The sequence below is a fragment of the Solanum stenotomum genome, chromosome 10, assembly GCF_019186545.1.
Source record: "Solanum stenotomum isolate F172 chromosome 10, ASM1918654v1, whole genome shotgun sequence".
Lineage (NCBI taxonomy): Eukaryota > Viridiplantae > Streptophyta > Magnoliopsida > Solanales > Solanaceae > Solanum > Solanum stenotomum.
The window spans coordinates 3933866-4003958 of record NC_064291.1 but is presented as its reverse complement, the minus strand read 5'-3'; the positions used below and the strand labels follow the sequence as shown (position 1 = coordinate 4003958).

General features: G+C 34.6%; 9 protein-coding genes and 1 non-coding gene across 13 annotated transcripts in view; 8 read left to right on the top strand and 2 right to left on the bottom strand.

The window, feature by feature from the left end:
* Positions 1-3586, top strand: part of LOC125842048 (AP-2 complex subunit mu-like) — an 8097-nt gene extending 4511 nt beyond the window's left edge. The window contains exons 8-13 of the mRNA XM_049521245.1: positions 856-972; positions 1827-1917; positions 2000-2142; positions 2708-2822; positions 3021-3065; positions 3144-3586. Of these exons, the coding sequence (XP_049377202.1) occupies positions 856-972; positions 1827-1917; positions 2000-2142; positions 2708-2822; positions 3021-3065; positions 3144-3224 (592 nt within the window). The 3' untranslated portion in view covers positions 3225-3586. The remainder of the gene's footprint in view (positions 1-855; positions 973-1826; positions 1918-1999; positions 2143-2707; positions 2823-3020; positions 3066-3143) is intronic.
* Positions 3587-6951: 3365 nt separating this feature from the next.
* Positions 6952-11097, top strand: LOC125841851 (AT-hook motif nuclear-localized protein 10-like). The gene is made up of 5 exons (XM_049521033.1): positions 6952-7566; positions 8406-8458; positions 9793-9924; positions 10150-10311; positions 10602-11097. The coding sequence occupies exons 1-5, from the start codon at positions 7032-7034 to the stop codon at positions 10866-10868; spliced, it is 1149 nt and encodes a 382-aa protein (XP_049376990.1). The 5' UTR covers positions 6952-7031; the 3' UTR covers positions 10869-11097.
* Positions 11098-13864: 2767 nt separating this feature from the next.
* LOC125842605 (F-box protein SKIP19-like) lies at positions 13865-17189 on the top strand. The gene is made up of 2 exons (XM_049521909.1): positions 13865-14223; positions 16403-17189. The coding sequence occupies exons 1-2, from the start codon at positions 13898-13900 to the stop codon at positions 17004-17006; spliced, it is 930 nt and encodes a 309-aa protein (XP_049377866.1). The 5' UTR covers positions 13865-13897; the 3' UTR covers positions 17007-17189.
* A 1310-nt stretch (positions 17190-18499) lies between these two features.
* On the top strand, positions 18500-20222 carry LOC125841453 (photosystem I reaction center subunit psaK, chloroplastic). Its single transcript, XM_049520588.1, has 3 exons — positions 18500-18721; positions 19346-19426; positions 19926-20222. The coding sequence occupies exons 1-3, from the start codon at positions 18638-18640 to the stop codon at positions 20151-20153; spliced, it is 393 nt and encodes a 130-aa protein (XP_049376545.1). The 5' UTR covers positions 18500-18637; the 3' UTR covers positions 20154-20222.
* Positions 20223-22890: 2668 nt separating this feature from the next.
* Positions 22891-26832, top strand: LOC125841681 (photosystem I reaction center subunit psaK, chloroplastic-like). The gene is made up of 3 exons (XM_049520848.1): positions 22891-23133; positions 25983-26063; positions 26594-26832. Exons 1-3 carry the CDS (start codon positions 22891-22893, stop codon positions 26819-26821), a joined length of 552 nt encoding a protein of 183 aa, XP_049376805.1. The 3' UTR covers positions 26822-26832.
* Positions 26833-31477: 4645 nt separating this feature from the next.
* On the top strand, positions 31478-34272 carry LOC125841864 (F-box protein SKIP19-like). The gene is made up of 2 exons (XM_049521048.1): positions 31478-31818; positions 33560-34272. The coding sequence occupies exons 1-2, from the start codon at positions 31517-31519 to the stop codon at positions 34083-34085; spliced, it is 828 nt and encodes a 275-aa protein (XP_049377005.1). The 5' UTR covers positions 31478-31516; the 3' UTR covers positions 34086-34272.
* Positions 34273-35202: 930 nt separating this feature from the next.
* LOC125842377 (transcriptional corepressor LEUNIG_HOMOLOG-like) lies at positions 35203-61001 on the bottom strand. 4 transcript variants are annotated; one of them, XM_049521659.1, is made up of 18 exons: positions 60899-61001; positions 54121-54227; positions 53375-53432; positions 50463-50560; positions 49994-50106; positions 49597-49904; positions 49108-49147; positions 48921-49023; positions 40065-40114; positions 38952-39101; positions 38766-38807; positions 38406-38541; positions 38072-38181; positions 37825-37971; positions 37113-37268; positions 36639-36755; positions 36336-36533; positions 35203-35754 (listed from the first exon to the last, which is right to left on the bottom strand). In XM_049521659.1, the coding sequence occupies exons 4-18, from the start codon at positions 50533-50535 to the stop codon at positions 35605-35607; spliced, it is 1893 nt and encodes a 630-aa protein (XP_049377616.1). In that variant the 5' UTR covers positions 50536-50560; positions 53375-53432; positions 54121-54227; positions 60899-61001; the 3' UTR covers positions 35203-35604. The 4 variants fall into 4 exon arrangements, with proteins under 4 accessions (XP_049377616.1, XP_049377618.1, XP_049377617.1 ...); XM_049521661.1 differs by lacking the exons at positions 53375-53432; positions 54121-54227 and having other exon boundaries at positions 60899-60979; XM_049521660.1 differs by lacking the exons at positions 53375-53432; positions 54121-54227; positions 60899-61001 and adding an exon at positions 52701-52769.
* Positions 61002-64901: 3900 nt separating this feature from the next.
* On the top strand, positions 64902-67388 carry LOC125878259 (60S ribosomal protein L32-1-like). Its single transcript, XM_049559465.1, has 4 exons — positions 64902-65027; positions 65114-65223; positions 66749-66930; positions 67030-67388. The coding sequence occupies exons 2-4, from the start codon at positions 65134-65136 to the stop codon at positions 67157-67159; spliced, it is 402 nt and encodes a 133-aa protein (XP_049415422.1). The 5' UTR covers positions 64902-65027; positions 65114-65133; the 3' UTR covers positions 67160-67388.
* On the top strand, positions 65925-66004 carry LOC125843385 (small nucleolar RNA Z195/SNORD33/SNORD32 family). The gene has a single exon (XR_007443984.1). It is a non-coding gene; the product is annotated as a small nucleolar RNA Z195/SNORD33/SNORD32 family (small nucleolar RNA).
* Positions 67389-69150: 1762 nt separating the features above from the next.
* Positions 69151-70093, bottom strand: part of LOC125878246 (tubulin alpha chain-like) — a 2942-nt gene continuing 1999 nt past the window's right edge. The window contains exons 3-4 of the mRNA XM_049559454.1: positions 70065-70093; positions 69151-69986 (exon numbers count right to left, since the gene is read on the bottom strand). The exon at positions 70065-70093 is cut by the window's right edge and continues 342 nt beyond it. Coding sequence (XP_049415411.1) covers positions 69333-69986; positions 70065-70093 — 683 coding nt within the window. The 3' untranslated portion in view covers positions 69151-69332. The remainder of the gene's footprint in view (positions 69987-70064) is intronic.

The following is a 70093-nucleotide window of genomic DNA, read 5'->3' as shown; positions in this document are numbered from 1 at the left end:
ATGATTGTCCGTGGCAGTGCTTCTTGTGCTAGTTGTTTCAGGAAACGTCACTTGAATGTTAGGGGTTGTTTGGTAGAGTGTATAAAAATAATGCTAAATAAAATGTATTAGTAATGCTTGTTAGCAATGCATGTTTTAGTTATGCTTGCATTAATTATACGTATATTATTTTTATGCATTGTTTGGAGATACATTAAAAATAGCATGCGTTGCATAAAAAAATTATTTACAAAGATACCCTCCACTATTATGGTAGAAAAGATGTAAAAAAAGGTTTTGAGGGGCAATTGAGTCTTTTATCATGCTAATGCATGCATTAAAACCATTGCATTGCTAATACGTAGAAATCCATGGTATTAGCAATGCACACTTTAATACACAATACTCAATAGAGTGTATAGCTAATGCAAGCATTAGTTGTACATAGGTTGGAAAAGAGTACCAAACAAGATAGTAGTAATACACAAGGCTAATGCATGCATTATTTTTCCTAATACACTCTACCAAACGACCCCTTAGTGACTTCTGGGTTTCATCTATACCAATTGTTTCCTGGAGAAAGTTAAATCGTTTAGTTCTTTCTAACTCCCAATTTGACCTCATAAAGGGAAAAAAAAAGTAAATCATATTTCCTGTCATTCATCTCCTCAGTTAATTTACCTTAAAGAGTAAAGATGATAATCTCACTTTATCATGATTCTGCTTCTTTCAGTTGGTTCTCCTTATCTGCAGCTTTTCAATAATAATTGTCCCCAAACATGTTGCAGTTTGGGCTCCAATCAGTTTCAGAGGCTACATTTTTTGTTAATTATTTCTGTTTACTAACCTAGTATATTTCTCTTCTGCCTGGTCCAGCGGTAAAACTATTGAGCTCGATGATGTTACTTTCCACCAATGTGTAAATTTGACAAGATTCAACTCAGAAAAGACCGTCAGCTTTGTCCCGCCTGATGGTGAATTTGAATTGATGAAGTAAGTTCATACGTCTTTCTATACATCTTTGTTTTCTGGGCTTGTCAATCAGAACTATGTCATCCGCAAATATCATGCACCAAGGCACCTCTCCTTGAATATGATGCGTCAGTACGTCCATAGCCAATGCAAATAAAAACAGGCTAAGAGTGTATCCCTACTGCAACCCCATTTAGTATCTTCTTTTTCTTATAGTGACATAATGTGAAACTCGAACCTCTCGATTTAGTTTGAAATTGAATCTCTTGGTTTAATAATTGGTTATGTCAAATTAATGTCTGCTTTCCTTGTGTAATATTTACCTCATGTTTTATGCATTCAAGAATTTTATATTGGATATTCCAGCATCCCGATAAATCAATTTGTACATGTTCCCACTCATAAGTCATAATGTGTGTTCCAAACTCTTAACTTAATAAGTTGTTGAAAAGTTGAAGTATTAATGGAACTGCTTGAGAAGTCTAACAAGATACTCAATGCGAAAGAAGCACTGGAAAAAAAATCTAGAATTTCTCTGAGCAATATAAACTGAAATAGTGTAACCTTTGAAGTGACGGAGAAAATGTCAACTCTGAGGTAAGGGTAAATGTCTGGGGTACATTCTACCTTTTCCAGATCCCACTTTGTGGGACTACATTGGTCATTGGGTATGTTGTTGTTTACTTGGAAAGTGATGATGACCAGAGTATAGAGATTGTATCTTTGCTTTTAAGCTCAAAATATGTAGGCCACTTGATTTGTAAGAGGTTCAGATTATGCCTACTTGTTATTTTTTTTGGAACTGGCAACATATTCAGATCATGGGCATACCTTTGTATAATAGTGCCTGATATTGTTAAACTGTTTATCATCAGGTACCGCATCACTGAAGGAGTAAATCTTCCTTTCCGTGTATTACCAACTATCAAAGAATTAGGCCGTACACGTATGGAAGTGAATGTTAAGGTTTGATATTGAATGAATTTTGATTTTAAACATCAATTTGTGCTTATTTGATTTACTGTTGCTAACTTTGATTGTTTTTCAGGTTAAGAGTGTGTTTGGTGCAAAAATGTTTGCTCTTGGAGTAGTTATTAAAATTCCAGTGCCAAAGCAAACTGCTAAAACAAACTTCCAGGTGACCTCAGGGAGAGCAAAGTATAATGCAGCCATTGACTGTTTGGTTTGGAAGTGAGTATTCGATTGCTTTATCATGGTTGGCATATTTCTTGAAGATGTGGTCAAGGATAGTGGAACCTTCTTGTTTTTGTTTGTCCATGGTGTACCTGGACAGTAGGATAAGAGTATAAATTAAATGTTAATACTTCTATTCCTATTGTGGCTAATTGGAGGAGTTAAATTTACTTAAGGCCAGCTTAGTGTAATATATCATAATCCAGATGGAGGAGGATAAGTTTCACTAGGTCTTGGTTTTATAGAGTAATTGATGGCTCAATTGTTTGGAAAATCCTATGTGTTTATTTTCTTCCCAATTGCTTTTCCATTTTATGTTAAAGAAAGGGCAGCCCGGTGCACAAAGCATCTTGCGTTCATGCAGGGTCCAGGGAAGGGCCGCATCCCAAGGGGTGTGATGTAGATAGCCTACCTTAATGCAAGCATTAGTGGCTACAGAAGTGTGCTTACTTTTATTTTACTAAAAAATTAATAATGACCATGTCCTATTTTTGCCGTACATTCTTCTGCAATAAAGCTAGTTTCTAAACATTGAATCTTCAATATGGACAACTTGGTGCAGGATACGAAAATTTCCGGGTCAAACTGAGTCAACATTGAGTGCTGAGGTTGAGTTAATTTCGACAATCACAGAGAAGAAGTCCTTGACTCGGCCGCCAATTCAGATGGAATTTCAGGTAAATATTTTCCCTCCGGAGAGACCTGATAACCGTGTTCCATTACAGTTGACGATCTTCTTTATCCCTTGAATAGATCTTTTGGAGGGGGTTTATGGTTTTAAAGAACCCATTCAACCATGTTTCATCACTTTTGTGGCATTTTCTTGTATATTCTTTTGACTCTAGAGTTTATGACCAATTCCTTATTCTTTGCAGGTTCCCATGTTTACAGCATCTGGATTACGTGTTCGGTTTCTCAAGGTATGTTTGCCAAACTTACAATTCAATAGTGTTGTTCTTTTGGTATGTATCCAGCTTCATATAGTTAGCTTTGTGCAGGTGTGGGAGAAGAGTGGCTACAACACAGTTGAATGGGTTCGTTATATCACCAAAGCTGGTTCTTATGAGATTAGGTGCTAAGATGAAACAACTTACGTGAGTTTGAGGTTGTCGTTGAACAATAGCTCTATATTGATGGATGTAATCATACCAGCACTTGTGCACCGGATCCAGTCATGACTTTAAATGTGTTTGGACGAGTATAGTACTAGGATGGGCGACCCCAAGAGATTTCTCGTGTTTCATCTTGTGTTGACACCACCTAGTTTGGAAATGAGGCAAAGCTTGATTATCTTTTTTCTTTTTTAATCCTTTGTTGTTGTGGTGAGTTCTTTATGAGGACTAAGAAGAGGCCTTTTGTTAATGCTATAGTTTGTTTCATATATTTTTCCAAAAAAATTATTGTATCTTGTCTGGTTCCTGGAAATGAATTAGATTTTTTTTCACAAAGTTTGTGCTTCAAAATTCATCTACTAGATAAATTTCGATCAAATTACACGAAGTTTAAGGAAGTAATTTCTTCTTCGATGTGTCTATTTAAATGATTTTGTTCGAATTTGGGGAGGACTTAACTTATATACTTGATAACGTAATAATTTAACTTAGTATACACATATAATTTAAATAATTAAGAAACAATTTGAAGCTATAGGTATATATGTCTTCATTACTGCTACAATTATGTATCTAGCTTCTAATTTGAAAAAAAGATTTAACTTGTATACCTTGATATCATAAAGAATTTAACTTGTAATAATAATTTGCAGAAATTATTTTAATATATAATAAGATATTATTACAGAAATTATTTTGGGAAAATTGTATGAAATATCAAACTATTAATTCAAATTAAATGTTAGTCATAGTTTATTTTAATTGTAATTCACAGCAAACATCCCCTTTTTTGGCCATCTGATTCGATATACAATTAGCCATTTTATACATTTCGGTATAAAATGTATTGCGTTTTTGTTTGTATAAAGCGAGAGAAAAGTGTATATACAAATACAAATACATTTGTTTTCGTCCTATACACTTATAATTATATAAATACAGATCTTATTATACAAATTACAATGTATAAATGAATTTATACAAAACCGAACAATTTGTATAAAATTGGATGTTTGTAGCGAATTATACAAATCTCCATAGCAAACATAAAATTTGCTATGGAGTGCAATTATGCAAACTATAATTATAACATACAAATATGATTTTAATGTTTGTTATATGTGAAAGTTGCTCAATTATTTTAATCTTTAATAATATTTTTTTTTAAAAAAATAAGCTCATCCACTTCAACTTTCTGTAGTAATTGGGAGATATCATTGAATCTAGGAATATTCTAATTAATACCGCCTACCAAATGAATCTTAATTGTACTTAACACAAGAAGTATAAAAGAGGGAAATAAACCTAACTTTCAATTTTAATGTCGGTTACACTAATCAATTATGTTGGTATAATACTATAGTCAGTCAACCAAAGAATTGGTGAGGATGGATTAGTAGGATAACTAAGTATCACACACCTAAGATAGGGAGAAGTACTCATCCTATTTATAATTGGTCCTATTAAATTGAAGTTGTTGAGGGAGACTTGTGAATTTATTATTTTTGATTTCTCATTTAGTTTCGATATCATATTGGGATCTTAATTAATTTAAGTTTTTTTTTTACATAACATTCATTTAACAGAAAAGTGTTTTTAAGAAGAATTTTTTTTATATCAAAGCTCAAATTTGAATACCTATTTGAACATATGCACTGGTATTGATTAAAACAAATACAATTAAGGTAAAATCTATCCCGTCTCGCATAAGGTAAAATTTGTCCCGCCCCGCATTCATCCCACCCCACTGCCATCCCTAAAGACAAATACAATTAACAAGGCAAAATTTGCAAGACACAAGTTATGCTTTATAAATCATAAGTTCAATTTTAGAATATGATGCTATGGTGTATGTTATTTGATGACATAGTTTTGATTGACAAGACTCGTGGTAAAATTAAAGTTAAGTTGGAGGTTTGGAGATAGACCCCGTGTCTAAAGGATTCAAGTTAAGTAAGGTCAAGACAACATACTTCGAATGCAAATTCAGCGATGTCATAAATAAGGTTGACGCTGAAGTGAGGCTTGATACACAACATCACCAACCATTTCGGTGTTGGGTGGATGAAGTGGAGGCATGCATCCAGAGTCTTATGTGATAAGAATTAATGTTCCATCAATAAAGTAAAGTTCTGCAGAGTGATAGTTAGCTATGTTGCATGTGGTGAAATATTTGTAAGTTAAGAACTCTCACATTTAGAAGATGAAAATTGAATAAATGAAAATGTTATGATGGATATGTGGACATATTCGGAGAGATATGATTAGAATGAGGATATATGAGACAAGGTGGAAGTGGCTTCAGTGGATCACAAGATGCGAAAAGTTAGCTGAGATGGTTCGGACATGTAGAAAGGGGATGCGCAAATGCTGCTCCAGCGCGAAGGTTTGAGAGGTTGACTATGGATGATTTCACGAGAGGTAGAGGTAGACCGAAGAAGTATTAGGCTAAATATGATGCAATTTCAGTTTATCGAAGAGATGACCTTAGATAGAAGGGTAAGTAAGATACAAATTATGATAGCAGATTAATAGGTAGTAGTGTGTTGTCTTGTTGTATGTTCATATTAGTAGTCAAATATTGTTTATGTAGCTTTCTATTTACTATTTGTTGATTCTCTGTACCTTGATTATCATATTATTTTGTTGTAGTTTTTGTACCGTTAATATTTGATTTTTTGTTATTATTCTTTGTTTCTTGTACTTTTTAGCTGTTTTTTCTGGAGTTGAGGAACAACTGTGATAAGAAGTTTAGAACCCACAAAAATTCTCTGAACTTATATCTTGTGAGTAAGATACTACACAACTTATACTGACAAGGCAGAAATTCTTTAAACTTTTGCCTTGCAAAATTAGGTCATAATTTGATCCATAAATTATCATTAATCGAGAAGCAAGGCAAAAATCAATTTGAGGGATAAAAACTAAATAGTAAATATCACCCGAAATAGGGTCAATAACGCAAAACTTGAACATATTTTAAAGACATAATTTTCAAAATCTAATTCAAAATATACGACCAAACTCTAAAAAGGTAAAAAGAATGTATTTAGTTTTAGAGGTAATTATTCAATATCACTAGAAATAGGGGAAAATTGTGCAAAAAGTTTGAAAACTTCTAACATAAATACAATGATAAATATTCATGAAGTTAGTCAAGTTACGCAAAGCTCATTCAAACATCGTAATTATCAAAAACAAAAAAAAACAAAATTTTCAAAAATGGTCAAATTGTCTAGGGAGGATAAAATAACTAATTGGAGAGGTAAAAATTACTACATTAGTCCGTTTTAATCATCATAATTTCCTTTTTAGAGTCAAACTATAAAAAAATTAACTAACATTTTACAATGCATTTTTTCATCATATTGATATGAAAAAATTGCAATTTACAACACTTTTTGTATAGTTTTTGACTATCTAAATTTTTTGTTTAAATATTGAATTAATGTAATATAATTTAACTTTGAAAATTAGTCAAATTAACTTTTGAAAAACGTAACATGACAAATAAAAGTGGACTGAGAAAATATCTATCACTCAAAACAAAAGCAATTCTTGCAAAAACTTTGTAATTTTTTTTGAAAATATATAGTCAAACATAATTAAACCTAAATTTAATGAAACAACCCTAAAACTAAAATTAGCAAATAAAACTCATTTTTTCCCCTTTCTCCTTCTTCTTTAGAATAGTGAAAATACCTTTCTTCTTCTTCTTCTTCTTCTTCTTCTTCTTCCTGTTTTATTTTTTTAGAGTGAACTCATTTCTCTTCAATGGATTCTGAAGAATCCCCATTTGCACACCACCCATCCCAATTTCTACAACCACCCCTACCTCCACCACATAGCCATGCAACAATGGCGGTGGCACCACCAACCCCAACACCACCCCAACTCCTACCCAACCAACAAGAACAACTCAGCTCGTACATTTTACCTACAAATGTCATTTTTCAGCAACCCCAACAACAGCTTAACCTTCAATTTCCATTCAATTCAGTTTCTGATCAAAACCCAAATTCCAGTTTTCTTGATGATGGATCATCTGTTGCTGCTGCTGGAGCTGCTGCTGGAGCTGCTGCTGGGGCTGTTGCTGGGGCTAAGAAGAAGAGAGGACGCCCCAGGAAGTATTCAACTGATGGTAACAACGGTTCGGGTGTTTCTGCTACTCCAATTGCTCAAATTCCGGTGAATCAGGCTGATTCTGGCGTTGGTGGTGTTAATGGGGGTGCTTCTTTGGAGAATTCCTCTAAGAAGGTTCGTGGGAGGCCTCCGGGCTCTGGAAAGAAGAAAAAGCAAGAGGCTTTAGGTATATACATGTGTCTTCATTATTGATTCAATTATGTATCAAGCTTTCTTATTTTGGAAGATTTAACTTATATACATGGATAACATAAATAATTAAGAAACAAGTAGAAGCTTTAGTATATATGAATGTGTATCCATCGTCTAATTTGGGGAAGGAGTTAACTTATATACATTCATAAAGTAAAGAATTTAACTTGTAGAAGCTTTAGGTATATATGATTATGTATCCATTGTCTAATTTGGGGAAGGAGTTAACTTATATACATTCATAAAGTAAAGAATTTAACTTGTAAAAGCTTTAGGTATATATGATTATGTATCCATCGTCTAGTTTGGGGAAGGAATTAACTTGTATACATGCATAAAGTAAAGAAATTAACTTGTATATGTTGATAGCTTAAATAATTAAGAAACAAGTAGAAGCTTTAGGTATATATGATTATGCGTCTAATTTGGGGAAAGGAGTTAACTTATATACATTCATAAAGTAAAGAATTTAACTTGTATACGTTGATAACGGAGATAGTTAAGAAACAAGTAGAAGCTTTAGGTATATATGATTATGTATCTAGCTTCTAATTTGGGAAGGAGTTAACTTATATACATTCGTAAAGTAAAGAATTTAACTTGTATACATTGATAATGTAAATAATTAAGAAACAAGTAGAAGCTTTAGGTATATGTGTTTCATTATTGCTTCAACTGTGTATCTAGCTTCTAATTTGGGATTATGAATCTAGCTTCTAATCTGAAGTTCACTTAGTTTGAATGTTGGGAAGTGAAAGTCTACCAATTTAGGACCTGCATCATTGTAATATTGGGTTTCTTGATGGTTGGCAGGTGCAGTTGGATTTGGATTTACACCGTATGTGATCCCTGTGCACATCGGGGAGGTAAAACATATTTCGCTTACTCTGATTAACTTGTGTATTTTACAAATGCTGTATAATCTTGTTCTGCAATATGCTTGAGTTTCGAATTTATTAAGAGAGAAAAGGGAAAAATTAATTTACTTCTGTATTTATTTTTTTGTCGGCCTCCTTTCTTTGTCTTTGTTGGTACATCAATAATTACTGTTGTAAAATCATGTGACAGCATCAGAGTTTCGTTTTTGTGTTCCTTCCAATCATCATTAATTTTTTCCCTTTTATTATCATATGCTAGATCCTGGTCCTTCCATCTTAATGTCTCTTTTTAGATGCATTTGATTTTTGTTTTTTCTTGGCCTCCTTATGTTTTAGGAAATCTATACTTTTTAAAAAAAAATCTCAAAAATTTTAATGAATTACTTGGAGGATGTACTTTTCAGCTTTTTTGATCAGATATTGTTGAAGGTGGCGTAGTATCTTGGTGATTGAGTTGCTAGGTTAAACGTAAAGTGGGCTATGGAATTGTCTTTTAACTGTGAAAAGTTTTTTCTTAAAAAAAAATGTGCCCCTAGTTTTGTGCTTGCAAAAGGTTCTAGCATATTTTGTTGCATCAGTTGTTGTTTATTATCTTCAATTACTGCATTATGAAGGCTTTCTTTATCTGTCTTCAGCTATGCAAGTCTTATCATTTTTTACGGGTATAGTTGTGTTTCCTACAAATTTCCTCCGCAAGTTATTTGTTTGCTTTTCCTCCTGTAACTTCCTGCGCCTAAGCCCCCTCTATCTCTCTGTCTTCCTATTTTCTGGTCACTATACTTAGCTAATTTAAAAATTATCCAGAACTCTTCTCATTCCCTTATTCTAATGCTCAGTCCATTCTTCGATTTGAGGTGCATAAGGAGGCCTGGGCGTGGTCTGCGACAAGAGTATAGTTAGGACCGTCTGGGTATGGATATTAATTTCGGATTTTTTGAGAAGTTGGTAGAATTAGGATTTGATTGGTTGGTCCGATAAAGGGTTGTTTTTTTTTTAAAAAAAATGCAAATTTCGAGTCTGCCAGTGTGGCATTATGGGATATAGTGGTGGGGTGAGAGTGGGGGTGGGGGTGGGGGTGGGAGGTTGATGTAAGATTACTGGAGGAGGAAGGTGAAGAAAGAGCAGTGAATCATGACAGAAATTTTGTGGGGCTCACAGCTTCATTTATTAAAAATGAGAAGTCTAATGTAACTAATACGTAATATTTTTATCTTACCCATGGTCAAAATTCTTGTTTAAGGGTTACTTGAATTGAAGTACCAATCTTGTGATTTTTTTGGTTGACTTTACTAAATGATGCAAATTTGTTACCTTGGCTGCAGGACATTGCAAATAAGATAGTGAATTTCTCACTGCAAGGACCACCAGCAGTTTGTATTCTAGCTGCAACTGGAGTCGTCTGCAATGTCACCCTCAGGCAGTCCATAATAGGTGGTGGCACTGTGACGTACGAGGTCTGTATGAGTTTCAGCTTAAAGACATTTGCTCTTTATGCTATGCTTAGTTAGTCTATGTGTGATCTGGAAATTTGATTTTTTTGGCGTTTATCTTTTGACATTAGAGAAAAAAGTCAGTAGAGTATATCCTTTTAGATGATCAATGCATGTACACTGAATGTCTTCTTCCAGCATACCTATTTGGCATTGGTCATCAAGCATGGTGTTATTCTTTATATGCAGGGTCGATTCAACATCATCTCGTTATCGGGGTCTTTCTTGCTATCAGAAAGTAATGGCAACCGTAGCAGAACAGGTGGTCTTAGTGTGGCACTGTCTGGGCCAGATGGTAGAGTTTTGGGTGGAGTCGTTGCTGGAATGCTCAAGGCTGCCTCTCCGGTGCAGGTGCTATTCTAACTACCTCTGTCGTTGCATTCATTTTTTTTCCTTTTCCTTTTGAATAAACCAGTAGCGCATGGCTCGATACTTGGTAGATAAATGAGCCCACCTCTCTATCCTTCACTTAAGTAGCAGGCTTTTGTTTGTGATAGGGTTCAAACCTCAAACAGTGATGTGTGTGTAACTTTCACATCGTGTGTTGCTTTCTATTCACTAGACCAAAACCTTGGGTCTTTTTTCCCCTGATGTTTGAGTTCAGATTGTATACTTGCTAACGGTTTTCATTTCTCTACCAGCTGGTTGTGGGTACCTTCACTCCAGAAAAGGAAAAGCTGATGTCTGAGGCACCATCCTCAACTCCACCTCCCAATGTATTGAATTCTGGTGCTCCGGTCACTGAGACGAGCTCTCCTTCCCCGGGTGGCTCAAGCGACTCAGTCGATGATAACGGTGGTAGCCCTCTCAGCCACGAACAAGGACTTTTTGGTAATGCTGCTCAACCCATGCATAATGCTCCTCAACCAATGCACGGTATGCCAGCATACTGGGGCCAAGGAATGTGAAAAAGCTTCTTGATTCCCCGTGACTGATCACAAATCTGAACGGGCAGATTTTAGGTGTTAGATCTAGTTCTTGACCTCAACTTGCTTATAATTATAGTCTTAGTAAATGTTAGGGTGCCCTGTGGTTGAGAATTTGTTTATTCTCAAATTGACAAACCAACTGGATTTCCAAACTTTCTACTAGATTAGGTGTTAACTGTTAATGCAATTACTCTTTTCTCTGCCATAATAGTGCTTTCTTTCTTATTATGAGTTTGTCTTCTATATTGTGCCCTTTCTTTAGCTAAGTCTGCATTGATACGAAGCATTTATAGAGCACATATCATGCCATACTTGCCGAGAAGGCAAAGTTACCCTGATCTTTTTCGTCACTTGCTGGTACACTGGACCAAGGGACAGTCGTCTCAAGTAGACAGTTTCTATGGGACGTAGGCCTCCCAAAAGGTAACGGAGGCTCATGATGGTGATTTTTTATGTGAATTTGGTGAGTTGTCCCCCACCAACCACGCCCCTTATCTTTCTCTGATCATAAAGTCATCCCCCGTGATCCCTTTGCACCCGTTTGAAGTGGCAAAGGTCAGTGCTCTAGTGCACAAATGAAATTTCTTGATAATATTTTAGGACTTCACTCGTGGAATTTGAAACTCCAGCCCCCCGTGATCCCTTATCTTACACTGAATATGTTGTCGATGTTGCCAAAATTGCAACTTGACCAGCATTAGTGTACAAGATTTTTGGTCATTACATGCATTCATGTGTACCAATTAATTAAGCTTAAATTAAAGTAAAATTTGCTAGTGTTTGATTTGGCTGAAACTCAACTCTTTGCAATTGCTAATTGGCCTAAAATTAATTAGTTGGAGTATAAGAAACTAATAAATTAAAGTTAATGAAACTTTACCCTCCAAAGTATATATCCATTTCTTTGTGTGATAATGCGTTACACTCAACTTTATTTAAACTAATTTTAACCAAACTTTTTACCTTTTTGTGTGTGTTGGTGGGTGGGGGCGGACATTATGGATGGTGAGAAAGGGCGTCATATCACTTTAAAGAGCTTGTAAAAGAGTTATATGTGTCATTTTTGACAACCCAATTTTTAGGTAAAGACGGTCACATAATGCAACATGACATTGTTCAGTATTTAAGTTTCATTTTTACTAAATGAATTTTTTAATATACCTATAGGATCTGGATAGGCAAAAGCAATTACTCCCCTATAAATTTGTAGATTATACTCTAAACTCGTCATTATATTTATACGTATTTGACTCATGAAAAAAACTTTATGTCCGGATAGGTACATAATAAACAATTGATGTGAAATTAAGAGTCCCAAATTGCCTACTCCATGGACCTTACTATTTGTCAAACTGTTTGCTACATTGCATAATCCTACCATCTTTTCACTTGAACGGTTCAATTTCCATCAAAATTTTACCATTGAAATTAATCTACATAAATTATCATTCCTAGTTAGTTCCTACCAAATATAGTACTTTATTTTATTTTGTTTGCATATATATGTATATGTGTATATATATATATATATATACCTCTCAATAACTCTTCCATCATCTAACAACAAGTCAAAATAACAATTATATAATCAAGTTGAACACCTTCAAGAAAAGCTTAACCTCATAACACAAAGAAATTAGCAAAATATACTATTTTTCGAGTCCAGAGTCAAAGGGCACGTTATGAACTGCATATTTCTTCCGGTATCAAACTTGAAAAGGCGCTCCTTAATCCAATTGGATTACCAACTACTCTTTAAAAATAGTTGTAGAAATACAATTACTGATCATGTGACAGTGGTGGTCGGAAAAGATAAGAGGGAATTCTTGGTGGAGCCATTTGTGTTGGAACAAAGCCCTTTTAAGATTTTATTTGAAATGGTGAGAAAGAAAGAAAATAGAAGGAAAGTGAATGAGAATAAGGAAAATAAAGTGATTTTTGTTGATGTGGATGCTATATTGTTTGAGCATATGTTGTGGTTGATGCAAAATGATCGTTCTTCTTTGTTTCAACTCAATCTCAAAGAGATTATTGACTTCTACTGTCAGGATAGTTAAAAGTTACGCCGCTCGAACTACTTAAATATCAAATTCTTTGAAGATAGTGCATTATTGGAAAATTTAATATAAGTGCAATTATATTTTTTAAAAGTACGATACGAACAGTATAGATTAAAAATATGAGTTTCTAATTCAACATTGCTTATTTTATTTTTTTTCTTACATCCTAGATCAAATCAAAGATAAAGATTTTTATATGTAAACAAACTCTCTTTTAATCAAAATGACTTCCTTTTACATGTTGCTAACAATAACTACAACAATAATTTAGATACCAAAGTGGACTTCATTTTCTAATGTTGGAATCTAAAATATATAATTAAGAATGGAAGAATACTTACAATTTGTCATTATTTTTTACGGTTAAATTAAGGGTAAATTCACATATTTGGATATTCGGCCAAAAATACTTATAACCCCTAGGCAATATACAAATAGTATATAAGAGTATTAGTTATACATATATTATACATCTTCTAACTTGGTCGAAGAATATTTGTAACTATTATCCAAAATATACATATATTATTTACTAACTATATATATCTTATACATTTACATCTAACTTTTTAGATAGGTAAAAGTCAATAATGTATATCAACAATACAAAAGTCGGTAAAAAACCTTCTCAGAGAGAAAAAAAATAACCGAATCAACGGAAATCACTTTGAGTAATAATGCTATATTTATTTTTCATAGGTATCTAAAAGAGTAAAAAGTAACCTTTTAAGCCTAATGTGAATCCTAACCTAAATTAAACCTAAACAAAGAAAAGATGTATTTAATGATTAACTATTATTAGTATTTATAATTACAATTTTATCAACTTAAATTAATTAAATAAATAACAATTTTAGAAAAATGATAAAAAAGACGATTTTGTCCAAAACGGAGTTTTTTAATTAGGGCAAATTAACTCAAAATAGAAACCAAACTGTTCATTCCAAAATGGAAGCAGAAGATATGGAAAATTCAATTGCTCCGCGGTGGGTGGAATTGCCGCCGGATATTACATCGTCGATCCTTCAAAAGGTTGGGCCGATTGAGATGTTGAAGAGCGCCGACAAAGTGTGTTCAACTTGGCGTCGGTTGTGCCATGAACCAGCTATGTGGCGAGTTGTGAAAATGCATAATGCCGGCGCCGATTTCTGGGACAGGGAGGATGATTTGGAGAAGATTTGCGGTCGAGCTGTGGAATGTAGCAACGGGGAATTAGTTGATCTCAGCCTTGAGTATTTTGGCAGCGACAAGTTGCTCAGCTATATCGCTGAAAGGTTCTATTTTCAACCCTAGTTTCCTGCTTTTCTGCTGTTAAACCCTAATTTCATACTTTTTTGTGCTATCAAATATGGATGGGAGTTTAAAGGTAGTATCTGTTCATTTTGCTAATTATTAGGGTTTTTTTTTTGGTTTAACGTTTAGCAACACCAATCTCAGCTTGAATTCCTGCATAAGAAATACAATGTTTGGTTAGCCAAACAAGAAAAAAAATAATTGCAAACATAACTGTTAGACAAATTAATGAACTGAAATGAAATTGGAAGAGGAAAAGCTGTATTATTGAATTGGGGAAAACATAGATAATCTTCATGATACAACAAGCCACTAGGTTGATACTTGCAGGGTTTGGGGAAAACTTAGATAATCTTCATGATTCAACAAGCCAGTAGTTTGATACTTGCAGAGTTCTTAGTCACTTCAACCAGGAAAGCCTAATTTACCAAGGGTTTTATATAAAACCTTCAGACTTACTTTGCCTTCCGTTCTGGGACAATGACACTTCATATATATTTCAAACTATCTAACACTAACTGCTTGACCTCAATAAACGCTGCCCTGCTAATATCAGGTTAAGTTATGCGGAAATCTGTGTTTAATTATGAGAGTGCATGTATTTGCAGTAGATGGATTATGGATTAGAGTGAGCAAAGACAAAAGAACCCTTGAAGTAAGGACGATCCCCACTTAACAATCTTTAGTCAATGACTCAATGAAAAACGGAAGGATTTTTTCAAATCTGAAAGGGGCCTTAGCAGTGTTGTGAAAGGTGATTGCCTCATAGCCAATGGCGAGAGGCGAGGCGACCCTTTATCGCCTATTAGCTTTGTGGCGAGGCAATCTTCCAAAGATTGAATGGTAGATGTGGGCCATTGTTATGGAATAAGTGTAGAAACACTTTCAGGAAGTTAGTCCGTACCTCTCTGTACAAATACAATTCAATAGTTGAACTAATAGCAAGCAACCTAATTTATGTTCACAATATTTTGGTTTTGATCCAGCTAAACTTTCACGGATGTGAGTTTAAAGCTAGCTAATTACTAGGGTTTTTTGGTGTAACATTTAGCAACACCAATCTCAGCTTGAAATCCTGCATAAGTAATACAATGTTTGGTTATCCAAACAAGAAAAAAAGTAATTGCAAACATAATCGTTAGAAAAACTAATGAACTGAAATGAGATTGGAAAAGGAAAAGGTTGTATAGGAGCATAGGAGCGGGGGTTTCACTTGTCATCAAAGAAAAAAAAAGGCTGTATTATTGAATTGGGGAAAAACATAGATAATCTTCATGATACAACAAGCACTAGTTTGATACTTGCAGTATTCTTAGTCACTTCACCCAGGAAAGCCTAATTTACCAAGGGTTTTATATAAAACCTTCAGACTTACTTTGCCTTCCGTTCTGGGACAATGACACTTCATATATATTTCAAACTATCTAACACTAACTGCTTGACCTCAATAAACGCTGCCCTGCTAATATCAGGTTAAGTTATGCGGAAATCTGTGTTTAATTATGAGAGTGCATGTATTTGCAGTAGATGGATTATGGATAAGAGTGAACAAAGACAAAAGAACCCTTCAAGTAAGAACGATCCCCACATAACAATCTTTAGTCAATGAAAAACGGAAGGATTTTTTCAAATCTGAAAGGGGCCTTAGCAGTGTTGTGAAAGGTGGTCGCCTCATAGCCAATGGCGAGAGGCGAGGTGACCCTTCATCGCCTATTAGCTTTGTGGCGAGGCGATCTTCCAAAGATTGAATGGTAGATGTGGGCCATTATTATGGAATAAGTGTAGAAATACTTTCAGGAAGTTAGTCCGTACCTCTCTGTACAAGTACAATTTAATAGTTGAAAAAAAGAAAGCAACCTAATTTATGTTCACAATATTTTGGCTTTGATCCAGCTAGACTTTCATGGAAATGTTTGAACAAGCACAAGCTTTTGTACGCATAAAGGACTACTACTACTACTAAAACTGCATTCTATGATGCATCTGAATTATGTAAAACAAGCGATCATGTAAATTTGCTCGACCGATGTAACGGTTACTGCTCAATAGAGACTGCTTCTTTCCTTGCATGATTGATGCTTTGTGTATGTTCACATCCCCGTGGATACTTTAAATGCTGCATATCTATCTCTAATGATTAACTCTGAATCTTTTCAACAGATCACCTCAGCTCAAACATCTTCGACTCGTATGCTCCTACAATGTCTCAGCCGAGGGATTGAGTGCAGCTGTGAAGAAGTTCCCATTATTGGAGGAGCTGCACCTCTATTACATCGCTATCACCAAAGAAGCGATTGAGACTATAGGCAGTTCTTGTCGGGGTTTGAAGTCTTTTAAGTTGAACAACCAGATCTGCAGACACCCCTACATTGAATACGATGAAGAAGCCATAGCTATTGCACAGAACATGCCTGAACTGCATCACCTTCAACTCCTTGGAAACAAGATGACGAATGAAGGATTGGAAGCTATTCTCAATGGCTGCCCTCAACTTGAATCGCTTGATCTGCGGCGATGTCTCAATGTCGATCTGGGAGGGGAAGTAGGTAAGCGATGTTCTCGACAGATCAAATCTCTAAGACACCCACAGGACCCCACCGAAGATTATGGGCTTGATACAGAGATGCACGACTTTGAGTCGTTTGATGAGGATTACCCATCGGGATTTTCTGACATTGACCTCATATCAGACGACGATGATGATTATGAGTTTTCTGATGGCAGCAACTATTCTGATGATGATGAGATGCTGTTCGAATATTGATGTCCCCCTCTATTCTGTTGATGTCATTAGTCTCAGTTTTACTGTCATTTGTACACCTTATGTTGTTCTGGATCCTTTAATTTTCCAAATGTTAAGCCCTAAGAATATAAAGATATCTGTTTCAGCACTTGCTAAGTAACTGTAGTGGGTTAAGTGCCTAGCACATGTGTAGATTTGTGGTTGTAAATTAAACATCCTTTGTGTCATTGTGCAACTACTCACTTTTATGAAGGACACATTCGAATCATTTGGGGCTTGAATCTTTTTTTCTGTCTCTCTGGAATTTTTTGTAATAGGGATAATACAGACAGCATAACTTCGCCTTAATTGGCAACTAAACACTTCAATTTTGAGAATGCATATAGACTAGAATTGTCTAGATATGCACACTCAAAATTGGAGTGTTCTGAATCCAAGCTAAGGTGTCTATCTATGTATTATGCCTTCGTAATAGCATAACAAGCTGTCCCAATTCAAGATATTTTGTTCTGTCTGCTGAGATTGTTGTATTATATATAGAAGGAAAATGACTTGGCATGTATCGCCTCGCGATATCTAAGTTGCAACATGTTTAGTCGCTAACCCGGTAGTTTGGACTTGGACTTAGGGACTTCTATGTTGGAGGTTTCAAGTTTGAAACCCCTTGCCAGCGAAAATAACGTGTGCTTGCCTTTTTGGGTCGAGCTCATCGTACCGGACTTGCCTAGTGTGGATTACCTCGAGCTATTGCATTATGGCTGTGGGTATAATTGAAATGGCAATATCTGTTCGTTTTTACTATACATTGGTACTAAAAATATATTTTTTACTTTTACTTGTTTCTTTTATCAAAATTAAGAATCATTTAATATTTTCTTTTGATGTTGCCATTAATATTAAGTACCCTCACTCCAAATTATTGGAGTTACAACTTTAATAACCATTAACAAAGTAATTTACGTAAAAATAGACTCTTAAAAAAAATAATCTTTTTGGAGCGTGTCTTTTGCTAATTACGGAGGATGACGAGTCAATTAAAACTTTGGGCCATAATATTTTTAAATTCAACTTCAATTTGTTTCATAATCAAATATAACTCCAATTTTCACTTTAAAAATAAAAATTACTTTTTTCCAAATTTCACAATAAGATATGGTCAAATGCCAACTTAAGATTCCATCATCACAATAATAACATCGAATTCTCAATAAAATACGAACAACGTTGTGGTGGAATGATAAATACTCTTTCATTTTTAACCAAATGTCTCAATTTTGAATCCTCTTGAGTATGTAGTCGCTTTTGTTTGGAGACGATTTACCCCTTAATGTGGAACTTCTCGACGTGAATCCAAATTTAATACCGTACACCAGATGAAAAAGAAGAAGGGAATTTCTAATAAATTTTGGAGACAAATCATAAAATCTTATCCATTTTGAGTAAGCCAATATATGAATGCCACCTCAGCAAACAAGTAATCTAAGTGTATCCATAATAGCCTCATTCTATGGCCACAAACTCTTCATAAACTTCTTTCCACACAAATAGATATATAACAATTTAAACATAGAAAAGCAAAGAAATATTCCAAAACAAAGAGAGAAAAATAAAACACATTTCCATTGTTTGATTATCTTGAGTTTTTTGCAACAATGGCTTCCACCATGATGACTACTCTACCACAATTCAATGGGCTCAAACCCCAACCTTTCTCAGCTTCTCCAGTTCAAGGCTTGGTTAGTTCTCCTATTTATGTTTTTACGCTAAATTGCTCGTAGCTAAAAAAAATAAATTATATTATATTACTAGTCGATTTTCATTAAAGGGTGTCACTAACATGTTCAATACTTTTAATCACTGGACTGAACCTTCAACTTGTGTCAAGAGTTGTCAACATTGATAATAAAATTTGTCTTGTCTATATAATGTCATTTTCCATCAAGAGGTGTCACTTAATACCCCCTCGGAACTCCATCCCCGCGCTCAATAATATTAGCGACAAATTTTGTTGTTTAGCTATATGATTTGTGCATACCTAATTCCTCTTTTTAATAAAGAAATTTAAAACAACACCAACAAGAAAACACCATCTTTTTTTTATACATATAAAGGGAGATTCAACGATTTTAGCTATGTACTTGATACAATTTTTTGACGAAAGAGATTCAATTGAATCCTTTTAATTATAGCTCCACCACTACATATATATCAAGTTGGTACATTTTATTTTGTAGGTTAATATATTAGGATTGTTATAAGAAAAAGATTTACTCATAATTTATGTATGAAATTAAAATTTAACATGCGGTCAAAGTTAAAAATCTAATTGTTTATAATATTGTTTTTATATCTATTTGCAGGTGGCAATTCAACCAAGGCGCAACAAAGGACAAGGTGGTTTGGGAGCTCGTTGTGATTTCATTGGCTCATCCACTAATTTGGTAAAATATTAACCAATTATGTGTTACTTTTATCCTGCTATTTTGTTGTCGGTTTATTCCTTTCTATCATACTTTGATTATATTTGTTCTGAATCGAGTTTCTATTAGAAGCAACCTCCTTAGTCTCTACACCTACAAAGGTAAGAGTAAGGTCTGCGTATATCTTACCTCCCTAGACCCTGCTTATGAAACTACATTGATATGTTTTTTTTTCCAGGAATTCAATAGTTTTACATATAACCAAAAAAGTTGTATTTTTTTCCTATTTATACAATATAATTTTTCAAGGGGTTCAAACGTAGATTCTTTTTACCCTATCAGATCGACTAATAGATAATTTTCAATTGAGATAATCATATTAGAACACACCATATAGTTTCGTGTCTCTTAACTTGACTTCAGTTGACAACTATGTCGTCCAACTTTGGGCCTACACAAGTAGACACTTGAACAAATAGAGAGATGCGTCGTAATTGAAAATGTTATTTGTGTTTGACAGATAATGGTGACATCAACAAGCCTAATGTTGTTTGCTGGTAGATTTGGGCTAGCACCATCAGCAAACAGGAAGGCAACTGCAGGGCTAAAACTTGAAGTGAGGGACTCTGGCTTACAGACAGGGGACCCTGCTGGATTTACACTTGCTGATACTTTGGCTTGTGGTACTGTTGGTCATATTATTGGTGTTGGAGTTGTTCTTGGACTCAAAAACATTGGTGCTATCTAAACTTTGTACTATTTACTATTATGTTTATAAAACCAAATCATCTTTTGTGAATTATTCATATTTCTACCACATCTCTAGCTTCAATGTACACTTCTTTTTTCTAAATTTGGTTGCGAAGGAAGGAAATATCGATGACACTACAACAATAACATACCCAGTATAGTCCTACAGAGAAGGGTTTGAGGGAGGATAGAGTGTACCTCAGAGGTGAGGTAGAGAGGTTGTTTTCAATTGATCCACAGCTCAAGACAAAAGCAATTTAGAAAACGGTGTAATGAAAGTACAAGAGATAATATAAAATAAATTTGACAACAGATAGTAGCAGAGCAATACTATGACAATAATCCTATAATCGATCTAACACAAAACAACAGATGGTAACCATCAATTGAAGAACAAGAAACTATACGAGTAGTTCTACGCCTACTAGTAAGGGCAACAACAAGACAATACACTCCCTACTTACTAGTAGAGATGTACTCCTACCTACTAACATCGATAACACTAGTAAAGATGTACTCCTACCTACTAACATCGACAACACTAGTAAAGATGTACTCCTACCTACTAACATCGATAACACTAGGAGTGTCAAATTTAACTCGTGAAAATTCAATGGACAGATACATTGCTCTTTAGAGAGAATACAAGTATAGCATGAAGAAAGTAAAGTGTAAAATTACTATTTATCATATATAAATAAATATTTTTTTTAAATTATAGGAGAAAAAAGATATCTAATAACTTATAATTTGCTAATCAAAATCATTAATACCTCATAATATGTAATTCAAATTATTAGAAACATTTAATTTTAATAGGAGTAACATAAAAGGTTTCAAATGTATGGGACTTCATTTGGGTATTAATTACGTGTTGACTTTTGTAACATAAAAGGTTTCATTTCATTTTTTTTAACTTAAAAAATAGACTTTACACATATAAAATATACTTTTATAAAATATATAAAAAAAAAACTCCCTAATTATTATGTAAGGTTATAATAAAGAGTTAAAAGGCCTCCGATTTTATTCAAAACACCTACCATAATTGAAACTCATCTTATTATATATTTTAAATTTATATAAACCTAAAATCCTTACCCAATTTTTTTTATACAAATCAAACCCTAGCAAAACAATGCTTATAAGAGGAAAAAATAAGAACAAAAGCAAGAACAAGAACTCGAATCGATCGTGGTTGGACTTGCCGGAAGAATTATGGGAGAACATATTAATGAGGTTGGCTACTATAGAGAGACTATTGATTGCACAAAAGGTGTGTACTACGTGGAGTCGAGTGCTCAACGAACCTTTCATGTGGCATGTTATTGACATGTCTAATTGTCGCGGACTCACCAACTCACATGTGTTTCCATACGTGTGCCATGACGCGGTTAATCGTAGTCAAGGTGAACTAGTTGATATTAGATTGACCTTCTATGCTACCAAAGAGTTACTTGTTTATGTAGCGGAAAGGTAATTTCTGACTTCCACAATTTTAATTTATGTTTACACTTCGATAATACTTTTTTTGCATAAGATTTTCAATTAGGTTAAATTTTATTTTAAAGAATATATACCTAAATTCATGATCAAAAGACTTTATGGCTTCCGCAATTTTAATTTGTGTTTACATGTTCGCTGTTTTTCGATATTTTTGTGTTGATTTTTAATACTTTTTTTTTTTGTATAAGATTTTCAATTATGTTAAATATTATTTTGATTGTTTTATCAAAATTAATTAACTATTTTGATCAAGTAAACCAAGATTGGCAAAAACCTGTATTTATAATCAATTGCATTTTTTAAATATTTTTTTTTACATAAATATCACTAGTTTAGGATCTAATTAATTACTTAGATACACTCTAATTTGCAATATTACTATCGGGTCACATTTAGGTGTAATTTGTTCTAGATATCCAATTAGCATGTATCTATAGAAGATCTGGCTCGACTCTCTCCCATCTCACACTCTCCCATGTATCATGTCACTACATCAAAAATGATTTTTAGCGCCAATTAATTAATGGCAATAGCTCAATTGCCGCTAAATATGTATTTTTAGCGGCAATTAACACTCTTTGTATATGTTTCTAAACCTTTAGCGACATTGAATCTAATGACACTTAACTAATGACTTGTAAAGACTTTAGCATTCTTTATTTATTTTTGTTGTAGTGTGTATTCAAATACATGCAAATCACTCCAGATACATACAGATATTTGTATCTAGTGAGATTCGTATGTATCTCTCCCCAATCTCGCTCGCCTCTCTTCTTATTTTTGTGCATCTGATCGCAAAAATACATGTATATAAGTGTAATACATGTATGTAAGTGTAAAATACGTAAGAAACTCTTAATTAGTGGTAAGATAGATAATAATAATATATATGATAGTGAAATATATCTAATTCCTTGTTTTCCTCTCTTTTTTCTATGGATGAAATGAGGATTCAAATTATTGAGAAATATGTGTTTTATTTAATTTATTTTCCATTAACTCATTAATTTTTATTTTTGTTCACCAGATCACCAAAACTTAAAAGACTTAGTATTGCATGGTGCAACTCAAAGTTGGATCCTAAAGACTTGGCTGAAGTAGTAAAAAAGCTACCAATGTTGGAAGAATTATGTCTAACAAATAATGGTATCACAAAGGAAAGTATTGAAGCTCTTGGACGTTTTTGTCCACAATTAAAATCATTTGAGTTGAACAACATTTGTTGTAACATGAAATTAGGTGACGAAAGAAACATTGAAGCTCTAGCTATTTCTAAATGTCTGCCTGTCTTGCGTCATCTTAAGCTCATTTATAATAGTATGACGAATGTAGGTCTTCAAGCTATTCTTGATGGATGTCGTAATCTTGAATCACTTGATCTACGAGGATGCTTTCATGTTAGTCTCGATAAAGTTTTAAGCAGTAGAATTTCTCAACAGATTAAGAACGTGAAGTACCCTCGTGACTCTTTGGTTGGTTTTACAATTTGATCAAAGTCATGGGATATTGTAACATGTTTGATGAATAATTGATTTGATTTTTGAAAATATCTAGTAGTTTGAATTAGCCTCATAAATTTTGAAGTTGTGTATTTTTTTTATCATTGGATTTTGAATAGCTCTTTAGGTTTGCACTACTTGTCGAGTGTATTTTTGATATATTTATTTTCAATATAGTCGAAATTGGTGATGATTATTTTTAAAACAATCTAAATTGATCTCTATGTTAACAACCTTTAAACTATTACATAATATTGTTTCAGATTATGAAAAATCTATTATTGTGTCTTTTATAAAAACATTAAATTTATTTTTTAATGTCTTTCTCAAATTTTAGACATTGTAACAAATCAACATTATTTTAATATAATTATATAAACTTATCAAATTTATCACAATACTATTTCAATATTATTATATTAACTTTTTAAATTTTTGTAGTTTCAAATTTCATTTCTATAAGTTTTTGTAGGGTTGAAATACTAGCTCAAATTTGAATAGAATTTATTTAGGAATGAATGTCCTCAGTTGTGAATAGAGTTTCTTTTTTTTTTTTCAACCTCCCCCTACGAGCTCCCACCCCTTTTGCTCCCTTGGTGACTCGAACTCGCAACCTTCGGGTTGGAAGTGAGGGGTGCTTACCATCCAAGCAACTCCCTCTCGTCTTCTTTAGGAATGAACGTTCACAAATGTAAATAGCTCCCACCTCTTTTGCTCCCTTGGTGACTCGAACTCGCAACCTTCGGGTTGGAAGTGAGGGGTGCTTACCATCCAAGCAACTCCCTCTCGTCTTCTTTAGGAATGAACGTTCACAAATGCAAATAGAATTTTAATTAGAGCGGTTATTTGAATCTAAAAGATTTAATACACGAACAAAGTTAAAGATTGTCTTGGTTTTGTTTGCAGATTGTTTCCTGTCTACATGTAGGGGTGTGCATTCGGTTTTTCGGTTTGGTTTTACACTATTCGGTTTGGATTTTTGGTTTTTGGTTTTGTAAAAGTGTAACCCAATCCGATCCAAAATAAATTTGGTTTGGTTTGGTTTTCCTCTATTCGGTTCGGCTTTTTTCGGTTTGGTTATTCGGTTATGTCAATAATTAATAACATATATAACCAAAGTAATAATATTTAATCCCTTAAATATACTTTCTAATATAAATCATAAGTAAAACTTAAAACACAATACTTAGAAGTATACCTATTATAGATGTAATTCAAACATAAAATATAAACGTAATCATCATGAAAGGCAATAACCAAAAAGGGACAAAAGTGGTTAACTCCAACTTAATTCTAAGCCTAAACATTTTATATATATATATATATATATATATATATATATAATTCGGTTTTTTTTGGTTTTCGGTTTTTATTTTTAAAATCCAAAATCAAACCAAAAAACCAAACAAAGTAATTTATTAATCCAAAACCAATCCAAAAAACCAATCCAAATAAAAATTCGGTTTGATTTGATTTGGTTATTCGGTTTAATCCGAATAGTGCACACCCCTATCTACATGTGACCGTAAGAGAAAAGAGAATTGTTAAATCAAGTTATATTAATATGATGACAAACTTGGCTCAATTTAATAAATATCCTTGGGGTAGGATTTCATTTAAGAACACAATCAACTCTATGCACAATGCTTGCTCAAGCATGCATACTAAGTCCGGACAATTAAAGCCACGCATCAGCTTGCAAGGGTTCTCTTGGGCTTTTCTGGTGAGATATTAAATTGGTCATGATCGAATATGTATCGATCTCAAATTTATACTAATATTATTTAATACTATTTTAATTTTCAATACAAGTATGGACTTTCGAAGCAATTCTTTTGAAGAACTATCAACACAGCAATTTCTTTAGGAATGAATATTCTCAAATGTGAATAGAATTATTATAGGAATGAAAAAAATTCTTTAGATTGAATGTTCTCAAATGTGAATAGAATTTTTATAGGAATGAATATGTGTGTGAGTTCTTTGATTACATACCTACCTACACAGTTCATTTTAGTAAACAAGTTTTAAAACATAGCACTAATAGAAAGATTAGCTTAATAATTTGATTTTTATTGCTTCTTTTGTTTTATGAACGGACACAAACATTTATCTAATAAAATAATAAGAATTCATTCAAGTTGATAAAATATTAGTTATATGTTTGCAATACTTACTTTGGATATTATCATAAAAAAATTATTTATTAATAATATAAAAAAATTAATAGTCTATTTAAAGTTCTAAAATATTTTATGAAAATTGTATTACAACCTAGTTAGACTAGAGCCCTAGTTAATCTATTTCCCTCTATGACATAGAAGTCTTCTGAATTAGACTTCTATCTTCATTTTTCCTTCTTTATTTATTTATTATTTTTGTAATAATTAATATAATTAAGGAAGTTGAATTGAATAAAATATTTATGAACAAGTTCAAGCTCACTCATTTTTAAATTTTTTTCGTACATTAATATTTTATGGTATAAATTCATTATTCATGTGATCAAATTACAGACTCTTATATTTGATGTACATGTAAATAAATTTTAAAATATATATATATATTTTGATTGTCAGTAGCTTTTTAATAACTCATTAATTTATCTCATGCAAAGTTCTATTCATTTTAGTGAGCTTTTTTCGTAAATTAATGTTGCCAAAAAATAATTTTGATCTTGATTATACATTGTAAATTTTTTTTAGGAGGTTTGGATGAATCCTTTTTGCTCAGAAGTGTAGGGGGAGTGGGAGTTTGCTTGGTAAATATTTGTTTGTGCAGGATAATATTGTTTATAATATTGTTTTTATATCTATTTGCAGGTGGCAATTCAATCAAGACGCAACAAAAGACAAGGTAGTTTGGGAGCTCGTTGTGATTTCATTGGCTCATCCACTAATTTGGTAAAATATTAACCAATCACCTAGTGCCAATTATGTGTTACTTTATTTTGTTCGGTTTATCCTGCTATTTTATTGTCGATTTATTTCTTTCTATCATACTTTGATTATATTTGTTCCGAATCGAGTTTCTATTAGAAACAACCTCTCTAGTCTCTACACCTACAAAAGTAACAGTAAGGTCTCCGTATATCCTACCCTCCCTAAACCGTCACCCTGCTTATGAAACTACATCGATATGTCTTTTTTTTCAGGAATTCAATAGTTTTACATATAACCAAATGTTTTTTTTTATATTTATATAATGTAATATTTCAAAGGGGTTCAATTTCTCAACGTAGATTCTTTTTACACTATCAGGTCAACTAATAAATAATTTCAATTGAGAAAATCATATTAGAACACACCATATAGTTTCGTGTCTTTTAACTTGGTTTCAGCTGACAATTATGCGCTCCAACTTTGGGTATACACAAGTAGACACATGCGTCTTACGTGACGTTGTAATTGAAAATGTTATTTGTGTTAGACAGATAATGGTGACATCAACAAGTCTAATGTTGTTTGCTGGTAGATTTGGGCTAGCACCATCAGCAAACAGGAAGGCAACTGCAGGGCTAAAACTTGAAGTGAGGGACTCTGGTTTACGGACAGGGGACCCTGCTGGATTTACACTTGCTGATACTTTGGCTTGTGGTACTGTTGGTCATATTATTGGTGTTGGAGTTGTTCTTGGACTCAAAAACATTGGTGCTCTCTAAAATTTGTACTATTTTTATTATTATTATTATGTTTATAAAACCAAATCATCTTTTGTGAATTATTCATATTTCTACCTCATCTCTAGCTTCAATGTACACTTCTTTTTTCTAAATTTGGTCGCGAAGGAAGGAAATATCGATGACACTACAACTACAACAATAACATATTCAGTGTAGTCTCACATAGTGAGGTTTGGGAAGATAGAGTGTATGTTATCTACCTCAAAGATGAGGTAGAGAGATTGTTTTTTGATAAATTCTCGGCTCAAGACAACAATCAATTTAGAAAAAGGTGTGATGGAAATACTAGAGATAATATAAAATATCATAAACAACAGATAGTAGTAGAGTAGTACTACAACAATAATCCTATTATCGAACTAACACAAAACAACACATAGTAACATAAATTGAAGAACAAGAAACTATACGAATAGTACTACGCCTACTAGTAAGGTCAACAACAACAAGGCAATACATTCCTACCTACGAACATCGATAACACTAGGAGTGTCAAATTTAGCTCGTGAAAATTCAATGGGCAGATACATTGCTCGTAAGAGAGAATGCAAGTATAGCATGAAGAATAAAGTGTAAAATTACTATTTATCATACATAAATAAATATTTTAAAAGAATTATACGAGAAAAAAGATTTCTAATAACTTATAATTTGCTACTCAAAATCGTTGATACCTTATAATTTGTTATCCAAAATATTAGAAACATTTAATTTTAATAGGAGTAACATAAAAGGTTTCAAATTTATGGGACTTCATTTAGGTGTTTATTACGTGTTGACTTTGTAACATAAAAGGTTTCAAAAAGAAAATGTTTCATTTTTTTCTAACTTAAAAAATAGACTTTACATATATAAAATATACTTTATTTATATATAGTCTAATAAATTTATTAAAAGTAATACTATATTAAATATATTTTAAATTTATATAAACCTAAAATCCTTACCCAAATATTTTTTATACAACTCAAACCCTAGCAAAACAATGCTTATAAGAGGAAAATATAAGAACAAAAGCAAGAACAAGAACTCGAATCGATCGTGGTTGGAATTGCCGGAAGAATTATGGGAGAACATATTAATGAGGTTGGCTACTGTAGAGAGACTATTCATTGCACAAAAGGTGTGTACTACATGGAGTCGAGTGCTCGATGAACCTTCCATGTGGCAAGTTATTGACATGTCTAATTGTCACGGCCTCACCAACTCACACGTGTTTCCATACGTGTGCCATGATGCGGTTAATCGAAGTCAAGGTGAACTAGTTGATATAAAATTGACCTTTTATGCCACCAAAGAGTTACTTGTTTATGTAGCGGAAAGGTAATTTCTGATTTCTACCATTTTAATTATGTTTACACTTGGATAATACTTTTTTTTGCATAAGATTTTCAATTAGGTTAAATTTTAATTTTAAATATTTAAAAGAATTTATACCTAAATTCATAAACAAAAAATTATGGCTTCCGCAATTTTAATTTGTGTTTACACGGTCACTATTCGCTGTTTTTCGATATTTTTGTGTAGATTTGTAATACTTTTTTTAATAAGATTTTCAATTATGTTAAATATTATTTTAATTATTTTAAAGAATTTGTGCCTAAACTCATAATCAAAATTAATTAACTATTTTGATCAAGTACTCCAAACCAAGATTGGCAAAAACCTGTATTTATAATCAATTGCCGTTTTTTTTTTTTTACATAAATACCACTAGTTTAGGATCTGATTAATTACTTAGATACACTATAGTTTGCAATATTACTATTTTATCAGATTTTGATATATCCGGATATAATATATGAGGTCACATTTAGGTGTAATTTGTTCTGGATATCCAATTAGCATGTATCTATAGCATATCTTGCTCAACTCTCTCCGATCTCGCACTCTCCCATGCATCATGTCACTATATTAAAAATGATCTTTAGCGCCAATTAATTAATGGCAATTGCTCAATTGCCGCTAAATATGTATTTTTAGCGGCAATTAGCTGTCTTTGTATATGTCTGACATTGGATCTAATGACACTTAACTAATGTCTTGTAAAGACTTTAGCACTCTTTATTTATTTTTGTTGTAGTGTGTATCCTAGATACATGCGAATCACTCCAGATGCATACAAATACTTGTATCTAGTGTGTTAGTGAGATTCGTATGTATCTCTCTCCCAAATCTCGCTCGTCTCTCTTCTTATTTTTGTGTATCTGAGAGCAAAAATACATGTATATAAGTGTAAGATGCATAGGAAACTCTTAATTAGTGGCAAAATAAATAATATTTTAAAATTATAAGTAATAATAATATATATGATAGTGAAATATATCTAATTCCTAGTTTTCCTCTCTTTTTTCTATGGATGAAATGGGGGTTCAAATTATTGAGAAATATGTGTTTTATTTAATTTATTTGCCATTAATTCATTTGATTTTTATTTTTGTTCATCAGATCACCAAAACTTAAAAGACTTAGTATTGCATGGTGCAACTCAAAGTTGGATTCTAAAGACTTGACTGAAGTAGTAAAAAAGCTACCAATGATAGAAGAATTGTGTCTATCATATAATGGTATCACTAAGGAAGGTATTGAAGCTCTTGGACGTTTTTGTCCACGATTAAAGTTATTTGAGTTGAACAAAATTTGTTGTAATATGAGTTTAGGTAACGAAAGAAACGTTGAAGCTCTAGCTATTTCTAAAAGTCTGCATGTTTTGAGTCACCTTAAGCTCATTTGTAATAGTATGACGAATGTAGGTCTTCAAGCTATTCTTGATGGATGTCGTAATCTTGAATCACTTGATCTACGAGGATGCTTTCATGTTAGTCTCGATAAAGTTTTAAGTAGTAGAATTTCTCAACAGATTAAGAACGTGAAGTACCCTCGTGACTCTTTGGTTGGTTTTACAATTTGATTAAAGTCATGGGATATTGTAACATGTTTGATGAATAATTGATTTGATTTTTGAAAATATCTAGTAGTTTGTATTAGCCTCATGAATTTTGAAGTTGTGTATTTTTTTTATCATTGGATTTTGAATAGCTCTTTAGGTTTGCACTACTTGTCGAGTATATTTTTGATATATTTATTTTTAATATAGTCGAAATTGGTGATGATTATTTTTAAAACAATCTAAATTGATCTCTATGTTAACAACCTTTAAACTATTACATAATATTGTTTCAGATTATGAAAAATCTATTATTGTGTCTTTTATAAAAACATTAAATTTATATTTTAATGTCTTTCTCAAATTTTAGACATTGCAACAAATCAACATTATTTTAATATAATTATATAAACTTATCAAATTTATCACAATACTATTTCAATATTATTATATTAACTTTTTAAATTTTTGAAGTTTCAACTTTCATTTCTATAGGTTTTTGTAGGGTTGAAATACTAGCTCACATTTGAATAGAATTTATTTAGGAATGAATGTTTTCAAATGTGATAGAATTTCTTTAGGAATGAATGTTCTCAAATGGAAATAGAATTTTTATTGTTAGGAACTAATATCCTATAATGTGAATAGAATTTTTATAGTTAGGAATGAATGTCCTCAAATGTGACAGAATTTCTTTAGGAATGAATGTTCTCAAATGTGAATAGAATTTTAATTAGAGCATTTATTCGAATCTAAAAGATTTAATACACTAAAGAAGTTGAAGATTGCTTTGGTTTTCTTTGTGGATTGTTTCCTGTCTGGTGACCGTAAGAGAATTGTTAAATCAAGTTATATTAATATGGTGACAAACTTGGCTCAATTCAATAAATATGCTTGTTCTTGGCTTTTCTGGTGAGATATTGAACTGCTTTCTTGGGTTTTTCTGGTGAGATATTGAATTGGCCATGACAAAATATGTATCGATTTCAAATTTATACTAATATTATTTAATATTATTTTTGTTTTCAATACATGTATGAGCTTTCGAATTAATTTTGAAGTAATTTCTATACTAGGTGTCACTTCATAATTCACCTTGTAACAACATGGGATGATTAACAAAAAATAAATAAACATGTAGTTGTGATTTATATCATGATTTTAAATAGAACTGAATTTCTTAAAATCCAAAAGAAATGTTCATTATCGAGCTCGAAATCGTCTTTTTATCATTATTTGGACTTTAAAATGAATTATCATTAACCTTTTAAATCTTCACTTAATTGTGAAAGGTAATGACTCCTAATATTCTTACAATCATAATTTGAGTCAAAACATTAGTTTCACATCCATTTTTCTTAACACATTGATATCAATATTAATTGAAATAAGTATTAAAAACATTCTTAAATTTGACTAGTTTCGTTCTTAATTATTGACAATCTTAAAAATTACTCCTTTAATTGACTAACTAAAGTTAGATACATCCTCGATCTAGCACACGACATAACAAGTGGTTTCAAACTCTCACACAATATAACAAATGGTCTCAAACTCTTGTAGAAGCATGAGACTCGTAATAAAAAGTCGAGAGAAGTGTTAGAGTTGTATTTCACTCATATCAAAAGATTAAAAGTGTATTTAAGCTCAGTTAGTTAAGTGAAAAAATTAATAATTCATAGCGAGTTTAGGAAATATTTTTTTCCATTTGAAACGAAAATATCTTTTAAGCGGGAAACGAGTCCTTTAAAACCTGTGTAAAACCCTAGAAAACAGTGAATACGGCGATGGCGAAAGAACCGCCATGGATGGAATTGCAGGAAGGTATATGGGAAAACATATTACAGAGGCTGGGTGTTATAGAGATACTGAAGACAGCACGGAAAGTGTGCAGAAAATGGAGGCAAATATGCAAGGAACCATCAATGTGGCGAGTTATTAACATGCGGAATAATGGGAACCTCACTGAAATAGGTTACCAGTTAGAGAAAATATGCCGCCGTGCCGTTGATCGCAGTAGAGGTGAACTTATTGATATCAATTTGCAGTATTTTGGCAATGATAAGTTGGTTCAGTACATAGCTGAAAGGTAATTTATTTCCCCCAAATTTTAGGGTTCCATTATGAATGTTAATTTGCTATATAAACTGACTTTATGATGAATTATAACATGATTAGTTTAGTTTTATATGCAAAAATGTGTAATTTAAACCTAAGTTGCTTCAACTTTCCAAAAATGTTTGTTGCACCAGTGTCGGATCCTTTAAAAATGCACTACAGATTTGACACACATACATTTTTGAAGAGTCCGAGTAACATAGATTTAAACCGCCTGCCAGACTTTTTAAAGACAAATAGCCATATGTTTAAGTTTGAGACGCTTCATTTTTGTGTGAGTTGCTCAACTAGAGATTCATAATCGGTTGAGAGGTATCGTTGTGCAAAAACATGTTGGGTGTTTCGTCTCGCTTATTGTGTGGTTTAGTGTTGTCATCAAGGCTCTAAGTCATACTTTCCATTGATAAAGAAGCGACATTGAACATTTGATATTCCATATATTTGTTATTTATGCTTATTATTACTGGTCCTATACTAAGCATATACATATTTGCACTTTTTTTCTCCATTTGCGCTTTTTTCAATTAAAGGCTACACTTTATTTGTGCTTTGTGTGTAAAGCTCCAATGAACCTTAGCTTTTTTGCGCTTTTCAGTTTGTGTGGTGCTCATTTTGATAAACTTAGTAATGATTCACTTTCATAACAATGTAGAGATTAGAGGGTTGTTTTTCTTGAATACAAGTTTAAGGGTTCATCATAAACATCTCGAATCTTGATCTTATTTACCGAGAAGTTTCACAGTGCTCGTATCCACATTATAGGACTATTCACCTCCTGATACATGTATAGTTGACATAATCCAATGTATGTCTCGTGAACTTTTTAAATGTTGATGTTCCTCCACAAGTAAGCTTAACTGAACATGGATTATGCATTTCTGGTAGCTTTTTGCGCCAAGTTGCTTTGTCTTATCTTCCTTCTACCATACTCTGAAATATGTGAGTGTATTTGCTGCCATCCATGGTCTTCTACATCTCTTATACAGGTCTTTGGGAATAATGTTCGTCATACAAAGGTCTTAATTTATAAAGTACTTTGAATTCCTAAGTTTCTTAATGCAAGAGTAAGTATTGTCACAAAAACAGAACTCATGGAAATTACTTGAGTAAAAAAAAAAAAAGGAAAAAAGAAGATAGTAGTTATTCTGTGAAATAGGAAACGTCCTCTAACTCATCTCAAAGATCAAAGAATTAGTTTCATAAAGTTGTTATCTTTCAGATTGCAAAAAAAAAAAAGAGACGAATCTTTATGAATTTGTTGTTGTAGTACTTCATACTCTTTTTGTTTGTGTTGCCTCTGAAATTCCATTCCTTCTCTTACTTCCCCAACAAAAACTGCTCTTTCACTGAATCTGTCTGCGGAGAAAGCATGTTGTTTTATCTGTGGTTTTTTTTTTTTTCTTTTTCTCAAGTTGCAAATTGTTATATCCTACTACTCCATCCGTCCCAATTTAAGTGTCTTAGTTGACTGGCAACGGAGTTTAAGAAATAAAGGAAGACTTACAAATCTTGTGGTCATCAACTTGCTATGTAGGATGTTGGAATTAAAAAACTTACTAAATATATAAAGAGACTCTTTTTTGGGACAGACTAAAAAGGAATGTAAGACACTTAAATTGGTATGGGGGAGTGTTATATACCTTTCACTAGTTTTTTGTACTAAGCCTGATTGTGTTAGGTGATATTGTTTCATTGATTCATTTGTACACCAGATCAGGAAAACTGAAGAGACTTCGTATTGCCTGTTGCTATTTTAAGGTATGTGAAAGCTTGGTTGAAGCAGTTCAAATGTTCCCATTGTTGGAGGAGTTGAGTCTGACACACACTGCTATCACGATAGAAGGCATTGAAGCTCTTGGACACTCTTGCCCACGGTTGAAGTCTTTTGAATTTAACAAGTCATTGTATATGGGATCAGTCGATGACTCTGATAACGAAGATGAAAGAAATGAAGAAGCTCTAGCTATTGCTAAAAATCTACCTACCTTGCACCACCTTCATCTCATTGGGAATAGTATGACAAATAAAGGCCTCCAAGCTATTCTTGATAGTTGTCCTCATCTTGTTTCTCTAGACTTGCGTCTGTGCAAATATGTTAGCCTCAACAAAGTCTTGAGTAGTAGAATTTCCGGGAAGATTAAAGATGTGAAGCTCCCTCACGAATCTTTGGAGGGTCTTGAATTTTCATTTGAGGCTTGTTGGGATGAGGATTTGTCTGATAGCATGTCCGATGATTAGTGAAGCTGTGAAGTTTTTGGGTAAGATGTTTGTGGCGAAAATATAGGGAATATTTTGTATTATGCATTCCCCATCCTCTAGTATCAATATTTTTGTCAAAGATCTACTTGCAACTATGTTCTTGTATGTATTGACTAGACTATATAGTGTTATTTTTCCGTTGACTTATTGTAATGTTTGGATTTTATTACTAGAGGTTCTCTACAATTTCTATGGGCATACAAATCCGCAAAGAAAATATATATAATCTAGACAAATATTCGGAAGGTAGGGGTGGGGTAGGAGAATACTATCAATATAGAATGTCTCTCAAACTCAACATGGACTTGCTTACTCTCTTTTTTTGACAAGAAAGACTTGCTTCCTTTGTTGGGACTCATTTTAACTCTTTTTGAACTATTTGATTATCTTGATATACGATAATAAAATGTCCAGTGTAATTGCACAAGTAAAGGATAAAGTATAGGTAGATCTTAACCCTACCTTGGGAGAGAGGTGGTTTACAACTAGAGCTTCTTCACAATTGCATTGTTTTTCTAAAAATATATTGGCCATTCAATGTATATGATCAATTAGTTCTATATGATTAGTATATATATGTGCAACTCATTTCAACATAGGGAATAAATATGGAAAAAGATATTTATTTTCGTATTTTAGTCCTTTTAAAAAAAGTCTCATCGGAAAATATTGCATAAGGGGGTTATCGTTTCATAAGAGAGTTCTTTTTTGGTTGTCCAAATTTTAGCAAGTAAAATTTCTATGAAATGATGTTCCAACTTATCCCTATTCAATAAATTCCACTAGATGAGTATCATATGAAGATAAACCTAGTACAATATATTGTCCAAAGTTAGTAACAATGAAAGACATATAATTAAGTGTTATAGAACAATTGTTATTTTAGAAGTGTGTGTGTATCTGCGATAGGGCAAATTATACAATATATATATACCATATTGACTAAAGATAGTAGCAACGAAATAATATGTTCTAATCCTATAGAACATAAATTACACAGCTTTCCTTGAAACAAGATCAATGCAAAATCGCCACTCGCGTAGTTGCAATGACTATTTATTTCAACTATTTTAGCCCGAATCAATTGAAACCCAAGTCACTATTTCTATGCCTAGCTTTATATAGATATAAATATATGAAATAAAGCATCATTTAACAAAAAAATATTACTATTACATACTACTTCCCAATTTAAGAAATCAAATTCATTTAATCATATCAATGTTTGTCATTTTATAACCAAGTCTAATGAACATTTCAAATAAACTCAACTTCCAAGAGATAAAATGGAGTTTAAAACAACAGTTAATGTTTGTAACTGAAACAACCTTTCAAATAACTCATTCCACTGGTGATGTGCCAAGAACAACATCACCTTCCTTGGTCCAAAATGCATACGCGCTGCGAAAGGGCATATGCAGTTGATAGTTTCATTGATGTAATTTGGATAAAAGAAACAAGGAAGAATGACTGTTGTATCTTGATCCACAAAGAAGTGTCATTCCCATATCTTGATCCATTGGTCATCACTCACTGAAGCTACGATTCCTTTCGAAGGTGAATTTACTAATGAAGTAATTATACCAGAATGAGCACTATATGGTCTAGTTATGTTCCTCTGCAAGAAAGGATTCCACACCTCCAACAACTGCAACAACATTTAACAGGTATCAGATAAAGAGGTAAAAGGAGAAAAAATAATCAAGGACTATACATGTGAATAAACTTCAGATCTGACACGACAACTACTCAGTTTGGAGTTCTAGTAGTCGTAAATTTCCCTCAACAGAGAAGTTATGAAGCATTGCAAAATCATCAAACACGAGAAGGGAAGAAAAAATATTCAAATGAAATCAATATGCAATCAACATTTTCTTTATTGAGATTAAATAAATAGCAAGAATAACAACAATACTCTCGGAAGAAAACCTCATATCAAAATGAGCATTCCAAGACATATTATTATGACACCATAACGCAAACCTGCAGACAACGCATATTCTTACCCTCGTATTATTCCTTTTTCATTTCTTAGGGTTTGGCTGCCAAAGAGAAAAGTTCTGTATTTCATTTTTAATTTTTTTCGGAATGGTTCAATATCTAAGAATCCTAAGTTATATTTGTTGTTTTTTGCATATATATATATATATTAATTGAGTCAAGTCTGCAAAGAAATTATGTATGAACTCAAACCCTTATCAGAAAATGTCCAAATTGTGGTAAGCATACCTTATCAGAACCAATCACCAACCCTAGAGGATGCCCAAAGTGGAAAGTGCATGACTGGAACTTATTTCCACTAGAGTACAATTCATATAAACACTTTCCGTCACTAACAGACCATATCCGCGCACTATCTTCACTCACAGATGCCAGGTAGCTCCCACTCATCTCCCAGCAGATTGAATGGATGTCTTTGACGTGTCCCTATAAATAAATAAAAAACGAAACCACATTGATATGATATAGTTACACAACTAATGAGATATATAAAACAAAAGCTTGATAGATGATCAAGAATAAGCATCTTACTTGTAATTTTTTTTGGATCTTGTTAGTCTCTACATCAAAAATATTTATAATATTTCCAGTAGAACTAGCCAAAAAGTCCCCAAGTTGAGGTTGAAATCTAACTTGACTAATACCTCCCTGCATTTGTACCAAGAGCTAATCAATACAGTTTTTCATGAATGAATTATAGTTATTACTCAATAAACCACTCTTTTCATAACACCGTACAATGCGTTGTTGAATGTGATACAGATGTTCTTTTGAAAACCTTGAAATTTCTTGAAATTACGAAGAAAAAACAATTCCTACAATCAAATGCAAGAATTCAAGAAAAAACACATTCAACAATGATTTGAATTGGATAATTAATTAATCTTCAAATAGAAATGGAAACAGAAACAACAGCTAACTATCGAAGTATGGAGCCTTCATATGTCATATAGAGATGCCTTTTTATCAACATCTAAAGAAAAAGAAGAAAATAGAGACACCAACCTTAAAATTGAGTTTGCAATCACCGCTATTGACATCCCACAGTCTAATCTCGTCATTGCTATCACAAGAACTGAGGAGACTCAACTTTGTTGGATGAAAATCTATTGACATCACATGCCCATCATGGCCGACAAGCTTTTGGAAAGGATTGCTTCGCTGGATGAAGACAAAATGGTGAAACATGTACCGTATTGTGGTTATAATAGACACAGATCAAAAGTAAGCAATTCAAGTGATTATACAGTAATTCTTATGAGAAATCCTGATTATCAGTAGAAAATAAAAAGACTCTAAAGGTCTAAAGATGTTTTGGTAACAGGCAAGTTCCTCAAATATTGACTCAAATGAAATGTATTATAGACAACATAATATTATGATGTTGATATTTGATATAATTGAGACAAATGTTTAGAGTATTCTCACTACTGAAAAATACAATGTAACAATAAATGTCACATGGAAAATTCAATGAGCAGCTAAAAATAAATATATGTTCTCATTGCAGTACAAGCAAAATAATCGGGATAATATTAGCACAGAAATCAGAAGAAATAATGTGGACCAAGAACAAGAAAATCATAGAACTAATGAATATATATCCTGGTGATTTGAATCTGTGCTGACTGCTACTTGTGAGCCGTTACAACTTAAAAGAAAAGTAACTGAAAGACTCATTCGACAAAGGATCTGCAATGGAAACTAGTGGTAGTACCTTTGTTGCATCCCATATCTTCACAGTTCTGTCAAACGAAGATGATGCAAACACTGTTGAGTTTGGTCTAAAACAGACATCTGTGACTTGATGAGCATGCCCTTGTACACTACAAGTTCTGTTATTTCCTAACTCCCAAATCAAAACCTAACATAGATCACAGTACAAGTTTGTTAATGGGAGAATTTCAGACAAGCACTCTTCCATCTGACCAGCTAGAATCCTGTTGAAGATTAATAAGACAAACCTTCCCGTTGTCTCCACCGGTAGCCAACAACTCTCCTTTTGAATTGAAGTGGCAACATAGGAGCTTGCTCATTTTTGTGTCAAGGTTACTAATCTCTTTAAAAGAGTTTTCTGCAAAGCAATATGAAATCAATTATCCGTTGTGGCCAATTGGGTTCTCAATATGACATTAGATGCACAACCTAACAAGGTGAGTATAGAGCCAAACAACAGGTGACACCAGTTATGTATAGTCCTTATGGAGGATTAACATTTTCTGTTAACAGTCAATTATCTAAATTGCAACATTTTTAATATTAGATTTCTTAGGAACCATTAAACTTGTTGTCCCCTACCTTTCTGCGGAGTAGCAAATTCTTTCATCGATGCATCGATTGAACTACTTGCAATGACCAGACCATCATCTCCTTGGGAATAGCAGCTTATAGTCTTATTCTTTGCAACACCAGAGACAGTAGCTTTTATGAAAACCTACAATTCAGGAAAATATTAAAGGAGCAAGAATAAAGTAGATGAAAACTACATTGACATTCCATACGCATTCGTCCAAGTGACTATTATGGTGACAGAGACAAGAACAAACTAGGAAAGTGAAGTCCAATCCAAAAAAATGATGATGTTTATCAGCGGCAGACTGAAAACGAATCACCAGCACATGAAGGGCTTAAGAAGTAGATGCAGAAAAATGATCTTACGGATGCCAAAGAACTCAATGGAGCTTTCCTCTTTATGCCACTCTGATACAAAACACAAATAAGAAATTAGAAGCCAAACAGGGGCACATGTTTCCTCAATTCTGGCAGTGCTAAAATATTGCTGAAATTTAACGACGTTCAAATAAAATCAGTTTCTAGCAACAGGCTTTGTGATATTAGCCATACCTTATTTGAATACTGCAGTCCCAGCTGGTTTATTTTCTCCTGCACTGCAGGTTGCTTTCCAGATCTTCTCTTAAGTCCTCCCATAGGTGCTAATTTTTGATGGCTAGTTGGTAAAAACTCTGGGGTCCTCTGATCTGTATCAACTAACATCTGTTCAATGCCAGAAGAAAAAGTTACGGCAGGAAGAAAATCTCAATCACAACAGTGTAGTAGGGTAAACCTATATTTTGTCCCTCAATCTGTTGATTACTGGACTATGCAAATACTTTGAAATTGTTCTCTTTTTTTCTTTCTTCTACATAGGTTTCTGCTTTTAAAGTTGAGTTTTAAGTTACAGTTCTTATTTTACTACTAATAACTTGTTGTACAAGGTTTTTACAAAGAGATTTCAACAACCAGAAAATTCTAAAAACCAACTCATGGTTTCCATGGCCAAAATAATTGCATTATGTTACAATCCCTAGGAGCGAAATAGTTACTTGAGTATTCAACTTACTCCTGCATCTATTCCACTTGAGTCAGCTTGAGTGAACATACGGAAGAAATCAACAGTACTTGCAAGGGCAGGAAGTTTGAGCTTATCCAATGTATGTACTATGTACTACTCCCTCCGTCCCATTTTATGTGGCAACATTTGACTGGGCACGGAGTTTAAGAAATAAATGAAGACTTTGAAATGTTTACCAAATTGCCCTTTAAAAAGTACACTCACTTTTCTCTCTCCTCATAAATGTATTGGAGTATTATTTTAAGATTAAGTGGGACCAACAAGGGTAAAAGAGGAATTGCACCTTTAAATACTTACCATATAAGGAAAGTGACATTCTTTTTGGGACTGACCAAAAAGGAAATGTTGCCACATAAAATGGGACGGAGGGAGTACTACATTTGGTAGAACATCCTATAGTGGAAAGGGTGTAGTTCTCAAAAGACATTTAGTTGGCACTATTACATTGGGATGTACAACTGGATGGCTAATGACGGGGAATTGAAGCAACTCCCAGGGTTGAATATGAAAGGAATGAACTAACTAAAAGTTGACCCGAACCTAGAGGTCCTAAACACCATAATGGACTTCACATTTCTATTAACGCAAAAGTTCAAAGTACTCACAACGGATGGCCATCCTTGATGAGATGCTTGTTGGAGAGATATGTTGTTCCCTGCAGGAACAACAACGCAAAAAGATGATCAAAAGGAAATATAAATTTAACAAGAAAGATAAGGTGATCTACGGGTACAAAGCATAAGAAGATCAAAAGGAAATTTAAAATTTTGAAAAGAAAGATAAGGAGATCAAAAGTGCATAAAATGCCAACACAACCTGATGGAACATTGTACAATATATAAAAAAACCAGCTAGGCCTCAATTCCGAGCTACTTGGGCACATTGTAAAATTTCATGGTAAAAAGTACTTGAAATTCATCTATCTGATCACAACACGAACTTCTCATGGTGCTTTTTCTAAAGAGAACATGTACTGAATAGCACTCATCAAACTGATTATTTTGCTGAATCTAAGTCTTAAAGATTGTCTGTTTATTTCATACTTCCTTCCATGTTAGTTTTCCTAGTGTATTTTGCAGTGAAAATTGCCAATTGATAATGAATCGAACTTCAAAATGAAACTGGAACTAAAACTAAGAAATTACAGTGATTAAATCTTGGTCAGCAATTCAATGGAAATTAATTGCACATACAGAGTTTCATCTTCAAAAAACTCAAAAAGATAAAAAGATGTGAAGGGAAAGGGCATTGTATCAAAGTTCTATTTTAGAAAAGCCTCCGGCGCATACTTGCTTTGGTGGATCTTATTCCTAAGTTGTCATATGTTCATCCTTTCTTACTTCAACCTACAACATGCATCTCTACCCAAATGGGGAAGTGTGTCATATACAAACTTAGTTGTAAATTTTTTACTGAAGGTAATCTCTAACTAGCCATTGGCATAATCACCAAGAGAATGGGAGTCAACGATAGATATCACATGTGTAGTTTCATCAAGTTGCGCTCATATATCAAACTAGCTTCAAATTGGAGTAGAGCTCAATTCGAATATATGTACACAAGATCAAACACAAATCATTATAGTAACAAGCAAATTTACAACCTTAAAATCGAGTATAATACACATATACTAGTATAATAAATTTGTATCTTAGAATCAAATCGAAAAGTAATTTTATATTACAAACAACATACACAGTGAAATCCTACAAGTGGATTCTGGGAAGGGTAGAGCGTACACATACCTTACCACTACCTCGTTTCCGGAGGAAAAATACTTTTATATTAAATATATAATGTTTTTTTTGTTTTCTATAAGTGTAATACTTGATAAACTCTTAATACACTTTATACTTATGTCAAAATAATTATTTTCAACAACATTAGTTGGCCTTAAGGTTACACATGCCAAAATTGATAAACATGCTAAGGTTGAGTTAGTCGAGTTGTATGTACAAACAAATGGGGCTCGCAGCTCGCTTAATATCTCTAATTAGTTGAACAACTAAATATTACCTGATAAATAAGGAACAAGAGCAACCTTAGACCCATGCAGGCAACATTTATTTATCTTTTGAAAATGGTAATTGTTTCTATTTATGTAGAACAGTACATAGGTTGTACTGAAACCCGTATTTACACAAGGAACTCTAATAATACCGACATATCCCTATAATGAGTCTAAGACATCAATGATAGAGACGGTATCATAAGAGTAAATTTGATTACACCAAAAACACAGAGTCAAAATGCAATTCAGTTTAACTTGTTGCATACTACTCTCCCTATTCTCAAAAACTCTAAGGTTTCTCTCTTTCCATATTTTCCACCAAATAGTTGCAGGGACAATTCTCCAGTTACTTCTGTTTTTTGCTTGTGTCCCTGCTTCTTCCCAGCTATATAGAGCCTCTGAAATTCTCCCAGGCATGGACCAGGAGATGTTTGTAAGTCTCAGGAACAGATTCCACAACTGGCCAGTGACTTTGCATTGGATGAACAAATGATTGACTGTTTCTGCAGTTTTCCCACATCTAGAGCAAAGTGTAATTCCCCTCTTCATTACATTCTCCTGTGTCAATACTGCTTCTTTAGCCAATAACCACACAAAGCAAGACACCTTGTAGAGGATCTTGGCTTTCCATATATGTCTCCAGGGCCACTTGAGTAACTGCAGATTTTGATGGTTCAACTTCTTGTACACTGCACCTACTTTAAAAATCCTTTTACTGTTTCCCAACCACTGCAATCTGTCCCGCCCTATTTCCAGACCACTAAATTGATCAATGCTTCTAAAAAATTCTATTACTCCTTGAATTTCCTAGTCATTGAGGTGTCTTCTAAATACAAAATTCCACCCTTAAGGAGTCCATAAGTCAGCTATAGTACTTTGTTGCTGAAGAACTAAATTGTAGATGTCAGGGAAGAGAGTCCATATTTCCTTCTGCATGCCAATCATCCTTCCAAAATCTAGTTTTTATGCCATCTACCACTTTGATCTTGGTGTTAGGTTTGAATTCATTCCAAAGTTCTCTAATGGATTTCCATAAGCTAACACCATAGGGGGTGGTAACCTCCTTTGTCATCCAACTATCACTCTCTTCATATTTTGCCTTTATTACTGAGCCCCACAAATTCTTATTATCATTTGAGTACTTCCAAAGCCACTTCATCCTCAAAGCTTTGCTCTGGTTCTTCATGTTCTTGATCCCCAGACCCCCAACTCTCTTTTCAGTGATCACAGTTTTCCATTTGACTAAGTGATATCCTCTCCTTTCCTTGTTCCCTTGCCATAAAATTTTTCTCCCGATGCAATCCAACCTATTGATGATTCCTGGTAGGACAGGAAATAATGACATCATATATGTTGGAAGTGCATCAAGCACAGAATTTATCAAAGTTAGTCTTCCCCCTAGTGAAAGGTACTAAGACTTCCACCTTGCTAGCCTCTTCTCACACTTCTCAATTACCCCATCCCAACCATGCAAGCATATTTATAAATCTATACCACATGTCATTTCCATCCGAAATGGTGTTCGTGTGGCTTGGCTAGGTTAGGAAGGGAATCACAAAGAAACAACTGTTATTCAAGAATCTTTTTCTATGTAAGCTAGTTGGGCAGGCTTTCATATGGTAGACCCCCCACCCCTTAGATCTTAAATTGGTAATACTTGAATGTAGCCAATCACATAGCTCTACATGAGACCCTTTCAAAGGCCAAAACGACATTCATCAATCCATCATCCTCATTCCTTTCCTTTATGTGAACTTGAACAATGGTAACTAAAAGATGTACCAAGGTCATCAATTTTTTTGAGGTTGAATATCCTTACATGTTTCATATGGGGCAAGCAGGTGGCGCACATGTGCTATAGAAGCACATGTTCAAAGAACTGCAATGAACATCAAACTAGTGATTCATTTTATTGGGCTAGTGTGCTATAAGCCCAATTGTGCGATCAAGATTAAGAAACTCAATTACCCTTCGGGGTGGCCCAGTGGTTTGGGCTTGGGACTTCCATGTTGGAGGTCTCAAGTTCGAAACCCCTTGCGAGCGAAAGCAAGGGGTTTGCCTTTTGGGTCGAGCTCGTCGCACCAGGCTTGCCTAGTGTGGGTTACCTCTCCTATGTGGTTTGTGAGCTAGTGCATAGGAGCGGAGGTTTTACCCTGTGCACACCCAAAGAACAGCGATTGCAGGTTTCCCTTGTCATAAAAAAAAAAATTAAAAAAATTAAGAAACTCAATTTGAAATCTTAGGTTGGTTAGAAATATATCGAAAATAATTAAGATATTACCACATATAGTCTAGGTAGTACTCCTATCAAGGTAGCCCATGACTCATCAATAAGTCATTCTAAGTGACACGTTACCAATTTATCATTCTAGAGTAACATTGTGCTCCTTATTTTCTCGAAAAACAAAGTAACACCATGTTCCATAAACTTGTATATAATAATAGTTACACCACGACACATTGATTGAATCAACCTAAAGTTGGCTATTTAATATACTTCTTCTTATAATAGTATAGTAACTTTAAAGTCCATCGCTAAGCCTTATGTATTGAAAGTTTTAGTTCTAGAATAGGTATGAGAGTTGAGGGAAAGAGAATTAACCAAAGGTGTAAGTGTGAAGAGTGAAGACCTTCTATTCTATATTTTAAGATCACTACATGTTCTCAAAAATTCAAACCTACAAACTTGCTCTCCTCCAAAAACCCTATTCCCCAAGCCCTCATAACATTAGTCTCTTCCTTGTGCTTGCATTCCAAGTTAGAATTGCTTGGAGAAGGAGAAAGCAATTTAGGCAGATTCAAGTTTGTTGAAGTGTGACCATCTCATTTAAAAGTTTAAACTGTTAATGAGAGCACACTTTATATACTTAATTATATTCTCAGTACGACCCCTCACCTGTGGCCCGATTCTTTTTCATGAGCCAAACACGTAAAATTTCTCTTTAATAATGGGTTGCAGTGAAACTCGATCTCAGGACCTTTGCGTGCTTCGATACTATGCTCAAGTATGTAACTATCTCATCTAAAAGTTTAAGTTGTAAGAGAGAGCACATTTTTATTTACTTAATTATATCCTCAACAAAGTCGACACAACTTAGGTAGTTAGTTCAAAAGTGACTACAGTACACTTTAGGAGGCAGGCTAATTCTAATCAACTTTGTGCTAGATTCATTGCCAACCTATGTGATGTCCCTCTTTGCTATGCCAGCTAAGTACTCAAAGTTCTAGACAAATTAAGAAGAAAATTCCTATTGCATGGCAACAAGGAGCATAAGGGTTTCAACCTGGTGAAACGGAACATAGTGCAGCAGAGCAAGGAGCATAGAGGTATGGGGTTTAGAAAGTTGAAGCTACAAAATAGCAGCCTGCTCAAGAAATGGTTGTGGAGATATGTTGAGGACAGACCAGCCCTGTGAAAGAATATAATACAGCAGAAATACGAACAAAATGGACAATGCATTGATGAATCCAATGACACTTGCAGAGTTAGACTATGGAGGACCATCAGGTCCCTTTGGACCAACCTTGGGAAGAACCTTACGGAGCAAAGTAATCAGAGCCAAATATGACGAGACTGAGAACTGAATAAATAAAGAGGTCACCACACCTTATGGTGCGAGTCTGTAGAGATCCATTAGTGATATGGAATGAATTCAAACCAAACATTGAGATCAAAGTGGTAGATGGTGGAAGAATTGATTTTTGGTAGGATGAATGGCACGAGGCTGGCATCATGGAACTTTTATTACCAGATATCCCTAACTTGGTACTTCAATCCCATAACAGTTGCAGAGTTATGATCCCCTCAAGTTGGAATTTTACTTTTAAAAGACATCTAAATGACTGGAAAATTCAGAGTGTATGTGACTTTTTCAGCACAATTGAGCCCTTGGAGGTATGGAGATTGGACAAGACATCCTAATCTGGCAAGGTACTAAAGAAGGTGCCGAATACAGAAAGCTAAATCATCCCATTCAGATCCAAGAAACTAGCCTTGAAAGAACATCTGAAAAGTTCAGATACCTCTTAAGGTTGCCTGTTTTGTGTGGTTGTTGGCTACAGAAGCAGTTCTTACACAAGATAATTTAATGAAGAGGGGAATTCAGCTGTCCTGGGTGTTTCTTTTAAGGTGAAACTGTTGAGCCAGTTAACCATCTCTTCCTGCGCTGCATGGTTATAAATCAGCTACGGAGATTGTTCCTTAATCTTAAGAAAATCTCTTGGTCCATGCCTGGGAGAGTCACAGAAGCTCTTCTGAGCTGGAAGGAAGCAGGTACACATGCAAATGATAGGAAAAGATGGAAAATTGTCCCAGCTAGTATATGGTGGACAATTCAGAGTGTGTGACTTTTTCAGCACAATTGAGCAGTTGGAGGTTTGGAGATTGGACAAGACATCCTAATCCGGCAAGGTACTAAAGAGTAAAGACAGTGCTTACAAAGTAGGTGCTGAATAAGAAAGCTAAATCATCCCATTCAGATGCCAAGAAACTAGCCTTGAAAGAACATCTGAGAAGTTCAGATACCTCTTAAGGTTGCCTGTTCTGTGTGATTGTTGGCCACAAAAGCAGTTCTTAGACAAGATAATTTAATGAAGAGGGGAATTCAGCTGTCCTGGGTGTTTTTTTAAGGTGAAACTGCTGAGACAGTTAACCATCTCTTCCTGCGCAGCATGGTTATAAATCAGCTACAGAGATTGTTCCTGAATCTTAAGAAAATTTCATGGACCATGCCTGGGAGAGTCACAGAAGTTCTTCTGAGCTGCAAGGAAGCAGGTACACAGGCAAAGTATAGGAAAAGATAGAGAATTGTCCCAGCTAGTGTCTGGTGGACAATTTGGAAGGAGAGGAACCTTAGATGCTATGAGAGTATAGAGAATAGTATGGAGAAAGTCAAACTGAATTGTGTTCTGCCGTTATATTTTTGTGGTAACAAGTTGTATTCCAATGATATTGTCTCTATCATGGATGTTTTAGATTCTCTCTAGTCACAGACAGTAGATCATAGAATACTCTTTTATATATAGTTCCAGAGCAAGCAATGCACTATTTTGGTTTAATTCAGATACAGATGCAATTACCATTGCCAAAATAAAAACTTCTCACTTTTTAAGATGGTTAAAAGGGAAAGAGAAAGAATTCCTAACTGGACATCCAAACTGACAACTAGTAGAGTCGTAGACATAATTTGAGCTTTTAAGTGGACCTTGGTGAAATTAGAAGGACCTAGATTAAATTATTATTGACCACTCACATATGAGTAAACTATGAAATAAGTTACCTTGACTGAAAATACTTGATAAAAATCTAGAACTCGACCAAGGCTAAGAACTAAGGCCTTTAAACAGAGTATGATGGCTTCAAGATGAGCTTCATTATCTGAGCTTGTTTGGAAGAGAGTGTTAAGAAGTCCCACATTGGTAGAGGGATGGGAATTTGGTCTCCTCATATGGACTTGGACAAATCTCCCCTCATGAGCTAGCTTTTGGGATTGAGTTAGGCTTAGGTGCCATATATTTTTACATGGTATCAGAGCCAAGCCCATCCCAATTTGTTGTTCACCGATGTTGGGCCCCATTTATAAGTGTTCACGCTCACGCTTCCGCTGAGGTCTGGGCATGCGGGGAAGTGTTAGGAAGACCCACATCAGTAGAGAGATGCAAATTTTGTCTCCTTATATGGACTTGGACAAACCTCCCCTCATGAGCTAGCTTTTGGGATTGAGTTAGGCCCAGGTGCCATATCTTTACGGAGAAGGATGGAATTTATGGCATGAGTTTCTGCTTGGATCGTTTCTGTTAGAATATAAATAGGTTTATACAATCCTATTAGAATAGGAATAGGTTTATACAATCCTATAAGAATAGGAATAGGTTTATACAATCCTATTAGAATAGGAATAGGAATAGAAATAAAAATAGGAATACCAAATAGTATCCTACTTGGTAAAGGATTGTATTCTAGGGTCTATAAATAGGGTCTCAATGTAATAATGTAGACACAACAACAATTCAATAATATTCTTTTCCTATATTTCTCACAGTTTCAATTGAATATTGAATTTTGAATTTAAGAAACTTCCTCAATCATATACATTCTGCTCCAGGAAACAACTCATCCAAAAAGATCTAAGACAAATCACTAACCCGAAAGCAAGGGGTTTGCCTTCTAGGTCGAGCTCGTCGCACCAGGCTTGCCTAGTGCGGGTTACCTCTCCTATGTGGTTTGCGAGCTATTGCATAGGAGCGGGGGTTTTACCCTGTGCGCATCAAAAGGGTAGCGGCTGCGGGTTTCCTTTGTCATCAAAAAAAAAAAAAAACATATCCCATCTGTTAACGATTACTTCCAGCCACAAATGGTCAATTTTCCTAATTTGACCGTGAGGAATCTTAATCTTTAGAAGTTTAACTAAGAGACTGACCATGCACTACATCTGCTTCATCTTTTCTATCAAACAATATTATAAACCTCCTAACAGAATCATTATTACTTGATGTGGACCATATCACAATTTTTTACTTTTCTATGTCCCAATGTGGATTTACCGTCATAATAATCTATAAAGTATACTTTAAGAGTTCAACTCAATTTATTCGACAACCCAACAAGGACAAATTGTATTGTTGCAATGTTATCACCATCAGTGTTAGAGCTTCAATCATCCGTTCTAGATGTAAGACTATTGCTTCAAACCTCTCCTGATGCCTAAATCCACCAATGTGCCATTACTTTACGGGTAAAAGCTAATTACTCAAGAACACATTCAAATGGTTGTGTTATCATGAAGTAACAAATTCGTCATGTCTCTTCGTCATTTCAAGGATAATAGGAGATCCTTCTCTCTTCGCATAACTTTCTTTCCTATATATACTAAGTATAGAAGTTTTCTCAAAATATCAACATCCATATTTGGAAAGAGAATTGATGCATTCAGGAGCAGTTGTTGAAAATCTTGATATCAAGAGCTGCTGAGCATCTGTTATTAGTTTCCTACTAAAACAGAGGAATGTTTGATTTGTTCTGGAGGGACTGATAGCTTACAAATAGATCAGCAAATCCTAGTTAGCAGGTTCAGGTATCAGCAAAAACTAAACAATCTTAATCTGATTACTTGTGCATCTTTCAACAATGTAATTCTTCTTTTCAATTTGGAAATGACCAAGATATTCAGTATCTGATCAGACCCTATCTTAGTATACAAAGATAATCCCTTTAAGTTGGAGAATCAAATGCAAAGCAGAAATACTATTTTGATGTTTATGGCAGAGATACACAATAATCTAAAAAAAAAAAGAAATTTATAATGTGCTACACATTATAAGTAAGTGCTCTTCAATATATATATAAAGTATTTGCAGACTATATTAATGTTCAAACAGTCAACAGACCAAAGCAAAAGACAAAAATTTACAAACTAAATGCAAAATATTTAATGTTAAATTACAAACAGACCTGAATCATAAAGTTCCAGTGAAGAAGGCAAAGCGTTTGCAGGGGCATGAATACTTGGTTCCATTAGCATAGGTCCTCCCAAGTCTATGCCAGGTCTGTCATCCTGAAAGAATAAAAACTTGTCAAATCTTTTCAACTAATTATTCATTAAAAAAGTTTGCAAAAGTGTGAGGAAATGTAAACACACTCTTGCATTCCACTTCGGAGGTGCAGTTGGCATTTGATAGCTGATGGACATGAACATACAACAAACAAAATTAGAAGATTCTGATACACCAACTCCACAATCAAAGTAATAGTGATTTCATATACAAAACATGTTTGGACCATCTAGTTAATGTGAAAATTTTATCGCATAGTATAGGCCACGCAGTTGGTTCTAATTACTAGACTAATGAGCATTTCTTAATAGCCAAGTTTTGCAAGGAACACTTGAAATTTCATATCTCAGAAGGTCATAATTAAGAGCAACACACAGAAAGAATAAGAACATGACTTTGTTCAATTTTCTTTTGTTGCCTTAGCAGCTTAAGACAATTATATTATACCAATTAAGGAGAACAAAGTACACATCACATCAAGCGCTCAACCTTTACTTGTTGAAGTAACTACGCAGACATTGTATTAAAATGTGGCAAGAATGATCAGTTTAGCAATAAACATAACATGGTATTACCCAGAATTTCTTGCAAACGGAAGCATGCCACCCATTTCACCTATCTCAGGAAACTGTAAGCCTAATGTCATGTCTCTTTGAGAAGACAAATCTAGTGACGCAAAATTGGTATCATAAGTTGACAACAAATTTAGAATTTCAGCATCCATAACATCAGGACCAATGGATTCCATCACAGGAGAGGATGTCATCAAAAGAGGTGACGACATCACAGGCATCACATTAGATATGTTTGCTTTTGTATGATCAGAGGCATAAGATTGATGCAAACTATTATCAGCCACAATGTTTTCCACAGTCTGTGAGACCTGAGAATTTAGAAATCAAGCATTTAGTTAGCAATTATTTCATATCAGTTAAACATGAACAAGGCATAGGAAAGGTCCATGGGTAACACCTTATCAAAGGAACCAGTGGTCAATACAGCATCGTCAGGGAACCTAGATCTGTAAGCATCATAAAATTTACCCCACCAAACTTGCAGAAATGCTTCATGGGGAGAATTAATGGCTGAAACGAACCACAAAATCATTACTTCAAAGCTCGATATCACATCACATTAACTCAATCAAATATATCTCTCTAATATAGTAAAGGACAGTTAATACAGTAAAAACATCCAACACTAGGTAACTACGATGTATCACATCAATCAAAGAGAATGACCTCAATTTATCAACCAAATTTCAACATGATCAACAGTCTACCATATGGTGATATGTAAGAATTACCAAACAAATTAAACATAAGAATTTTACGACCCTTTAAGGTAAACAACAACCATTACTAAAACCCCTCCTAATTCATTAAGTGATAATTTCTAGCAATTGATTAAAAGAGAAAATTCATTAAAAAGAGTTACTTACCATTACGATTTTGATTAGCCTGAATTGCATTGGAGAATGCCTCACCAACCTGATGGAAACCTCTACTAGACATGTAATCGAGAATTACACGGTCAAGTCTGAAAAAGCACAAGCAAAGAAATCAAGAAGCATGATTAAAAATAATCAAACAAAGGGAAAAAATCACATACAACAAAAATCAAAAGAAAAGTAGACAAGCAGAAATTATAAAGAATATTAATCATTAAAAACGTAAGAAAAAATAAAACTTAGGGTTAGTAGCTTTTGCTATAAAATAAATGAAGATCTATCATGTAAAAAACTTACGAGAGTTGAGCCGCCGAACTGGTCATGATTACTAAAAGCAAACCCTTAGTTAACCACAGAAAAGAGGAGGAAGGAGATTTGGGCGAGAACAATTGGGAAAGACGAAGACTCTCAAGAACCAAAATCTCACTTAGATTACACCAAATATATATATATATATATATATATATAAAGCATGAAAGCCCTTAGCAAAATGTCGTTTGTCTACTTTACCCTTTTAAAACAGTGTTCACACTAGACAAAATAGTTATTTAATTATTTCATGATATTTAGGCTTAATAACTTCCCTACTATCTAGAAATAGTCATTTAATAAAAGGGTAATATACTAGTTGTTCTACCTCATAATTAAAGAGTTTATTAAATGACTATTCCTAGATAGTAGGGAAGTTATTAAGCATAAATATCATGAATTAGTTAAATAATTATTTTGTCTAGAGTGAACACCATTTTAAAAGAGTAAAAAAGACAAACGACATTTTGCTAACGGCTTCCATGCTTTAAATATATATATATATATATATATATATATATATATATATGTGCATATGCATTCTTCTATGTGTAATCTAAGTGGGATTTTGGTTCTTGAGAGTCGTCGTCTTTCCCAATTGTTCTTGCCCAAATCTCCTTTCCTCCTCTTTTCCGTGGTTAATTAAGGGCTTGCTTTTGGTAATCATGAACAGTTTGGCGGCTCAACTCTCGTAAGTGTTTTTACAAAATAGATCTTCATTTATTTTATAGCAAAAGCTATTACCCCTCAGTGTTATTTTAACTTACGTTTTTGATGATTAATATACTTGATAATCTCTACTTGTCTACTTTTCTTTTGATTTTTGTTGTATGTGATTTTTTCCCTTTGTTTGATTCTTTTTAACCATGCTTCTTGATTTCTTTGCTTGTGTTTTTTCAGACTTGACCGTGTAATTCTCGATTACATGTCTAATAGAGGCTGGTGAGGCATTCTCCAATGCAATTCAGGCTAATCAAAATCGTGTTGGTAAGTAACTCTTTTTAATGAATTTTCTCTTTTAATCAATTGCTAAAAATTATCACTTAATGAATTAGGAGGGATTTTAGTAATGGTTGTTGTTTACCTTAAAGGGTCGCAAAATTCTTATGTTTAATTTGTTTGGTAATTCTTACATATCACCATATGGTAGACTGTTGATCATGTTGAAATTTGGTTGATAAATTGAGGTCATTCTCTTTCATTGATGTGATGCATCGTAGTTACCTAGTGTTGAATGTTTTTACTGTATTAATTGTCCTTTACTATATTAGAGAGATATGTTTGATTGAGTAAAGTGATGTAATATCGAGCTTTGAAGTAATGATTTTTGATTTTGTGGTTCGTTTCAGCCATTAATTCTCCCCATGAAGCATTTCTGTAAGTTTGGTGGGGTAAATTTTATGAAGCATACAGATCTAGATTCCCTGACGATGTTGTATTGACCACTGATTCCTTTGATAATGTGCTACCTATGGACCTTTTCTATGTCTTGTTCATGTTTAACTGATATGAAATGATTGCTAACTAAATGCTTGATTTCTAAATTTTCAGGTATCACAGATTGTGGAAAACATTGTGGCTGATAACGGTTTGCATCAATCTTATGCCTCTGATCATACAAAAGCAAACATCTCTAATATGATGCATGTGAAGTCATCACCTTTTGTGAATACTAGGTTTTTGTAAAGTGACAACTTTTGTGAAGGGGGACTACCACTTTGATGTATTATACATGTGGATATATATTTGTAAAAAAATACTAGGTTTTTGTGAAGTGACAACTTTTGTGAAGAGGGACTACACTTTGATGTAGTATACATGTGGATATATAGAAGTAAAGTTAACCATTCTCAAAAAAGAACATAGTTGATAGTATCCTAATAAAGACAACTCAAGACAGAGATAATGTCATGTACGCACCCTAAAACAGTGAAGACAACTATTTTTGCTTTTTATAACCAGGCTAGCTTGCAGACACCTCGAGTAATTCGACAGGGCTACCTCCCACCTGCATAGGAACCGATAACTTTGTCCACCAAGGTTTGGACACATGGAAAAAAATTACCTAGTGTGTTTTGCCTCTACTGGGAACTGAACCGGAGACCTCATGGTTCTTAAATCACATCATGACCATTAAACCATACCCTTGGGTGCACAAAGAAGACACAACTATTCCAGCATGTAATTTTGGTACTTTGGCTTGAAAGAGAACAGAGATTTATTGAGGGCAATGATAAGCCTATTTGTGAAGTTAGAAACAAGTGTTTGTGCTTTTTGGCCTATTGGTGTAACATGCTAAATGTATATGACTAAATACCCTGCTAGAATTCCTCAGATCCCTACATTTTCAAGGGAATCAGAGTTTTTGTATACATACATATCCATCAACCTTCTTGATGCCACTCTTGCTAAAATGATGGTAAAAAAAAGAACAGGAAGCATCTTGAGATCAAGAACCAAATCAGAAATAAATTCCCACATGAATAAAGATGGATGACTCCAGATAATAAACCACATGCTTGAAGGAAATGATCAAAATCATAAACTGCCTGTAAATTGAAGGTTACTAGGTAATGGATTGAATAAATACTCACTTGAAAAGATTTCATCCAAATTTTCCCTTTTTGTTCTATTTTTCTCTTTGTCCTTTACCTATGTAAAAAAAAGTCAAGGTTACAAGACTTCACTCCAAAAAAGAGCTCAACAAGGGGAAAAACAACAAATGAGCTAGAGTTTCAGGACAACATGGTGTAATACATTTTTTTCATTTAAATGTCCTATTAATTCACTCGTTTTTATAATATTCAACACAATTGATGCAAAACAAATCATTGAAATGTTCTATAACAATATTTACAAGTTTCTATAACAAGTATTATTTTTATAATTTTATTCTTCACCTATACCTGATATATCAAAAAACTGGGGCGTAAAAATTTAATAGGAGTATCTTTTCTACATTTTCATAGACACATAATCGTGGAATTACTTTGACTTGAGGATCTATGAAGTACTATTATAATAGAGCATCTTGCTCTTCGAACTTTTGTTATGTAGAATAGGTAAAACACATTTTGCTCTTTCTAGATGGGAAATACTAATACTGATAAGGCAATATGATACATTTGATAATACTCATTCAGTGAACACATGAAGAATGGTTCATAATCTGATAACGTAAGACACCCAACAACTTCAAAAATTAGGCTAATGCTAGAAACATGGCCACTAGTAGATCTCTTCAAAAACCCAAGTAATAACCAGCATACATGTTATCATGAGAAGACACGTTATATTCGTCAACTCCATTCCCTAAAAGACACAAACTAAAATTTACAACCTGCCAGCCTCAACTCTTCTAACAATGTGAGCTTTTGAACTGCTTCAGCAAAGCCGTCACATACCATACCCCAATATGCAATACTAAGTCATTTTAGATTTCCTGATCTGGTGAATAAAAGCAGAAATTGAATTAATAGCAGCATTAGAGCAAAATTTCCAAATGATATTTCTAATACAGAAGATTAGAGCAAATATACAATAGGATAAAAACAATATGTTATATTACTTTATCAACCAATAGAAAAGATAATACATGCAATATGCTATCTACGCAGATCATTATATCAAAAAAGCAGTTTTGAGGGTATCCTTTAATTCATTTGGAGGAGGATGGACGAAGGAAAGCAGGGGGAACAAATTTTTAAGGTAACGCAAACAGGGAGTATAAAAAGTTGCCAAAATAACTAATTCAAAAAGAAAATACAGAGGCCTAAAAAGTACATTCCCTCTCTTTTTATTGCAATCTGCAAGATGGGAGCTTAAGGAGGATAATGATTATTTTTTCCAAATAAGGTAGAAGGTGGTTGCTAGCTATCTTGTAGATGAATCAGTAATATTTTTCCATTATTCCCACAACAGGTCCAACAAGTTTTGCTCTTAATATTTAAAATTGATAACAGCTTTCCAAGTTGATGCCTTTCCTGATTTGTACAGTGTAATCAACAGAAGTTATGTGGTTGCTGATGCTTGGGATGGTAATTGCTATAATTTTCAGTTTAGAAGGAATTTTCTAAATAGAAAGAGTTTAGAAGGAATTTTCATGACTAGAAAACTGACAAGAGTAAAAATATTACTGGAGATTACTAACGGAATTGCATTGGATAGCGTACCAAAAGACTCTACGTGATGGGAAGGCAGTAAGGAAAAAGAATTCCAAGTGAAATCATGTTAGCACCAGCTGTTGAGGAAGTTGACCAGTAATAACAGTAACAGGCCTTAGAAAATGATTCGGAAGACGGGCTCCAAGCAAGATTGCATGTTTTGGTTGGATAGCAGCCCACAAAGCATGACTGACACGGGACAAAATTGAAAAGCACGACTTAGCCTATGTAGTTGGTGCCATCTGTGTAAGTATTATTGGTAATATGGTGTACACTTCTGAATTTTTATGGTATACATTGGGGCATGCTTGCAAATGTGAACCAAGCCTTATGGAGTTTGAAGGGTCAGCCAGTGAGAAGGAGGCAAAAGAAGACATGGATGATCATTCCCCTATGCATTATGTGGACAATGGCTTGAAAGAAGTCCTAGATGCTTTGAGGATAGAGAGGATTAAGGTAGACGGCCAGTGGGTAGTCGAGCGTTTCCCCCCTTGCCTGTGATAGAGTGGGGTTCTAGTCTGGAGCATCTATATGTTTCCTTATCAGTTATTATTTTTATGCTAGTGTTATCTTATCCCTTGATTTTACTCTTTTAGTACCGCTGTTGTCTAATTTACGTTGCTATCTACATTACATTATTTTACAGTAAGTACTTTTTTTCATAATTTTCATCATTGCTTTGTACTCTTGCACTGTGTTCAAACATGTTCTCGAGCCGAGAATCTAAAGCAGCCTCTCTATCCTCCAAGGGTAGGGGTAAAATTTATGTGACCCCACTTGCGGGACTATAATAGGTATGTTGTTTTTTTATGACAAGGGAAACCACCAGCCGCTACCCTTTGGGTGCGCACAGGGTAAAAACCCCGCTCCTATGCAATAGCTCGCAAACCACATAGGAGAGGTAACCCGCACTAGGCAAGCCCGGTGCGACGAGCTCGACCCAGAAGGCAAACCCCTCGCTGGCAAGGGGTTTCGAACTTGAGACCTCCAACATGGAAGTCCCAAGCCCAAACCACTGGGCCACCCCAAAGGGTCTATAAGAGGTATGTTTTTGGTCTGGATGTATTCAAAATCTTATGACTTGGTGTAATGCCTTTTTCGGATTTGGACACTGATGTTATGCTAGAGAGCTTAGATTCCCTCCAGTTGTATGAGGTCTAGTTCGAGTTTGATTGTATTGATGTAGTACCAACTTGGTACCGTTTGTTTATGAAAGTCTTCATACATAGTTTCCCTCAAGCTTGTAGCCTTATCCCTATTACACACCCTTCCTTCAGGGGAACCTTACGCACCAAACATTTCTCCAAGTGTGTCTAAGACACGCCATTTTTGTGATTGACCAGTTTTCTAGAACATGTATATGTCACGCTGTGAAATGTGTCATTAACTTGGAAAAAATAAAAAATACTTCATCTTTTTTGAAGAAAAAAAAAACAGATCCACCGGTGGCCACCTCTCCATCATCTTCATTTCTCCATCCCTCCCTCTTATTCCCACATAAACAAAATCCCAGAGTCTCCATAGGCCATCTCTCATCCCCAAACTCTTTTCTTCACCCTACTAGTAAAAATTCTTCCGATGGGTATTTAAAGACAAAAGAGAAGGAATAATATACAATTGGGAGAATGTGCAGACACATCCTTTATTTCTTCCTCTCCCCACCTTTTCTTATGATGATTAAGGTATAAATTCCAAAATAGTTATGAGAATTAACTCTCCCCGTATTAGTCCCACACATAGAAGTTGGTGGAACAGCTATTATGAATATTACTACCATACTAAGAATATTAACTTTTTAATGCTGTCGTTGAAGTTTATTTCTTGTCGATGTCAACAAGTCAGTTTTCATAGTTGTTGTTGCGCGTATGTTCTTGACAATAAAGACGATGATATTAAAAATGTAGACAGGAGGCGTTCTGATGAAGCTTTAGACACTTCTTTGGCTCTCCACTCGCCTATTTTGTGTGTAAAACTAGGCGCGTGCAACATGGCAGCGATGGTTTGTCTAAAATGTTTGCTTGTAAAAGGTTTTCCCTGAAGAGAGGTATGTAATAGGGATTTGGATACAAGCACGAGGGGTAAACTATGTATTAAGCCTTTGTGAAATAGATTTACCTGTCCTTATGAAAAAAAATTAAGTTAGTCAAATGTATTGTACAAAACATGACAAACAGAATAATTAGGAAGTCCTTAGTCCTTCCGATTATTCTTCCTTTGAGTTAAATTAGTGTTATTAAATGTCATTGCTTTGTTGCTTAAATGGGATGTAAAGTGAGGAATCATGGCTTCATGGTTGAAGCATGTACTTCAAATAAATATGTGCTTCAAACAGTGACACGCAAATGATCCCAACGAGACACAGGTTGATTCTTTAAATCTTAACATCGAGGATTTGGAGTAATACTGATATTATTGCATATGGAATGTTGAAATTAGTTATTTTGATTGAAATTTGATTATATAGTACTAAACTTATAAAAGTATAATATTTTGTTAATTTCCACAAATTGTGGCGCCACACTTTACTTTAACTGATGAAATTTTCTACCAGCTAACTTTAAAAAACACAATTTTATATAGCAAGAATGAATATAAGTAATTAACAAAAGATGGTCACTTATCCTTTGCAATTGCTCATGTACAGCCAGTAAAATTAAGCAGTTATCAGTCTATATCAATCACTCTCCTATAAAAATACACATTCTTCAATCCTGGATCCTCCACTGCTTGGGAGCTCAAGGTTTCATTTTCTATTTCACTCCTGATGGATTCTTTCCACACCAATCATTTTTCATTTGTAAAAAAAATAAAATTGTGAGAGGCATTAACAGATAACAGTGAGCTAGATACAGTTGAATGAATAATTTTGATTCCTCTATTCACCAAAAAAACAGCTCCTCAAATAGCTGAGCATTCAAAAATAGAGTGAAGTTGCAATAGGCCAGCAGCCACATAACAGAAAAAGAAAAAACTTATATAGCATGTTTTAGAATTGCAACTACTTGAGTTAATCATCAGACGTCAAGGGTATCACAATCATCTGCATCTGAAGATTGAGAAGAGCATCCTTTCACTTCATGTATCCTGTTTTCTCCTGTATCGTTACCTGGAGTATCAGAAACAAGTGTGGGCAAGAAACAACTGGATAAAAGGCTTCAGCATTAAGAACAGGAACAATGAAATCATGGAGGTGATTCACTTATTATATGCTGATGACACTGTGGTTTTCTGCGAAGCTGAACAAGAACAAATTTGCCACCTAAGGGTGATACTGGTGATCTTTGAAGCTTGCTCTGGGTTGAAGATTAACCGAAGGAAAAGCAATATTTTTCCAGTGAAAGAGGTGCAACAAATTCAGTCTCTGGCAGATATTTTGAGGTGCAGGATAGAGGAGTTGCCCACAATTTATTTGGGAATGCCATTGGGTGCTAATCACAAAGCTGTGAATATATGGGATGGAATAATAGAGAAAACAGAATAAAGACTAGCTCTTTGGAAATCACAATACCTTTCCCTGGGAGGTAGAGTTGTTTTGATCAATGCAGTCCAAGATTCTCTGCCAACATATGTAATGTCTTTATTTCCCATCCCCGGTGAGGTGGTGGAAATCTTAGACAAGTTGAGGAGGGATTTCTTATGGCAAGGAAGCAAGATTGAGAAAAGTTTCAACCTGGTAAAATGGAGCGCAGTTCAGCAAAGCAAGAGTTATGGAGGTCTAGGAGTGAGGAACCTAAAGCTTCATAATAAGAGTTTACTTATCAAATGGCTATGGAGATTTACTCAAGAAAATCAGTCCTTGTGGAGGGAGATTATCCTTCATAAGTATGGTCCGGAGGGGCAGTGGTGCACTAATAAAGTGACTAATACATATGGGGTTGGGGTTTGGAAATCTATCAGGAATCTATGGATGACTCTCAAGCTAAACACTAAAGTTAGAGTTGGTAGGGGAGATAATATACTTTTTGGGGAAGAGGACTGGAGTGGTCATGGCACTCTTCACTCCCTTTTTCCTGGACTGTTCTCAATAAGCTTGAATACTGGATGCAGTATACAAGAAATGTGGTCCCCTCAAGGGTGGAACCTGACTTTCAGAAGACCCCTAAATGATTGGGAAATACCATGGGTAGTAGATTTTCTAAAACTAATAGGAAACTTCCCGGGCACTAATACAGACTCAGACAAACTCATTTGGAGGCACCACTATGATGGAATTTTCACTGTTAACAGGGTATACAAAAGGGGACTGAGTGTTGTTGCAGGCAAGTCAACTGGACCTTGGAATACTCAATACTATATGGAAGAGTGTGGCTCCTAATAAAGTGAAATGCTTCACTTGGCTAGTAGCTAGGAAAGCATGCTTGACACATGAGGCATTGCAAAAAAGGGGGTCCATCATAGCATCTAGATGCCTCCTCTGCAAGGAGGCACTAGAAACCAACAAACACCTTTTCATGCATTGCAAAGTAACGACACAAAGTTTGGGCTATGTTCACTTCCATTGCTGGTATCAACTGGATCATGCCTGAACATACTGCAGATTTGCTTAGTTGTTGGACCAGAAGAGGAAGAAGCAAAAGCCAAAAAAAATGGTGGAGGACAGTCCCAGCCTGCATCTGGTGGACCATTTGGAAGGAGAGGAACCAGAGGATCTTTGAAGGAAAAGAATCCTCTATTTTGAAGATTAAGTGGAAAGTTATTACTTCACTAGGTTTTTGGTGTAAAGAACAGAATATAGAAGAGGAAATCCAACTAGTGGATTTTATAGGCTCTTTGTAAGTATCTCTCTTTTCTTTTTTGTAAACTTTTTGGAGGTGGCCAGCATAGACTTAATGCTGATTGAATACACTTTACCAATTTCAAAAAACAAGTGTGGGCAAGAACTTGGAAGCAAGCTGATGATCTTGGTTTAACAGCAGATTCTTTAGTCTGTCCAAAACTTGAGCAGCTTAGGCCTTAGCTGACAGAGCCTCCTAGACCCTTATGTCAGCGTTAATCCTGGCAATAATGGCAGCATTGTGGAAAGACTTAAAAGCAATGGTAGCAGCGACAAACAACTGTTTAGCCAAATGGAGGTTGATTTCAATGGTGTTATTGTTGATTCCAAGATGTATGATTGAATCAAAGTAATTTGTTTAGCATCATTGGGAGTAACATAAAAGAAAGTGAAATTAAGGTTACAACAAAGAGGGCACAAGTAACCAGGGGAGGAGGAAGTAGCATCAGCGACGCAAGAGAGTTGTGAGATAGACGGGCACTTTAAACAAAGGAGATGCTGGTGAGGGGGAGGAGGCGTTATGGAGGAAGGCATCAAAGCAAATGGAACAGAAGGAACTAGAATGGGATTTCAGTATGCAGGAAGTGCAAAGATGGTGGTGAGAGGTAGCACAAACCACGTATCGGCGTCCGTAAACACCTTCATATGGCTGCTCCTCCACTTGCTGCACCATCAGAACAAATAATTTTCTCAATCCCTATGGCCTATCAAAATCTCACATTTATTTATACAGATTGATATAGGAAACTTGTTGATATTCAAAGTATCCAACGCCCTCCTTGTTCTCGTGTGTTCTCTGAATGCATTCATAACTAATTGAAATAGATACATATTTCCTTTTTTACTTGGAAATTGTGCAATATCACACAAATTTGTTCCTCCTATCAGCAGCATCCACTTATTTTCTCTCTATCTATCTTGCCCCGCTTTGTAGATTCTACTTACGCTGGAACTGATCATTGTATGTATATTTCCTAGTCGAACCCTCATTAGCATGTTTACTATAGGCCCACCAATCAGTCGCCACTAGCAACGTTTATTGTGCTTCCATAATTGCGCTAGAAGTAAATTTTTAATCATTCTAGCTGTTCTCGCTTCGCTTTATCAAAAAAAAAGCATGCTTTCATATGGAAAATTTAAAAAATTCAAAACAAGGAAAACAAACAAGAGCCAGAAATTACCTCTTTCTCTAAGTCGTAAGGCATGTCTAAAAGTATCGAAGTATCCCTGCACATTCGCCTCCACATAGTGCAAAACTTTCTGTGTAGAGTCCGGTATCTCTGTAGGCATTTCGTGGCCTCTGCAACATGTACTCCTATATACCTTCTGGCAGTTCCATCCATGGCGGAATTTTCACCATTGACGACTTAGTGCTTTTTCCTTTATTCTTCATATTCATTGTTAACTTCTACGGTTTCAGTTGTTTGATGGGGGAATCAAGGGAACTGAGGAAGAAGAAGTACTTTTTGGGTAAATTTTGAACATTTATTCAATATATTATGTTCAAGAGGACTTGTCTACAAATTTTAAAATATATTTTTATTTTTAGTTTCATTTTTAATATCTCAAAATATATAATTATTTTCTATATATTTATTCTTAGCATAATTAATCCAAACATCATTTTTTTATTATTTAATTTTATAATTTCTTCTTTGTGGTAATAAATATTCATTGGTCATGTTTTTTATTGGAAAAGAAGTGCAAAATATGAGGCGATAACTTTATTCTTGAAGCACACTTAGTTTGAAGATGATGAAATTTTAATATAATAATTACATTCATGGATTTTTGCGGTCATACCTTTCTACCTATTTATCCTAAAGTTCAATGAAAGAAACTAACTTGGGGCATGAATTTTTACTTCGACATTAGTTCATTATGTGGCTAGCTCTTCAACAAAGATAGCAACATTTGAATGACTTGAGAAATGGTGCATCATGGTACCTAGAATGTCTGTTATGTGACATTGGGGCTGATGAATTATATCTTCATTTATACTGTGAGCCTTTGCTCGAACTAAATGTGGAGGTCGATGGTTGCAACTTAATAGACAAGTTTGAACTTGGGATGAATAAGTCATCCGAATAACTATTGTTGTAACACCCCGTATCCGAAACAAACCAAAAATGCAAATTTTGAGAAGTTGCAGGTGCAACCCACAGTTTGCCACCCACGGACCGTAGGTCAGACCACAGCTCGTGCTGGTGGTCTATGGTTCACCACTGCAACCTCTCCCTAAACCCAGCTCAGAAAATCGGTTAAGTCTCGACCCACGGTCCGTAGGCCAGACCACGGTCCGTGGTCTATGTCCGTGGATCGAGGGCCCCTTTATCCAGCCTCTAACGCGAATGACAGCCGACCAGCACGGACCGTCATTCGATCCACAGTCCGTAGGTCTGATCGTTGGTAAAGGTCAGCAGCCAGTTAGGGGGAAATTGCTGATTATGTCAACTTCAAATGGTCATCACTCCAAGCACAAAAGGAATTATGTGTCCCATGACTTATGATCTGATAGATAATTGAATCCTCTTTCAAACGCCACCGAGTTTGCTAAAATTCGACCTCCGAGTAAAAGTTATGCTCGTTTAAGTGAAGCCCTATCAGGCAGACTTGACCTATGACCCCAAATCTACGGACCGTAGGTCCCGTTCGTCGGTCACTCCGACAGCAGTTAAGTCAGGAGTCTTTTGGTCTTTTTCTATTTCGTTGGACCCCTAAGCTACGTCGTTTAGACCCTAAATTATGAGGTTTTAGTCAGTTTAAGCCTAGAAGCATAACTAGAACTTACCTAAGTCAATTCTTTAATCAAAACTTAGAAAAATTAGAGCGTAAGATGAGAAGAGAAGTCAAGAACCCTAGTTCAAGAACGCAGTAAGGTTCCATCAGTTCCAGCCCCGAAATCTAAAGATTTCTCCATGAAATTCGTCACCAGGTATGTGGGATTTCTAGTGGGTTCCTTTCACCCATTAGGTCCCTAATTTTCAGTCAGTTTCTTGATTCCCTTATTATGACTAGACCTAGGATTTCTTGAATGTTAGATTTATTGGGTTCTTAGCTGTTAGAATGATCCAAATCAAATTAGTATGTTAATATTCAGTTTATTGCATGAATTCCAGAACCCTAGCTATGTATTTCTTTAGTTCTCGAATTAAGATATTTCAATTAGTCAGTTATACATGCCCCAGTTATTAATGCATCAATATCAGTTTAATTGTTGCATACTCAGTTTACATGTTCAGTTTAAGCTATCGAGTAACTTACATAAATTCAGTCATAATGTGTTAATTACTTAATCCATTGGGAGTAGCATAATACCGAGTTGGACTAGGGTTCAACGTACCCAAATAGTCCCAGAACTACTAGCCACGTAGGTTGTAAGTCCCCTCTGTGGGCATCATTTCAGTGATCACGCTAGCATGTATCTATACCTCTGGCAGGATATATTGGGTCCTCTCGATGGGGCGTATACATCGGACTCCACATTTAGCTCATGCGGTTTTACTATCGGTTATTAATACTAGCTCTTACAGTTCAGCCAGATTCTATTACATTGACCATTTATCAGTATATCCAATATTTAATTTCAACATGTTATAAATTGGTCACTGCATTCAGTTAGCTCAGTATTCAGTATTTATATCATGTTCAGATTATATCATTGCTTATTTATTTTGTTCAGTTATATGTTATTTCAGCTTTATTATATCCTGCATGCTCAGTACCTTTCAAGTACTGACACATACTCTACGCTACATCTTCTCGTGATGTAGGTTCAGGTTCTTAACATCCAAATCACGATTAGATCGGTTCCCGATCTCCAGTTCAACAGAATCAATGTTGAGTCTTCATTCTCTGAGGACAATAGTCATGAGTTTCTTTTCAGTATTTTTAGTCCTTTAGTTTCAGTTTTGCTAGACTTAGATGGGGCATGTCCCAACATTTCTAGTCAGTTAGAGGCTATTTTCAGACATAGTTAGATTCAGCTTAGTATTGAGTTAATATCTTCTTTGTATTAAACTCATCAGTTTTCATTTATCTCAGTTATAGTATATGGGTATTCCCCATTTTTTCATTTTATTTATGGTTATAGCTTCCGCACAGTTTTTATTATTTAGTTTATCTTTAGTATGCTTATGATTATGCCAGCATGGTTAGCTTGGGGTCACTTGTGATCCTAGGCCCCGTGTCCGCGTCCAGGGGGTAGTCTCGGGGTGTGACAATTGTTGCACGTATATGCAAGTTCAAAACTGAGATCTTTTCGCAGTTACTCTGATTTGTTATAATCGAGCCAAGGTCTTTTAGAAACAACTTCTCTAACTCCATGAGGTAGTGGTAAGGTCGGCGTACATTATACCCTTATTAGATCCATTTGTGGGGTTTCATTAGGCATGTTGTCGTGGTAATGAATCGTAAATTTTTATTTCAAACAAAGGCTCTATCGGAAGTCGACTCTTTTTCTTTATGATGTAGGGCTAAGGTCTGCATACACTTCACCCTCACCAAATTCCATTTATGAAATTACACGTGTGTCATTGCTGTTGGTAACTAATCGTAAAGGACAATTCGTACATATATGTAAGGGTTACTTACCAATATGTACTAGCAACAAAAGTATTTTTCAGGAAAATAATGATGTGTATATGTGATGTATCAATATTGTATAAAAAATGTATAATTATGTATAGATGATGTACACCTATGTATCAAAGATGTATATACATTATTGATATAATAAAATAGACATTGCAAATCGTTTTCTTTTCAAATCTCACCTAAACAGTCTCAATAACTAAAATTAGCTCCTCTCAATATTTAGAATCGTTTTAATGTATTATTTACTCGAAGTGATTCACATTTATGCCACGTCAATTTTAAAGTTAAGCTCTAAACAAAAAATGGAGGAAGAGGAGGGGGAGGAGAAAAAGAATGAAGTAAGGAATGAACAAAGGAAGAAGTATTGATGTCCGAAAGAAAAATAACAAAGGAAAAAGGAAAAACAATAGCGATAAAGCACAATGCTCGAATTGATAGTGTCCTAATAGCCATTTTATGTAATTAATCATGGGCGCTTACCATCCGAGCAAAATGATTTTGCGTCAAGAAACTTTTTGTCTTTTCCCTTTATGTAATTGTAGTCTATTTCTTTATAATAAAAATAATAATTAAGTAATTTTTTTTATTAAAAATAATTATATTTTGAATTTCACTTCTCTAAACCCTAAAAATATCTGTATATAAGACTAAATTCATCATCTCCACAACGAAGGCCGCAGCTGCTTACCAGAAAACCCTAGTTCTCTCTTCCATGTGAGTACTCTCTCTCTGCTTCTGCTTTTTTCTCTCTCTATGAATGAATTTTGTGTATAAAACTATACATCGATAACTGTGTGCAGAAGTTAAGTGCAAATCAACAATGGCAGTACCTCTGTTGACCAAAAAGGTAGTGAAGAAGAGGGTTAAACAGTTCAAAAGGCCTCAATGTGACCGCAGAATCACTGTCAAGGTACTTTTTCTGTTTCAGTATTCCTGATTTATTTTTCATGCTTAGATTTTGTTTTATTGAGTGAGAAAACGCATGTGTTTGTATGAGATTGTTATGCGCGTTAGTGTTACTAGTTTGAATTGTTGAGATGTTGGAGAAATTTGTCCATATGAAGCTCACTGTGATTTCTTCTGTCCTATTTTGATGGTTTGGTTGAACGAAAACTTGTGCTTGTGTATGGTAGTAGGTTATTGAATTACTAGTTGACGTCTGATCAAGCTGATCTGAATTGCTATTGTGTTTAGAATTGAAATTAATAGGGAGGAATTGAATTTGGATATGTTTATGTTCTATTGTTTGTACTGGTATTCAGTTTATGTGAAGAGTAATGTGAAAAGGATGGTTAGATTTGTTTTATTTAGTAACACGAGTGTTCATATGAGATTTGTGATGCCCTTTAATATTGGGAAGGAAGTAATTTGTTGAGATGTAGCAGGGATTTACCTCAACTAAGCTCAATTTGAGTTCATCTGCCCATTTTTGGTTGGTAGGTTTGTCTAATGATTAGTTGAGGTGCGAGTAAGCTGATCTAAATAACTTACGTGAGGAATTGAGTGAGTTTGGTATGGTTTATACTTTTGTTCCTTACTGGCATTCTGTTTATGCAAACAGTAATGCTAAAAATATAGTAGTTTGTTTTTGCTGTGTGATTTGTTTATGCAAAGTGGCGTGATCAGGCTTATCCAACTGTACTATTAGTATTCAATGATGAATCAGAACATGCACTACCATCTGATCTCTATTGCATCTTTATGGCTACTTCTGTGATAATTTGCGAATTTTCTCTTCTTTCATGGTGTATTATGTAATTGAGTGATTGAAAACCATCAAATTCATGTGTGGCTGTGGGGAAAACTGAATAAAGATAGACAGGGTAGTGAAAACAGTTGTTCTAGGGGATGGAATGACTATTCTATTTAAATGAAGTAATAGGGATTAGAGGGTGTAAATTTGCTCCTTAACAGATGAGGAAATGAGAACAACTCTTAGGTTACTCTTTCAAAATCCAAACTTACTTTTCCAGTAATTGTGCTCTTCGTCATTTTAAAATGAAAATGCACCTTTAGAATTTGAAATTACTGCCTAGAATTAAATATTAGTTTATTCTAAAAGATGATTAGGGAAGGATTATTACTTTTCCTTTGGTATCCAAGAAACATAACTACCTCATTGCTATGCATTTCATCTTAAGGATGAGTCAAAATACTGAACAGGTACGGCAACAGTTTTAGTTCCTGATATAATATGACTTCTAATACTCTGTTCTCTGACCCCCCTCTGAATTTTTGTTAGAGAAATGAGAAAGCCATTGAACTTTATGTATAGCATACTTTGTGTAACATTAGTTGGTTGTGTATAGCATTATGCTGTTTAACTGGTTTGGTTTTTACCTAGCAATCTCTGTTAGGCATTTCCCTTTCATCAACTCTATTTGAACTCTACATGGCTTACCAAAGGAAACTAACTTTTGAATTTATCAATACAGCCAAGCTGGCGCCGACCAAAAGGTATTGATTCTAGAGTTAGAAGAAAGTTCAAGGGATGTGTCCTGATGCCCAACATTGGATACGGGTCTGACAAGAAGACCCGCCACTATCTTCCCAATGGATTCAAGAAGTTTGTTGTGCACAATGCAAGTGAGCTTGAGATTCTGATGATGCACAACAGGTAATGCAACAAGTATAGTGTTTTCCTAATCATTTGAACGGAAAGATTTCTCGTCTTTGATCTTTGCTGTCAATTGATCACATTTTTATTGCGTCACAGAACCTACTGTGCGGAGATTGCACACAATGTGTCCACTAGGAAGAGGAAAGAAATCGTGGAGCGAGCAGCCCAACTTGATGTGGTTATAACTAACAAGCTCGCCAGGCTGCGCAGCCAGGAGGATGAATGAGCATTTGCTGCTTGAGAAGAGAATTTTGCCCTTTAGAAGAGATCTATATATTCAGTGTTTGAACTTTTGTTCCCCGTGTTTGACTGCAAACCCGTTCTCTTTTTTCCTTAGATGTTGCTTCTGAACCATCCAATTGCTTTCAATTGTTTAAATCATCAGATTTTGTTTTTCCTCTTCTGCATATTACCATTGATGTCTCATATTGTGCTATATTAAGTTCCATTTTCGATATTCTCAACCCTCTGTTAGTGTTAGAATGCCTTAATTATTCTCTAAGATAACGAAATTTGTAATCACCTTTTGTCACTTTTCCCCCCCTTAAAACCCTGATTTCATCAATTATTATTAATAGTTATTAAACTGAAATCAGGGGTGGGGTAAGCTGTAAGCATGCCAATGTAGTTATTAAACTTGAAATGACAGAATCTTACGATGGGGTATCTTGATTGTTTAGAGAAGCTCTTATTGATATGGTCTACAAAATAATCTCAAATAATTGGTACTCTATACTGACAAATGGCCAAAATTAACAAGGAGATTTATTGTCTCCTGCTCTATTTGTTCTTCCTGCAAATTTTTTATCAAGAATGCTAAATGCACTACACTTATGTGACGTTCATAGGGTATGAGATGCCAAAATGGAGTCCTTTATGTCAATCACTTAGCATATGTTGATGATACAATCGTTTTCACTTCTTCAGATGAACAGCCTATGAGGTTGGTAATTTATACTTTGGCAAGTTATGAAAAGGTTAGCGGACATAAAATTAATAATGGAAAGAGTGTAGTATCCATGCATCAACAAGTTACTCAGGACATCAATAATCTAGTTTACAATGCTACTCAGATACCTAGGAAAAAGTTCCATTCACTTGTATAAAATAAGATGATTAAATGTAGAGAGAAAATAGAACAAGAGATTTGGTGCAAAGTTAACAAGGCAACTCTTACTTATCGTTGAATAACTGAACAGAATTGAGGGCCTAATACCACATTACTCCAGCAGACTTAATCTGTGATCGAACTATCATACTGATCAAAGAAGCAGCAGAAGATGGACAGTGTAATGAAGAATTGCTAAGAAGAATCTTACCTGAAGAACTAGCAAGACATATTGATAATGTTTTTTAAAAAAGAGGAGGAAAAACTTCAATTATGCTCCATATAAGTGGAACACTCTCTAAACAGTTACAAACAAGTTTGTAAAGGTGACTATAGTATAGCGGTATGAAAAGTTTGATGGCTCGAGGTGAACATAGATGGAGCTCCACGGAGGAATACTGAGATAAGTTGTTGGAGTTTCTGTGTGAGAGATGAAAAGGAAGATAAACTACAAGCACAAGCTAAAGCAATGAAGAATCCCCTAATCACCAACACACAAGCACAAACAATCAGTATACTGCAGACACTTGGGATATATATATGAAGAGGAAACAGATGGATAAAATCGTGACAGAAACAAAATTCCTAGTGCTAAAGAATGTCATCCCTTGAAATACTATTAGCATGATGATGGAGAATCTTGGAGGGTAAAACAGTGAGTTAAAGGAAGGAGCCGATCATTTACTAATCTAGCCTTGCATATGAGAGATCTTGTGTGAACAATAACATGTTGGAAGAGCCATATCTGCGAATCAACAAAAAAGGATGAGAAAGAGAGACAGAATAGGAGATCCTCATATATGCAAATTCTTCGGGAGGATTGTTTTAAAACGAACAGCTAGCTATTGGGTAATGCAAATACACATTACCCAATACATGGGAGAAAAGATACCCAATCCCTCAATCTCATCTATTGCTGCTGAGAAAGTATTTTCACGTCACTTAGGAGAACATCTTCTATAATAATTACTTAATTAGTTGTTCTACTGGCTATTGATTTTGTTGAACAACAATCAGTAGGATATGGAGTAAAGAAAGCACATAGTTGTTGTGTGCATATTAATGGAATAGCTAGAATTCTACAATTGCAAAGTACTTCAACGAAAAAATACCATGAAAAGCACTTGTCATATAAAGAAAAGTGCAGCATAACTAAGAACATAGCACAACGTACAAACACATGTTTCAACACAAACAGAATTCAACCCACACAGAAAAGTTTTTACTAGTACAACATAAAGACACTGAAGAACATAAAAACAGACCGGCATTTTACAGCCTACATCATTGCTCAGTACTCCTCATCATCATCATCACCTACTCCATCAGCTTCAGCACCAACCTCCTCATAATCCTTCTCAAGGGCAGCAAGATCTTCACGTGCTTCACTGAATTCACCTTCCTCCATGCCCTCACCAACATACCAATGCACAAAAGCACGCTTGGCATACATCAGATCAAACTTGTGGTCAATGCGTGAGAAGACCTCAGCAACACTTGTTGAGTTGGAAATCATGCACACAGCCCTCTGCACCTTAGCAAGGTCACCACCAGGAACAACAGTTGGTGGCTGGTAGTTGATACCACACTTGAATCCTGTGGGGCACCAGTCAACAAATTGGATGGTGCGCTTAGTCTTGATGGTGGCCACAGCAGCATTAACATCCTTTGGCACCACATCACCACGGAACATGAGACAGCAAGCCATGTACTTGCCATGGCGAGGGTCACACTTAACCATCATAGAAGATGGCTCAAAGGCACTGTTAGTGATTTCTGCAACTGAAAGCTGCTCATGGTATGCCTTCTCAGCAGAAATGACAGGGGCGTATGAGGAAAGCATAAAATGGATCCTGGGATAGGGGACAAGATTGGTCTGGAACTCATTCACATCAACATTCAGAGCTCCATCAAACCTCAAAGAAGCTGTCAGAGAAGATATAACCTGCACAGGTTGCAAAACATTAGTACCAGCTAATTGTAGCTAATTGATTTCAAACACCAATTTACAATTCTACATTACCTGTGAGATGAGGCGATTGAGGTTGGTGT

Excerpts from the sequence above, each read along its gene's own strand:
- LOC125841681 (XM_049520848.1), top strand. The coding sequence starts at position 22,891 with ATGAAATTAGGTGACGAAAGAAACATTGAAGCTCTAGCTATTTCTAAA. Across the intron at positions 23,134-25,982 it reads AGTACCCTCGTGACTCTTTG|GTGGCAATTCAATCAAGACG; the intron begins GTTGGTTTTACA and ends ATCTATTTGCAG. Across the intron at positions 26,064-26,593 it reads TTGGCTCATCCACTAATTTG|ATAATGGTGACATCAACAAG; the intron begins GTAAAATATTAA and ends TGTGTTAGACAG.
- LOC125841851 (XM_049521033.1), top strand. The coding sequence starts at position 7,032 with ATGGATTCTGAAGAATCCCCATTTGCACACCACCCATCCCAATTTCTA. Across the intron at positions 7,567-8,405 it reads GAAAAAGCAAGAGGCTTTAG|GTGCAGTTGGATTTGGATTT; the intron begins GTATATACATGT and ends GATGGTTGGCAG. Across the intron at positions 8,459-9,792 it reads TCCCTGTGCACATCGGGGAG|GACATTGCAAATAAGATAGT; the intron begins GTAAAACATATT and ends CCTTGGCTGCAG.
- LOC125842605 (XM_049521909.1), top strand. The coding sequence starts at position 13,898 with ATGGAAGCAGAAGATATGGAAAATTCAATTGCTCCGCGGTGGGTGGAA. Across the intron at positions 14,224-16,402 it reads CTCAGCTATATCGCTGAAAG|ATCACCTCAGCTCAAACATC; the intron begins GTTCTATTTTCA and ends TCTTTTCAACAG.
- LOC125841864 (XM_049521048.1), top strand. The coding sequence starts at position 31,517 with ATGGCGAAAGAACCGCCATGGATGGAATTGCAGGAAGGTATATGGGAA. Across the intron at positions 31,819-33,559 it reads GTTCAGTACATAGCTGAAAG|ATCAGGAAAACTGAAGAGAC; the intron begins GTAATTTATTTC and ends TTTGTACACCAG.
- LOC125841453 (XM_049520588.1), top strand. The coding sequence starts at position 18,638 with ATGGCTTCCACCATGATGACTACTCTACCACAATTCAATGGGCTCAAA. Across the intron at positions 18,722-19,345 it reads CTTCTCCAGTTCAAGGCTTG|GTGGCAATTCAACCAAGGCG; the intron begins GTTAGTTCTCCT and ends ATCTATTTGCAG. Across the intron at positions 19,427-19,925 it reads TTGGCTCATCCACTAATTTG|ATAATGGTGACATCAACAAG; the intron begins GTAAAATATTAA and ends TGTGTTTGACAG.
- LOC125842377 (XM_049521658.1), bottom strand. The coding sequence starts at position 50,794 with ATGACCAGTTCGGCGGCTCAACTCTC. Across the intron at positions 38,542-38,765 it reads CATTGAGTTCTTTGGCATCC|GTTTTCATAAAAGCTACTGT; the intron begins GTAAGATCATTT and ends CCTGAATTGTAG. Across the intron at positions 36,756-37,112 it reads ATTGCAAACTCAATTTTAAG|GGAGGTATTAGTCAAGTTAG; the intron begins GTTGGTGTCTCT and ends GTACAAATGCAG.
- LOC125878259 (XM_049559465.1), top strand. The coding sequence starts at position 65,134 with ATGGCAGTACCTCTGTTGACCAAAAAGGTAGTGAAGAAGAGGGTTAAA. Across the intron at positions 65,224-66,748 it reads ACCGCAGAATCACTGTCAAG|CCAAGCTGGCGCCGACCAAA; the intron begins GTACTTTTTCTG and ends TTATCAATACAG. Across the intron at positions 66,931-67,029 it reads ATTCTGATGATGCACAACAG|AACCTACTGTGCGGAGATTG; the intron begins GTAATGCAACAA and ends ATTGCGTCACAG.